This window comes from Pollicipes pollicipes, unplaced genomic scaffold (genome assembly GCF_011947565.3).
Source record: "Pollicipes pollicipes isolate AB1234 unplaced genomic scaffold, Ppol_2.1 Scaffold_4002;HRSCAF=4701_pilon_pilon_pilon, whole genome shotgun sequence".
Taxonomy (NCBI): domain Eukaryota; kingdom Metazoa; phylum Arthropoda; class Thecostraca; order Pollicipedomorpha; family Pollicipedidae; genus Pollicipes; species Pollicipes pollicipes.
In genome coordinates, this window is record NW_023596420.1 from 9,663,261 (window position 1) to 9,727,058 (window position 63,798).

Sequence of the window (63,798 nt, forward strand, 5' to 3'; positions counted from 1 at the left end):
GGGGTTTTAAGGGCAGGATTCTTTCTGCTCCCCCACATGAAAAGTCAGTATTTTTCGCATAGTTTGCTGACAGACAGGGTCATCCAACCCACCCATAAAATACAAGTAACTCATGCTCACCAACCTACAAGATACAAATGCGAAACAAGTGAGAGTATGCATGCATGAGAACAGCCTCGTAGGACAGAATTACGCTACCAAACATTTCTGTATTAGCTGCGCCAGCTCTGCCCCAAAGCTATGTACAGTAGGATAATGAATCGTGGTGAGATAGTAAAACCGGAGTGGCTTAGATTTATCATTATTAACCCCCGCCATGACCCCCCCCCCCCCCACGCTCCAGAAAAAACGCTAACTGGCGGTGTAACAGGGCAAATATGGTGGTAAAAATAAGTTCCGTGCTTCAAATTGCCTCCATTTCCCATGAATTGTTCTCTCTTGGGTGCATGGAAACATGTTCGGGTGTCTGGCGAATTAACCCGATTTCTGTGTGAATTGTATGCGAGTTTGAGTTTGAGCACTTTGCAGACAATTTGGTCAACATTTTAAGTCATAGATAATGTCTTTTAAGATGATTGGAAAGGAAGGAAGAATGAAGTTGTATCACACTCGTATGAGACCGAAAAAGCTAAGTAGATAAAATATGGAGATCTAGAATTGTTCGGTCAATTTTTTTAATCAACTAAACTGACTGGAAATATTGGAAAATGAGTGCTCAATTCGTAATATTCAGCTTTTGGGTTTCATTTAGGAGGCATTTCTTGAATTTTTCATTCCTTCATTTCGGGAGTGGTGGAATTTAATGGCCAAGTTTCTTCAGGTAAAAGAGATACGTGGAGTACAATTCCCTACCAGGCTTTCCTTATGTTTGCATCAGGCTTCGTTTTACTGTGGTGTTGGCATGGTGTAACCTCAAAAAATGGGGATGCGTGAAAGCCTTTGCATTTGGCACACAACTGAAGATTGCGATGCATGTTGCGAACAAACCAAACTTGATACATGCAAGCGGCTGGAGTTGCTGAGGGTTTCGGGCTTGAAGGTACCTGGCGCCCTTGCTCTGTGCATACATAGGCATGATTCAGATGTAATTGAGGCGGGATATAGCCATGGGTGTCCAGGTTCTGTGAAGCCTCGTTTATGTTTGGTAGTTTCACGTGAGCTCGGTTTTGGATGACACCTTAAAGCCTCTGAAAGGAAAATATGGGTTGGTATGTGTGGCTAGACATTATCAAGTGAAAGAGAAAAATTCACATCAAATATGGGAAAAGGAGTGAAAAAGTTCTCCTCATGGGGTGAAGCTTTGCACAGAAGGTTTGCCATTCTAGGATACTGATCACAGGGCCCTCCGCATCAGGAATGGACAACACGTGGCGAATCCCTCTAAGGGCCTCCCGATCGACCAAGGAGCCTCTCCCTAGTGGCGCCAGAATGGTAGCCGGTAGATAACCCGTGGTGAGACGGAATGGCCCTTCAACCCCTAACTAGGACGATTACGTACCACCTAGTGTTTTATCCCTATGACCCATGGCCCGGAAAAGGTAGGAGGTGTCCTCAGTGTTCTATAGGATGGAACGAAATGTGGTCAAAAAAGAAAGAGGGCGAAGCCACATTTGCCTGAGGACGTCTATCTTTTTTCAGAATCGACAGATGAAATAGATTATATGAGGGAAGTTAGGAGCCCGCGCGCTCACAATCTAAAAAGCAAGAACAGCGATGACTGGGGAAAATGCAGTTTCCGTCAACCCAAAAGGCGGTGGCCGCTTCAGATAACACATTGCGGGCCTGGCACGCGGAATGGCCGTCGTGAAATAATGTATTCGAAAGTATATCAAAATCAACTCGTACCAATCAAAGATTACTCTGGAGAGTATGTTTCACCTGTTTGATCTCGAGTTAGATCTCCGAGCAGATTAAGAGTTAAAGAAACAAAAAGAGGAGCCTGCCTTTTGGTTTTGAGCTCCACCACCGGACTTAAGCTCCAATTCGCGGTGCCGTTTAGCACTAAGTTTTGTTGCAACCGATCAATCGGCAAGTCTCACAGGCGGAAATTTATACGCCTAGACTATCTTCTAAATGTTAAAATTGCTGTCATCGTGCGTGGTCAACATCAAGTCTTCACGATAGGACGAACACCGCGCAGCCTTACAGAAACTGCACCGCCAGGCGTCGGGGTGATTTCTTCTAAGACTTGCGGTTGCGTGTGTTCAAAACTGGATTACACTATTTTTCACGTATTGATTCTGAATAATGGTTGAACATCCGTAGCTTAGCATAGGTTGGCCATGTGAATCTAAATTGGCCACGTTTACCCCACTTTGATATATAGTCTACGTTCACGAGTTCTTCAATGTCTCTGAAGAACCTTTATAAGCTCAAGCAATCCCCTAAGTGCTACAAGCTTAGGATAAAGTCCTCTTAACACGGGCCCGGGTGGCCGGCTAGACACTCTTCGCTCGGGTGGGGGTCAATTTGACTCTCCAAGATCTCGGGAACTAAGAAAGCTAGAAATACAAAATTTGCAGGGTGTGTTGACCTGTACGTGAACTCACTTAGGTCAAGTTTCAGGTTACTAGGTTGTGACCTTTGGGTCGAAAAAGGTCAAGCAAGGTCAAGTTGCAGGTTGGTTTCCAAAGTGCCCCCAGAACGGAGATAACCGTTTCTAAGCAAAAGGTCACGTTCTCATTTAAGGTCAGTGACCTTTTTGACCTTTTGAAGGTCAGGGTGACCAAAATCATACCAGATTGCTTTGAGTTTTGCATTTGACTAAGCGACAAAGATAACGCTAGGCAGTATGTTCCTAAAACAAAATGTTGACCTGGGTCATTTTAGGTGAATGATCTATTCTGACCTCTAAGAAGTCCACGGAAAATGTATAATGCGGTTCCTGCTATCAATAAACTCGAAATGAGCACCAGAAACTATCCCATACAGCAAGTCCAAGGGTAACAAAACAGGTTGGTTTTGACCTTGATGTGACCTTCATAACTGACCTTAGGTCAATTTAATTTGCTCATTCAACTGTTGTGTTGCCGCCTAAGAGAGCATCTCAGAGATGTATGGCTTCGTCTAACACTCCGTTGTTGGATGAGATTGAAGGATTCCTAGAAATTGCCTTCGCTGAAACCATGGTCTGACTTGACTTGCCATAGGTCAGCGACCTTACAATGTACATCTATATTTTTAATGCCAAACGATTCACTATTTAATTGTGTACAGCTATGCAAATTTAGCGCGGCTACGCCGCGATGTTCGGAAACCATTCTGGAAAGACCTTCGCGGAGGGGTCAATTGCCACCCCCACCCGAGCGCGTGTTAACGCCCAGTTCCTTCAGTTTCTTGACTTAAAAAAGCACTCCCGGCAGCTTCTGTGTCCCGTTTCAGTTAAGAGGAGTCAACATGAAAATAAAACAGAGTGATTTGTGCCCCTCGAAATCGCGCGGTTCATACTCAACTATTTTTGTTTTTTGTTGTGGGGAAATGTTCCGAGTCAGGTGCCCTATGTCTGCCCTATGGTCTCTCTCTCTCTCTCTCCGGCCATTACCAAGTCTCTAGCTGCGCTCCCGTTTATCTCCGTTAAGACGTAGCTTAATGTGTCAGAGAAGTAAGATACAAGTCAGGTTCAGTTGACATACCTCAGGTTGTTACCTGAAAAAATAGTCAGCCGTACGTCAGATTCGAATCTACCTCGCAAGGTTGTGGCACGGCCGCTCCGGTTCATCCTGGTTCCCCTGAGCAAGCGTCCAGTGGCTGGTGAAGATCCAGTGACTCCTCAACTCAGCTCCTGGAAGGTTAACTATGCCAACCACTCACTGATCAGGGTACCTGGCACCCTTCTCCAGTGAAGCTGCAGGGGCGGACTCAGAGCCGAACAGTTCGTGCGCCTGAGCTGCTGATCCCAGCAGCCGTCGCGTGCCGCTCCTCTGACATCCGGCTGCCCGCGCAGGCAGCGCGCTGACAGCGGACGAGCTGCTGATCGGCTCGCTGCTGCTGCACCACCTGCAGCTGCTGCAGTTCAACGCACACGAGGTGGGCGAGTACGTCATGATGGAACCAGGCCAGTTCAAGCAGTCGCGCAGCATCTACATCGGTGTGGCCGTGTACCCGACGGTCTCCTTCTTCAACCACAGCTGCGAGGGCGGCGTGTCCAGGTCAGCTGGGGCTTCGCTCTCAGGGCAGCAGGCGATCGTACGCCTGACGAGAGTCGATCAACCGCTCCTGTCCGCAGCGTCAGGACCAGAAAACCTGGGGCCGACAGACATGCCGCGACACTGAACGCTGTACTATTGCCCTCTACATTTATCCTGCAGAATAAGGCGCTTCTCTTGTGTTGCTATGGCAACCTGCTCTTCTGGAGTCCATTCATAGTCATTTCGAGCTGGAATAAATAGGAAAGGTGGTGGGTTCAGGGAAAACGCAACGAGGCTTTTATTGTAGAACTCTGAACACCAAGTCACACATGCACACGGTTTGGAGCAAATAAAAACAAACGAAAATATCGATCCTGCCGGTGGTTGCCTGTCGCTTACCTTCACCGACATCCGTAATTCCGGCGTGCAGAGTGTGGTTTTGGAATGCACGCCATATATATTGCTAATGCTTGCAGCCAGAAAGCAATCCTCAGAAGCGAACTGAATGCGAGCGATCACCAGTATCGTCGTGCGTGAGCCGTTCACCACCTCACTAGTTGTCAGTGGCGGTGTTAGTTCCGTGTCCACTGATGCGCCATGTGCATTTATCGGACACGTAATGCCCGTGTGCTTTCCAAACAGTGCGCCACACATACGTCCCAGCTGGTCACCGCTCCACCCCAGCTGATGACGCTGTCTGCCTTTGTGTCGTGCTGACTCTGGCCTGGCCTGCGCTCGTCGGGCGTGCTCTCGTTTTAGGTGCTTCGTGGGCGATACCCTGGTCGTCCACTCTGTCCAGCACCTGGCCCCTGGCGATCACATCTTCGAGAACTACGGCCCAGTGTACTCCCACAAGCCGCTGCGGGATCGCCAACACTGGCTTTCGTACGTATCTTTATTTGTATTATGGCAATGCTGGAAATGTATCCTCCGCGCCCTAACCCAGGAGATACGTTGAGCTGCATCCTCCACACCTCCGCCCAGAAGATACAGTGAGCTGCATCCTCCACACCTCCGCCCAGGAGATACATTGAGCTGCATCCTCCACACCCCCTCCCAAAAGATACAAGGAGCTGCATCCTCCACACCTCCGCCCAGAATATATAGTGAGCTACATCCTCCACACCTCCGCCCAGGAAATACATTGAGCTGCATCCTCCACACCTCCGCCTAGAAGATAAATTGAGCTGCATCCTCCACATCTCCGCCCAGAAAATACAGTGAGCTGCATCCTTCACACCTCCGCCCAGAAGATACGTTGAGCTGCATCCTCCACATTTCCGCCCAGAAAATACATAGAGCTGCATCCTCCACACCTCTGCCCAGACGATACATTGAGCTGCATCCTCCACACCTCCGCCCAGAAAATACAGTGAGCTGCATTCTCCACACCTCCGCCCAGAAGACACAGTGATCTGCATTCTCCACACCTCCGCCCAGAAAATACATTGAGCTGCATCCTCCACACCTCCGCCCAGAAAATACAGTGAGCCGCATTCTCCACATCCCCGCCCAGGAGACACAGTGAGCTGCACCCTCTCCCCCCTCCCCCCTCACAAGACGGAGGCATAAGCACTGGACGCTGAGGCCATAAGCGCCCTGCCTTTATTCCTTGCACCTCCACTCGCATCACGTGATGGCGGACTCGGCTTGCAGCTCCCGATACTGGTTCGGGTGTAAATGCGTCGCCTGCGTGGAGGATTGGCCGGACTACGACCAGTTCGACCATACCAAGGTCTCCATCAAATGCCAGGGATGCGGTTCTGGCATCACCAACGAGGCCTCCGGTGAGCGTAATGTCCTGAGGGTGCAGAGGCGCGAGGCTAGCACCTGTCCCGTGACAGGACACGAAGCCGGCTTGCATTCAGGACATGTCAGGCAGCCATAGACATAGCCCCTCGCCATGTCTCTGTGATTGCAACAGTCCGGCAGGCTGCTTCGATTTTCCTGTTACAACTTGGCTGTTGTTGGTCTCCGGGTTTTTGGAGTATTGCGCGCATTGCTTTGCGGCCCTGATTGTTCACATGCTTGTCGATGAAACGCCCGAGGCTGATGGTTAGCGTTTCTCACCGGCGTAACGCCAAAGGTCATATTTTATAGACGATCCTTAAACATTTCAGTGAAAGAAACTAAGATGTGTATATGTCATGGATGCAGTTTCGGATATTGATATGAATTCAAGCATTAGGTATGAAGCTCTATTTATCAACATCCTTCCTCACCAATCTTCCAGGTAAAAACGCCAACGGGGACTGTTCGAGTTGCGGAAAGAAAAACAACGCCGTCGAGCTGTTCCGGCAGCTACGCACCGCCCAGGAGCTTTACCAGTCTGCCATGCACATGATGGACGGAGGTGCGTCAACGGAGGCTCGGCGCCCGAGCCTCGGCCGACGGACCGGCCGCGGTACCACTTACCGTCCCAACGTTTGGTGGTACCCAACTGTTGTACACGCCGGTTGCATTGCGGGTGTTTTTTGTTTTTTTGTACATGGACGAACGAATCGTCCGCGGGTGTGGGATGGGACGAATGAAATCATCTGAAATTCGGAATACCGTCCTGGTACTGTGTGTTAGTATGTACACAACGTTTTGTAAAAAAATGCACACAGGTACGTGCCTAACACCTGGCACACAAATGATCACCCTGGACGTAGTGAGCCTCTTGACCAACGTATGAGGCCCTAGCACGCGCTGGCGTGAGGGTTAGTCTCCCCGAAGTTTTTCCCAAAATGAGTCTCGAACGGTGCGACAACCGTGCAAACTTTATGTAGCTGTAGGAACTCAATGGCCGATCTTGCGGCATACAAAACTAGATATACGTTGCAAGGTCGCTGAGTTATAATAGATCAACGTCAAGCCGTGGGTGTGGGCGGAGGCAATTCCTGGGGAAACTGCCATCATGATCGGACAGCGTAATGCCGACAAAGTCATAGATGTTTGGGAAAGTTTCTTAGACAACAAGACAATTGACATAATAAGTATGATTTATTTCATCGACATTGGGTGCGGAGTGGAGATCAGATGAAGGCAAAATCTAATAATTTTTGTATAGAAAATGTTGCCTTGCGAGGTTGATTTTGACGCTTGTTTTCAATTAATGTATTACAACGGCGTCAAGAGATTTCTCATTTTGACATCCCGAAGATCTTGGAACGTCACTAACGTGACATGACCACGATAAAGTTTTTGTTTCTAGAAGCATGCTGTTAAAGAATGAAAATTTAGACATAAAAGCGATCTTGAAGGTTTTTGCCCATTTTTACCTTGTAGAGATCACATACGGTCACTGACCTGATATGAACAACCCGAATGTTCTGCTTATAAGTGGAAGCAAGAGTAAGGCTGGTTGCGTGAGTAGGTCTGAGATCATTTCGGATACTCACCTTGAGTTTGACGTTTGTCATTGTGTGATCCGAAGGTCATGACCCAGGGGCCACAAAATTTGATATATGCAAGTGAGCTTACAACAAGCCCTACATACCCTATGAATTAGGTTTGTCTATCTCTCTGAGTTTGTTGGATGTCAGTGATGTGAAACAACTCCTACCTTCCCACGTCCACCGATTTAAGAAGCCACCTGGGCGCATGTTAGCTGTTGTACGGAACAGGCCCAAGTCCAAGTTTGAGGACGAGGATCGCAAGAAGAAAGAAGAAGCATCCCAATATTAGCAGCATCATGGAGCTACCCATATTTTGTGCCACAACCGTGTTCCAGTTCAAAGAACGGTGCTACCAGCAAGCCAATGGAACATCCGCGGGATCACCTCCATCACCGGTGATTGCCAATATCCACATGAAACATTTCGAACATATGACGATAAAAACTGCGCCACTGAAACCCTCAGTACGGTTACGGTACGTCCGCGGCACCTTCGTCCTAAGGCAACACCTGGAAGACGAGGCGGCATTCCTCAACCACTTCAACAACTTGCGAACACCCATCTAGTGCACTATGGAACATAGAGAGAACAACAAGCTACCGTTCTTAGGCGTCCAAGTCGACAGAACCAACAACAGGCTAAGGGTATCTGCGTACCGGAAACCAACAGCAGCCGATCGCTGCCTGGATTTTCAGTCATCCCATCCGGATGCAGTCAAGAAAGGCATTGCGAAATGTCTTCAGCATCTGAAAAACGCAATCAGCGACAATGAAGCAGCTACGAAGAGTAATATCAACCTCCCCAACTGAGACGCTCAGTAGGGACGGACACGCAAGAGACTTCATGGACCGGAAGCCCAAATAATAGGCTCAGCAAGCAAGGCAGCTAAAAGAAAAGACAACAGTGGCGGTACCATTGCTGCACACTGATTTCTTAGAGCGTCAGAAGAGTTATCGGAAGATGCAACATCAAGACAGTCTTCAGAAGTAGCTGAACGCCCCAGAAAACGCTCACCAAAGTCAGACACACCAACACATAACGAACACACGAAGAACTGCATGCTGCATACACGACATACCATGCAACTGTGGCAGGTCCTACAAAGGAAAGCCAAGTCGCCTTATGTCGACCAGGCTGGAAAAGCACAGAAAGACGACTGTCCGGGGTGACTTTTTATGTTTGGTGTGTATGTATGTACTACATCAAGTCATACACTGAAAAACGCGCCCGGGTGGCCGGTTGGATACCCTTCGCTCGAGTGGGGGTCAGTTTGATTTCACCCCCTCCCCCACACCCGCTGAGATATCAGAAACGAAGAAAGCTAGAGACACCAAATTCACTGGGTGTTTTGGTATGCATGTAAGCTCACTTGGGCCGAAGTTTGAGGCTTCTCGTTGGTGACTTTCGGGTCAAATGGGGTCAAACAAGGCAATCCAGCTTGGTGTCTAAAGTACCCCCAGAATCTAGATGCCTGTTCTAAGCAAAAGTTGACATGCTCATATGAGGTCAGTGACCTTGTTTGTTCTTAAAATGTCATGTTGACCAAAATCATACTAGACTGCTTTAATTTTCGGATTTGAATAAGCGACAAAGATTACGCTAGATCGTATGCTCTTAAAAGCAAAATGTTGGCCTGGCCATTTCAGGGCGGTGGCCTATTCTGGTCTTTAAGAACCCCATGAAAGATAAATCATGCGGCTCCCGTTATTAATAAATTCGAAATAAGCACCAGAAACTACCCCATACACCAAGCAGTGGAGAAATAAAACAGATTGGTCTTGACCTGGGTTTGACCCTCATACCTGACCCTAACTCAACGGAATCCGTTGATTTAATTCTTTTCTTGGCTAAGAAAGTAACTCAGGGATGTATGGCTTCTTCTAACACTCCGTTGTTGGATCAGATTTAACGATTCCCTAGAAATTGACTTTTGGTGAATCCGTGGCCTGACTTTGGCCTGTCGTAGGTCAGCAAACATATAAGATATACCTAAATTTGTGATGTCAAACGGTCCGCAATTCAATTTCCCACAGCTATGCAGAATTTGGTGCGTCTACGCCGTGTCGTTCGGAAACCATGCCGGTAACACTTTGAGGGTCGAGTTGACCCCCGCCCGAGCGCCTGTTAATTGCAGCATTATGTGGCTTCCACTCTGGTAGATTCTCACCAGCATAAGTCAGTCGATAACGGACTACTGCATTGGTGAGGATAGCACGCAAACAGCACATCGAACTGGCACTCATTCCGCAACAAACCTGGGCACAGCCTATATGCATACCATTCACGCATGTATACAGTTCCTGTTCGCTGGCGCGGTACCCCTCTAATGCGCCTGACTAGTGAGCGTTACGGATTGGGCGACTACGACTGGTTCGTCAGTGACCAGTGCTTGTCGCAGAAAGCATACGCACCAATAGGTGCATTGGTTATGGGCGAACAGCCAGCCTAGTTACGAAAGCACGTCAGTGATATGGTCGTAGTTTCGTCGGCCCCATGTTTTCCGCGTGAAGAAATCAAAGACTTCGGGAATGCGTTGCACTGGTTGTTTCGATGCGCTGCCGTAGGCGGAAATTCAGTGCTGTACAATGGAGAAAACAGTACCACTGATGACAGTGGGTATTAATTCTATTGGCAGCCTGTGCGTAGCGTGGAACAATGCGATCAGCAAACCGTTGCACCGACGCACGATGTCATCGTGGGGCTCAAAAGAAAGATTTCTGTCGGACAGTGCGCCCGGGCTGTTAGCAGTGTCCATCTCTGCAAGCGTGTGCTGCAGGCTTGGAGTGTGGCGCGGGAAAGGCCGTGCGTTATCTGACGGGTGCCAGATACAAGACATATTGTCTTGTCGGTGTTTGCTTTCATCATCGTCTGGCTGAACCAGCCAAACGAGATTAAGAGGGCACATTAAATGCGTTGAACAACCCGCGCCAGGTCAGACTTATGACCGAATCAAAGTCTGAATATGGTCATCGTATTGGATAATGAAAACGTCACTCTTCGTGTGACCCATGTCGTTCGCACCAATGGTGTAGGTCAGCGGTCTCAGAGCAGTACTATGATAGAACCCAATGGGGCTGAATCGTCGGATCGTCTATCGGAGATCATTGGACCCTTCTCCTGTGTAATGGGACGTACTTGCTGGTAGTGGTCTCGGAAGTGACTGTTGTATCAGTATGTGTGGACACCACAGAAATATTATTTTTCAATGAGTTTGTAATCGCTAGCAACACCAAAACGCTTACAAGTCAAGTCAAGTAAGGTTAAGCAAGCCATTTTGTCTGTCCATCCAAAGATCCAAGGATGTAATCCATGACCCTAATCACCTTGATTTCTGTCGAGTTTCTTCGACGAAATCTATGCTGAACACTACAGAACAGACGATTGTTAGATAAGAAAGACAAAAACTGTTGATGAATGACGTGTTTACTAATTTGGGCGCGGCAAGGAACAATCGAAATAGGCCCGAAGTTAATCAGATCGTCGAAGTTAAAGGGACTATGTGCAGTCAAGTTAGAATTTTGACTGTACGTAGGATGATAGGTTATTTCGATTTACAAATCTTGGTGTCATTGGTTTCTACAAACTTGCCTCCACTGACGAGATTTTGTTACAGCCCCCAAATTTTCTTTGGTTTCTATGGAAGAATGAAATTATCGGGTAGCCCCCAAGCAGTAGTCAATACTAATCACATCAACATCATTGAGAATGTATCATTAGCTCTAGCCAATGGCTTTTCGGGGAAGTCGCTTGTCAGCGCTGACAGCAGCTTGCGAACGCAATGATGGCAGTGGCTAGTATGTCGATTTTTTACATTCAGTTGATGGCTACGAGTGTACGGGTTTAGACGTATGGTAAGGCTGGTCAGTTGATACGCACCAAATTACGTCGGCCTACTATGCACTGAGATGAGAAACAAGTATTGCGTCGTGCCAATCGGCTGCACGAGGCTCTAGCGAAATGTGACTGTTCTACGTCGCTTAGCAACCAAATCAATGGCCATGTCTCTAGCGCGCGGCTTCTCGCCACATATAAGCCAGTGCATTCGTCCTTTCCTGCCCGCTGATTGGTGTATTTTTTAGGGTTGCATTTGTGCGCGCACAGCTACAGATGGGATCGATAAGAATAAATAAATCAAAACTGTTGCGAGACCCAAATGCACATGTAGCGACCAAACTCAACCATAGCCAATTGCCAAACTCCCCTTAGGCGAGTATTGAGAAAATAGAAAATATTAGACACACCCCCTTTAACCCGAGGACTTGTGAACGGTATGAATAATTGCCAGCACCCATGACTCCGGTTTGGTTTCACTGACGACGGTGATCTTGAAAGCAGACAGAATCACGTGCTCGTCAGTGGAAAACACAATTTCACGAAGCGCACAGACAGTCCATGAGTACCTCACGCACGGCTGCTGCTCATGTCGCTCACTGTGCGTTGGAACCCCTCAAGAAGCACTAGCTGGACCTGGAACTAACAGGCCACCAACCGAGGCAGCCTGGCTCGCAAGCCAGCATCGGTGTCGGCCCGTCTCGACTCGGCGACAGCGGCAGCCGTCAGCGCACTGGTTCTAGATGTCAGGGGTGATGTCTGGGAGCTTACTGGTGCTGGTATTCTTACCGGCGATGATGGCCCCAATGCACTGTTGCATTCGGCCTCGCACTGCTTGCTGAATGTGGAGATGTGGCGGTTGTCGGTGGTGTGCGGAAGATGCGTGACATTGGCAGACAACCCATCAGTAAGCCAAATGTGCATATCAGGTCAATGATTATCAGCCCAGTCTGGCAACCATCCTTGCGAAAAATTCCCAAATATGCAGGAGATAAATATATATATATATATATATATATATATATATATATATATACCAAGTCCTAGCACCGCAAGATCGTTTCTCACGGATAGCGCAGTTGATAGAGGACTGGAGTCGCAACCAGAAGCGGGCTGTGACACGTACATGACTAATAGCCGAACACTATGCAATGTTTCTCAGGACCCCTAACACCGGATGACGGCCGGTGAGCTAGCTTGTCGAAACGCTGTGTACTTACCAACGCACTAGGCAGATACGGTATTCCGAACAATCATTTCATCCGTGATGCCATTCCAGACTGGCAATTTAGTGTTCAATACCGTACAACTAAATCTTGAAAGACCTGCATAGAGGTGGGTGGTATGACTGGTGTGTGACCTTGCCAAAGCGTTAGAGAGGTGCATGACGTCGCTGCTGCCCAACAGGAGAGCCGAGAAAGGCGCTGCGGCTGTTCTACCGGTTCATCGAGCAGTGTCGGGAGCTGGTGGTGCGGCCCAATCGTGACCTCAGCCTGTGCCAGGAGGCGGCGCGCATGTGCCTGGCCAGCCTCGGCAGCCTGCACTGCATCAAAAGTAAAAAGTAGCCTCGCCCCGCACCCGCCGGCCACGTTACTCAGCGGAACGGCAACTGAGCAACGCAGTACCCAACGGAACACCGGGCCCGGGGTCCGCCCGGGCGGGGACCGGCGACCGTAGCTGCCGCCCACTGCAGACCTCATGTGACGTGAAGCCGGGGCCATGGCCGGCATCACATGAGGCCCGCCCACTGCAGGCCCCATGTGACGTGAAGCCGGTGCCAGGGCCGCAACTGCCGCCCTCCGCGGCACTTGTGTGACGTTAGCGCGCCTTTCGAGGCCTGGTCCGTCTCTGGAAATCCTGCGAAGCTGGCATCAATAAATGCCTTCGGTTTTCAGTGTTCTGATAATAAAGCAGTTTTCACGCTCCTGCATAGCTTTGTTTTTGCCGGGTAGTTTTTGCTGTGAAGTGTCTAACCATGTGTCTTTCTTAAAATCCTACTCTCTGCGCGTGCTGTTCAAACCATTCGCCCATATCACAACATGACCAGTGGCGTAAAAAGTTCATGGCAAATTATGAGACCATAGCTCACCTGGAGATGGTGGGAGCACCCTGGGGCCAAGGGTCTCAGTGTTTTTTTGCTTTTTTGTGGTTGTGCATACTTTTGGGTGGAGGATCAATGCGACCAACGAAGATTTTTCCAAAGCAACTTCTGAACTGCGCGGCGTTAACATGCCAAATTGTGCATAGCTGTTGCCGATTTAACTCCTAGTCTTTCTGTATTAAAAGATTTGATGCGCCTTGCAAGATCGCGGAGCTGTGGCCGGACAAAATCAAGCCATGATGTCAGAGAAGGCATTTAAATTCTAAGGAAGCATTCAATTTGATGTGACAACGATGTTTTAAACGAAGCCACACATCTTAAAACTGTTTGGTTTGACAACTAAATAACTGAGTTCAGGATACAGACTTATTCAATTGACCTTCGGTCAGATATGAGGGTCAGATCAAGGTCAAAAACAGAATGTCTTTCTTACCGGAGGCGCTTTTGCTTTGTGGGATAGTTTCTGACGCTCATTTTGAATTTAGAAATAACAGGGACGCCCACAAATGTGTTGCCTGAACTTCATAAGAGTCACAAGAGGTCACTGACCCGGAATGGTCCTGATCAATCTTTTTTTTTGCAAACATGCCATCTGGCGTAATCCTTGATGCTTAATGAAATTAAAAAACAGAACAGTTTCGCAGATTTTTGGTATGGAGAATCCCTGAAAGATCAAGTAAGGTCATTGACCTGCAATTAAGGCCGGCGACCCTTTGTTTAGAAGACTTATCTAGGTTAAAGATGAATGTTTAAGGAGATTTGGGGCACTTTGACAGCCATCGGGCGTTTGACCTTATTACTTTAACTAGTTCATTAGTAAGTTTATCTATCCTGCGAATTTCATGTCTCTAGCTTCACTCATTCGTGAGATTTCAACATGGTCAAAACGACCTCGCCTGAGCGGCGCGTATTCAACCGGCCACCCGGGCACGCTCGTAAAGCCTCTAAGGCATCCAAAGGGTCTTCGATGCAACAAAATTGATCACAAGCATATGAAGCTGCTTCGAATCAAAAATACGAAATAAGACCCCTATTATACAACAAACTGAGGTCCATTTGGCCGAATTGGCTCTCTTCTCTATATCTCGACTTGGCTCCCTCCTGGGCGAAATCCTGGCTACCCCACCGAACATAAATGAGTGTAATAGCAGCCAGGCAGAGCACAGGCAGCCGCGGCCCCTTAGCATAACAGAAGCCTCCTCGAACCAAAGGCCTCTTTGTGCGTGTTGTATCGTATATCACAACAGATAAGTACATGGGGTGAAAACTGAGCCATTCCCGCTGACGTCACTGGGCTGTCAAGCTTGAAAGTGCCCTCGTGCCACAAAGAGCTTCTTCCGATCTTCAGTGGTACAGTATACCTCATAGCAAGCACTCTAGATGATCATAATCCGTCAAATCTTAAGGATACTGGGTGTCACACCGATGGAGAGAGATCGCCCCATTGTTCCAAGATCAGAAACGTATTTAGATGGATTGAACACGCTTGAAGTGAGCCCTTTCGTCTAGAGAGGACCATCTCAGGGCTGTGGGATGAAGGAGAGTAGATAGTGGTGAGGTATAACTATACGTACCTGGAGATCCATCTATCCAGTTTGAATCCTCACAGGGACCCGTGTTCGAGGTTCGTGCTCGGTGCTTAGAGGGGCTCCCACCAGGATGCACTTGGGCCCACTCATGGCTGGTGTATGGAGAGCCTGCCCCGTTCAAACGGGTTGTCGCGAGGATTCAGGATTAAGCGAGAATGATGAAAGTGGGAGGCTGACGTGCTATGTGGTACTTGTCTGTAATGTCAGCGCGCCGCTCGGATATTATAGTGCAGAAAGGTCACTCCGGGCGAAAACGGGAGTGCAGCAAAGTACTTGGAAGGGTATGCTGCGCTTATCCACGTGCAATGTCATCAATTGTTTTAGGTCGGCTCAGCTACTTAAACAGAGTCGTTCGAAGCCAAAGCTGCTACCTGCTCTCAGCCTTCCTGGCGCGCGTCGACTCGCACACCATCTTATGGCGCACCAGGCAACCAATGACTCCGCTACCAGATAGCTACGTTGGCGGGCAGCTTAAAGGGGTGTTCCACATTTATATGGGATTTTGAACCGAAGTACCCATTCTTGAACACCTTATGGAGCTGTTCACATTCCTGCCTTTCTAAAGACCTAAGTCCCTCTATTGTCTGGGCTACTGCGCGCGCGAAAATGAGGAAAAGTATATTGGGGAGAGTGCTATAAAGATCACCTCGTCATTCATGGCGTGATAACAACGCCATTCGAATCCTGTTATTCTATAACCCATACGGTGATCAAGGCAAAGAAAAATACAATTTTCGAGGGCGTTCATATCTGGTGTTCGTGAGCGCGATTTTCAGATATGACGGCCTTCAATTGGCTCTCAATCAATGTTGTGCAAGGTAAGATGACGTAATCAAATCATGACGCATTGAAGAGCATATTTCCCTAAATATAATTGTGCTGTCTAGAGCAGTCTTCTCCACTTAAAAAGTACGCCAATAGTTGCAAGTGAGCTTGTTTCATGGTATCTGATGCTTGCTTTGATACTTTCAGATGTGGAACATTCCCTTTCATTCGTTATTAAAAGCAATGAAGATCAGATACGGGGCCGTCCATCAATAATTCAAGTACTTTTGACTATTTACAACTCCTCTCCTGCTCCACCCGTTACAATGAATCCGACTCCAATACAAAATTCCAAGATCAATGGTAATGCTGCGTTAAAGGGGGCGTCCCACCATTGGGGATATATTTCAAAAACATACTCTAGCGAAATCCCAGGGCCATGAAGTGTAATATGTAACACCGCTGGGTGGTGTTACTGCAGCACCAGCAGGGTGCAATGAAAATATGTTTTCTAGTTGTTTTTCTAGCCCAAATTATGCTGCCATGAAAAATAGAGGCTGCGATTTGCACCACCGATGTCAGCACCGAGAAGAGCGTGATATATCATGTCGTTCGGCGCCAGCTAGATTTTCCACACTTCAAAGAAATGTTTAGAATATTGCAGCATGCAATCGTCGACTGCTCAGCACGTTCTGCAGTTTACGATATAAAGCCATGGGGATGTTATTCTTGATCCGACCTTCCGGAGACTGCACTAAGCTTAGTGAAAGCGCACGACTAAAAATCAGCCATTTTAATGTCATCTACCACCCTCAAGACGACGAACAGCAATGGCCAAATCACTCACGACTGGACTGAGCTTGGCTGAAACCTTAAGCTTGGTACCAGAACGCAACCATTCTCCATCCACCGCAATCTGGTTTCTGGCGGGGTAATCTGGTTTCTGGGGTAGAAGTGCAGCGGGTCCACTACAGACAGGAGGGTGCCCTGCTCCCTCAAGCAGGTCGCGTAAGGCGTCGTTCAGGTCGCCTCGTCACCAGTTTTGCTGCTGAAGAAATAGCACTTGTTGTCGCCGAGTTCCAGGTCTTCAAAATTACCATTGCAATTCAGGGCTAACGCCACCAGACGCGCAGCTGTCGCAACAAGGACCCAAAGACGCAGCACGCCTATTACACAGATGTGCTGCACTGGAGGAGTGATAGGGTAGACAGGTGCCTAGGGCTTACGCCGACATCGGTCGCCTGGGAAACGAAGCACGTGGCGTACAGCGGAACCCCGTGAAGCGATAGCAAACGCCACGCCTCACTGACAACGAGCTCCACGAAATTCAGCGACCGTATCCGGATCGTTTGGAAAAACCAAACAGCGAAGGGTTGGTACGAAACTACGGGTTCTTTGCTGGAGGCCGTTTGCCTAGCTGTGGGGAACAGAATCAGGGAGTTCATAGCAAAACAGGTGTGGCACATCATGCATTTGGATGTATGACTGCAGCTTTATCATCGCTCAGACCTGGTAATGTTTTGCGTCTCTCAACACTGCTTGTGTCGCTTAGGACCATTGCGTGCAATACGTCAGGTGAATTTCTAGCTAGTTTCTTTCCTGCCACTTGGTGAAATCACATCTTTGAGCCGCTGGTAGCGTTATCATTTCGGTTAGTCCGCTATATGGGTGTCCTACAGTCTCTGCACCAATTAACGGTCGGGAAAAACCGACGTTATATTGCTTTAGCCAGACCCAAATTATTACGAGCCTGACTTTAGCATTTTAATGGATCACATGCATTGCAATCGCTGATCACTGCCCTTGCAAAGCTCAGCACCAAGTCACCAACAGCCGCAATCGCTGATCACTGCTCTTGCAAAGCCCAGCACCAAGTCACCAACAGTCGCAATCGCTGATCACTGCTCTTGCAAAGCTCAGCACCAAGTCGCCAACAGCTGCAGTCGCCCACCCTGCCTGGTGACAGCGGGTGAACACATGTTTTTCCCACCTTGGAGCTCTAGGGAGGTCCTGAAAAGCCAAAGTAGGCCTGATGTCATAACGCACGCGACCAGCGGCAGTGGTGTGGTCGGAAGGCTTGCACATGACCAGGTACAAATGTAACTATTGGGACGAGACCCCAGCTATGAAAGGATTGGTATGGTCGCGAGTGATTGTGCTACATGATTGTGCAATGTGCTTTTATGAGTGGTAAGAGGCTCCAGTAATGTAAGGATCTCAAGCAGTGCAGAGCCAACATGCGGCACGAGGCCTATATCAGGGCCGGGGGGGGGGGGGGGCTTCCGCAGTCAGTATGATAGAGGACTTAGTCATAGGGACACCTTGCTCTGCGCATAAAGAGCCAATCCCGCCCACCGCCCGGAAATGTGTTGCTCCGCCCTTGCTTTACACGGAACGCCGTCTAGACCAGAGCCCAGGTCGTGGCAACAAAGGACGTTACCTGTCCCTGCCAACATTAAGCTGTCGCGTAGCCTCGTCAGCACGGGGTTCGACTCGCGGCTAGATAGGTGGGTGCGGGTCCATTGGACCTTTCCGATTTTGTTCCAGAATAACTTGCGAATGGCGAAGAGCTGACTTGCCAAACTTTGAATGGTTGTAGGCAATCGGATAGTTCATCTTTTGGCATAAAGATTGGGTATACCTCATAAGGCCGCTGATTGCTAGCGCGCCGAAGACAGGTCATGACTGCCAGCGGAGGTAATTCGTGGGCAATCTTTCGAGGTGATGCGGCAGCAGTGTCATACACTGGCATTCAACTATGAGATGATCTTGTAGATGATTAAACGACTGAAAATAGGATTGCAGGTAATCCCATCAACCTTGTGGCTGGTGTAAAGATCAGATGATGGTCCAAACCAAACCACATTTGCATTGAAAAGCTTGCTCTAGGGATAGTTTTTGGCACTCATTTCTTATTATATGGTCACGATAATAGCAACAGGTTCCTTACCATAACCTCATAGCGGTGGGGGGCAGTCCTTGGTATGACATAGACTTGATCAACGTTTTGCTTTGAGGAGCCTGTCGGCTATTGTATTTAACTTTGCCGATTGTAAGTTTAAATAGAAAACAATTTGGCAGGATTTCGGTCATTCTGGCCTCCCAAATGTTAATGTCTTCTTCTAAGCACGAGTGGCGTTTTGGTTAAAAAATGTGACTAGGTTAAAATTGGCTGCGTGATGAAGCCTGAGGACACTTCGTAACCCTGATCTCGAGCTAGGCATTTTTACCTTAATGACCCCAGGGTCACGACCCTATGAGATTGCCCCCCTTCTTCCCCCATCTGAGCGCGTCGCATGCAACCGGCCGTTCGAGCGCGCGTTCAACGCCGGCTTCGAATTCAGCTCGCTGTGGCTTCGTGAGCCCGACACCAGCGTAGTATGCACGCCGCTTCGTGAGCCCGACACCAACGTAGTATGCACGCCGCTTCGTGGGCCCGACACCAGCGTAGTATGCACGCCGCTTCGTGGGCCCGACACCAGCGTAGTATGCACGCCGCTTCGTGAGCCCGACAACAGCCTAGTATGCACGCCGCTTCGTAAGCCCGACACCGGCGTAGTATGCACGCCGCTTCGTAAGCCCGACACCGGCGTAGTATGCACGCCGCTTCGTGAGCCCGACACCAGTGTAGTATGCACACCGCTTCGTGAGCCCGACAACAGCGTAGTATGCACGTCGCTTCGTAAGCCCGACACCGGCGTAGTATGCACGCCGCTTCGTGAGCCCGACACCAGCGTAGTATGCACGCCGCTTCGTGAACCCGACAACAGCGTAGTATGCACGCCGCTTCGTGAGCCCGACAACAGCGGAGTATGCATGCCGCTTGTTCATTATACCGGGTGAGCGCTCTGCGCCTCCGCCACTGGGTGGGCACGAGTACGAAGGGCACGACCATGGGCCTCTGCCAGTGCCGCCTCGGGTGGTCTGAGAGCGGGGCAGGTGGCGGCGGCGCGTCCGCGGCGCACGTCCGGGCCCAGACGTCAGCCCTCTCCGCCCAGCTGCAGCCTCCACCGACCGGAGCGGCGGCAGGCCGATACCGCTGCAGCTCGGCACGGCCGGAGGCGTGCGACAGCTGGCGCGGATCGCAGCCACGCCGGCAACGGTGGCGGCGGCCCGGGAGGGCGACACTCGTGCTGACGTCGCTGGCGCAGCTCAACATGCCGCGCAGCCACCGGCCGGCGCTGAGGGCGCTCCCTGGCCTGCTGCTGATGCTCGTTGGTGAGTTTCACGCACTACAGACGTTCCTCACCGGCTACAGGTGATTGCCTCAGGCTCATTATCGAGTTAGGAGTGATCCTGTTGGCGAACTCAAGTCGGAACATGAGATCTTCACCATAAAACTTGGTTGGGTATTTTGCACGGCTTTCAATGACTCCTGACATGTTAAAGCACGGTTATTGTTATTGCACCTGCGTGGGTTCATCCATATGGTTGCAAAATAAAGACAAATCCAGAGTAACAAAATGATATTACTGAGTTTCGTCCGGAGCCATTTCCAACAATGAATGGCATGCATGGAATTGCCTTTGATACGTCACCCCATTCTGGCCAGGCAATACTAGACAATTTAACACGCGCCCGGTTGATTGGTTGGATACCCTTTGCTCGAAGGGGCAATATGATTCCCCTCCCCACTGAGACCTCAGAAAGTTGGAGAGCTAGAGACACGAAATTCATAGGGCGTTTTGACCTGTACGTGGACTCACTTAGGAAAAGTTTGAGGTTCCTAGGTCATGACCTTCGAATCAAATAAGGTTAAACAGGGTCAAATTCCAGGTTGGTCTCCAAAGGACCCCTAAAACCTAGATAGTTGTTCTAAGCAAAAGACCACATACTCATTTAAGGTCAGTCGACTTGTTTGACCTTTTAAAGGTCATGGTAACGAACATCATGCAAGACTGCAATGAGTTTCGCATTTGAATAAGCGACTAAGATTACGCCGGGTTTTTTTAAGATTATTAATTAACAAAATGTTGACCTGCGTCATTTTAGGTCAGTGACCTATTGTGACCTTGAATAAGTCTATGAAAGGTGTGTAATGTGGTTCCTGTTTTCAATACACTCGAATTGGGCGCCAGAAAATACCCCATACACCAAGCCCTAGAGTAATAAAGCAGATTGGTTTTGGCCTTGGTCTGATCCTGGGCGAATGTGATTTGCTCATCAATTGTTATGTTCCCCACGAAAGCGTCTCAGAGATGTATGGCTTCGTCTAGCACTCCGCTGTTGGACCAGATTGAACGATTCCCGGAAATTGCCTTCGCTGAAACCGTGGCCTGTCTTTGACCTACCATAGCCGAGTGACGTTACAAGATGCATCTAAATTGTTTTGTCAGACAATCCGGTATCCAATTGTCTACAGCTATGAAAACTTTGGCGCGGCTGCTCCGCGCCGTTGGAAACCATTGTGGAAAAAACCTGGGGGGGGGGGGGCAATTTGATCCCCACCCGAGCGCGTGTTATGTACTGTTCATTAAAATTATGACAGGTAATGACGATCGGTGAAGACCTCCGATCATTTAGTCCATATGCTGATTTTTAGCAAAGACTGTTGCGGTGCGCGAAAATCCATGCGTGCATCAACGTTGAACTGTTGTCTTCACGGACACGAGACGTGACCGGCAATCGCTTTCCAGGACATGGCTTAGCTGGTGCCTGGGTGCAGTACGGCGAATACCAGTATCTGCTGGTGCCCATGCGCTTGAAATGGAATGCCGCTCTCAACCACTGTCGACAACTCGGGGCGTTTCTCGCGCGGCCCACAGCAAGCAACGCCGACTTTCTGAAGCAGTTCGGCTCAAATACCTTGTATTGGGCCGACCACCATATCTACGGCAGCGTCTGGGTCTGGTCCGATGGATCGGTGCTTGAGGACGTCACATGGGTTGATGGTTACCCGATAACCCCGCAATACTGGAAGTGTGGGATGTATGAAAGACATAACTCTAAACTTATCAATTTGGATTGTGATTATATGTATCCACTGGTGTGCCAAGCGCCGTCGAGCACGACTAGCACGCTGAAGCCAACATCAATCACAACCAAGCCAACATTTTCCACGTCTGAGCCAACGTCTTCAACGTCACAATCGACGTCCTCTACGCCTGAACCAACATCATCAACACCCCAGTCACCAACCACACCCGAACCAACATCCTCATCGTCTGAACCAACATCTTCAACGTCACAATCGACGTTCTCTACGTCTGAACCAACATCATCAACACCACAGCCATCAACCACATCCGAACCAACATCCTCATCGTCTGAACCAACATCTTCAACGTCACAATCGACGTCCTCTACGCCTGAACCAACATCATCAACACCCCAGCCATCAACCACACCCGAACCAACATCCTCATCGTCTGAACCAACATCTTCAACGTCACAATCGACGTCCTCTACGTCTGAACCAACATCTTCAACGTCAAAATCGACGTCCTCTACGCCTGGACCAACATCATTAACACCCCAGCCATCAACCACACCCGAACCAGCATCCTCATCGTCTGAACCAACATCTTCAACGTCACAATCGACGTCCTCTACGCCTGAACCACCATCATCAACACCCCAGCCATCAACCACACCTGAACCAACATCCTCATCGTCTGAACCAACATCGTCAACGTCACAATCGACGTCCTCTACGTCTGGGCCAACATCTTCAACATCTGAACCGGCATCATCCACTACTGCTGAACCATTAACCACATCTCGACCGACACCCACAACCTCTGAGCCATCAACTCCTACGGCAAAACCGACGCCTTCCATGCCTGAGCCAACATCTTCAACGTCTGAGTCGACAACATCTACTCTACCGCCAACATCATCGACTCCGTCATCAACACACTCGCCAGCCCCATCGTCTATTTCGCCAACTACGCCGGCACCGCCCACGTCTCGTACGCCGCCGTCGGTCGCGTGTCCGGCCGCCGATGGCTGGGTAGACCTGGAGGCGGGCGACAGCCGTTGTTACTACCTGAGCGCCAATGACCCGGCCGCCGAGCCGCTGGCCTGGGGCGCAGCGCATCTGGCCTGTCAGATTGCAAACGCTAGCCTGGCCTCGGTGCCGTCCGTGATCGCCTTCTACGCGGTGGCGTTCGGGGTGCGGCAGACGGCACGTGACGCGTGGACCGGCCTGCTGAACATCGCCGGGCAGAGGAGCTGGCTGGATGGCACCGCTTACAACCACCAGCTGGACCAGTTCTTCGATAATAAGAGCCACACAGCGCAGATCACCTACGGCTACATTTCGGCCGAGGACGGACTCTTCCATTTAGGTGAAGACACGACGCCAGCTGCGTACGTCTGCTACCAGGACATGACGCCACCGACCCAACCAACGACAACTACGGTTACAACGACCGCTGCTCCCACCACCACCGCACCACCCTGCGGTTCGACGGAATGGGTGGCGTACAACGACACGTGCTACCTGTTCACGGAGGACGAGCAGTACTGGGCTGTCGCCGCACACGGCTGTCATGAGATGGACGCCGAGCTGGTGTCCGTCCATAACACAGGTCTGGTGACCTTTCTCCTGCTCCGGGCTGGAGACGCCGTCTACTGGACTGGACTGCAGGACGAGAACGCAACCTACGTCTGGGAAGATGGGACGCCCACGACAGACGTAAATGATGTGTTGGCCGACTACCTTGACGAGTGGGAAGAGGGCAAGAACTGTGTAGCAATGGACAAGACCAAGTTCCCCGAGGCCCTAGTTCACGAAGGATTGTTTCACCTTGCATCCTTATGTCTGTTATAAGCCGCTTCACCAAGGCGCTGTGTTGTAACCTTTAATTGTGGCGTGACTTGTGACTTAAGAGACATCATGGATGTGCCTGATTGTCAACCTAGTCTATGCGCTTACAGAACGCGTCAGTTTACAAGATGTCTTCCTTTGGGTACACTTTCTGATGCGTGATCGGCATGCGTTGGCCGCAAGGCCTATGTTCTGACCTTTATTGTGTGATGACCAGATCATATGGCTGATTGTACGCCAGATTCACAAGCCTGAGCATAGCTGGCATACATCCGCGATGCGTGCGGATGCTTTAAGCGCAAAAACGAAGTTACGGAAACGGTCTCAAAAAATTTGTTTAATGCACGGCTGATCAGAAGGTACGGGAATAAATGCATCAGCACCCATCGGGGAGGCTACTGTTATGTGCTGCAAGACAGGTGTTATACCATGTTAGGATGAATCGACTTTTGCACGCTATCCATGTAGTTAGAGGTTGAACGTATAAGCGCCGCACGTAATGTGTATTAATTCATACCCAAGGCTCCCAAAGTAAAAGGCTACGCGAACGTGAAGTTACCATGGACTAACATTTGGAAGCCCGTGGTATGGTTTTTGGTTGATACTACGTAAGGGTTGGTAGATACTGGTCACATGATTAAAAATGAAAATTGTATCAATGAACTGGTTGGAAATTCTGTTCTACATCTGTATTTGATTGTTACGTGAATAGATCTTGTACATTTCGTATTTCAAACTTGAATATCATATGAAATATTAATATCAAATTCATTAACAGTCAATGATTGCCCATGTATCTCCGTACTCCATAGCCCATATGGGGTGCAATGTAAAGATAAGACAATGTGAAGAGGAAAGGTGTCAAGCATTTTGCTGTTCCTGTGCTTTGATCTTCCAAGCTGGTGGTTAACTTGCAGACATAGGCGTATGAACGTTTCAATCAGTGGGGGGCCAACCTCAGGGCGTGCTTCAGGAGCTTTTCTGGAAAGCAAGCCCGATGACCCGGGGGGGGAGGGGGGGGGGGGCTAGTGATGGAGGCTGCTATCGCTCTCTATTCAAATGGCATGACTGCTGTGCTAGATATGCACCTAGAGCTGTCTCTCACTGGTGTGCAATCCTGCCTACTCGACTCATCTATACCATTCGGCAAATAAGACTATCTAAATTCCCAAGATTATTCGTCCATTTCAACATTGTCTTTCCTGGGGACGCGAAATTCCATAAGCGGGCAGGCACTTTGGGTCATTGACGAGGCATCTGCCTTCACAGGGTAGATGCCAAAATACGGCCTGGGCATATGCTGGTGAGAATTTTTAATGTGCATCGATGGGGTAGAGTGCGACAGATTGCGCCGTCATTTTGCTGGCTGCTTTTCAAGAGATAAGACTTGTCGCAGCATTTTAGGCGAAAACAAACTCGGCAGCTTGAAACTGCCAAAAAACAGGGTGACAAAAGTATAAAACTGGAGGTTCTCCTTTAACAACCAAGCCACAGAATGAGGGCCCTTATGTCACATATCCCTGATCTGAGCCCTTTCTCCCGTCCACGGACGGCGCGTCGTCGACGATCACTGTCCAGGGCCGGCTATCTCCCGCATGACTGATTGTGAACTTATTGTTTGGTTGTTTTGTTGCATATTTCTGGATCAACATTGCTGCTAATTGGTACGTGAAACATGTTGGGCACCTGCAACAGTATCTTTTTTCCGAATTATTGTTCCTTACACCACACCACCCCAGAAAAACCTCCGGGAAGCTGCCTGCCTTATGTACGAATGGGCCCAACGTACAGTGAATTGCCCATCATTTAAGTTAGACGATTTGATCTGCTTCTGTGTGTAGGCGGGGGCGTGGCCAGAGCCTTGCCAAGGGGTAGCACACGGTTGACAAATGCCCCTCTTATGGTGACCCCCAAAATCCCCGGATATAGCTTACTTGTTAACATGGGATACGGTTTTCTTCGTTGTATCGTTATCGTTACCTTGCAATCAGAACAGAAGCCAGAAGCTACCGTGAGATCAATTCTGATTTGTATTTTGACGTAATAAACTGCAGAAATTAGGCGTTAAACGACCGATGGAACAAATCATCGGCTCCCTTGATGGGCTGTGGGGCTTGATGGCTTCAGTGGGCTCTTTTTAAACCGATAGTATTTACAGGCATTGCCAGAATGTTTCATCTGGGTTCTACAGACATTAAGGACATCGCGAAAGCCGACTGTTGATCGATATGCTTGATCGAAATTTAGTGATGGAAATTTGGTTGCAGATTAAGTGGTGATTGATGTGTATTAACATGGCCAAACCATGTTAGTCTGGAAATATTTAACACGCGCTCGGGTGGCCGGCCAGTTAACCTTCGCTCGGGTGGGAGGGTCAATGTGACCCCCCCTGAGATCTCGGAAACTAAGAGCGGCAGAGACACCAAATTTGCAGGGCGTATTAACCTGTACGTCAACTCACTTGCGTCAAAGTTTGAAGCTCCTAGGTCATGACCTTCGGGCCAAAAAGGTCACAGAAGGCCAAATTCCTGGTTGGTCTCCGAGGTGCCCTCAGAACCTAGCTAACTGTTTCTAAGCAATAGGTCGCATGCTCATTCAAGGTCAACAACCTAGTTTGACCTTTTCAAGGTCGTGATGACCGAATCATACAAGACCGCTCTTAGTTTCGCATTTAAATAAGCGACATAGAATACGCTGAGCAGTATGTTTTTAAAAGCAAAATGTTGAGCTGAGTAATTTTAGGTCAATGACCTATCCTGACCTCTAGGAAGTCAATGAAAGATTATGATGCGTTTCCTGATATCAATAAATTCAAAATGAGCACCAGAAGCTATCCCATACAGCATTGACCATGGTCTGACCTTCATATCTGACCTAAGGGCAACGCAATTTGCTTATTCAATATTTGTGTGGCCAAATAAAGCATCTCAGGGATGTATGGTCTCGTCTAACACTCCGTTGTCGCATCAGATGGAATGATTCCCTGGAAACTGACTTCGCTGAAACCATGGCCCGAGTTTGACCTGCCATATGATAGCAACCTTACAAGTTACATCTAAATTTTTGATACCAAACGATCCGCTGTTTAATTGTCTACAGTTATGCAAAGTATGGCGCGGCCACGCCGCGCCGCTCGGAAATCATTCTGGAAAACCTTCGGGTGTCAATTTGAAACCCTACCCGAGCACTTGTTAACATCCTGTCAGAATCGATTAGTGATACCATTTATGTAACGTGATTTTTGCATGCGCGCTCGCAAATCCTAGAAACAAAAATCTCAACGCTAGGCGCTGCAGCTTCCGTAGGCCGCGCGGCGTCGGCCCAGCAGCTAACACTGAGTCGTGGCCAGTGGGCGTACAAAAATGATGACGTTTCTGAAAGAAGTGCCTATGAACGCTTCAGGACATAAGTCTTACCTTTTGAAGGCAATCCGGGGGGCGCATATTTACGTGTGTGATTTTGAGACCGATGATAAGAACGGATTGGCCCTTAAAGCACCGTGAAGTGGTGCTGGAACCTGGTGGTGGAAATGGAAGAGTAGAAGTGGCATCTCTATTTTTTGAGTTTCTGTTGTGGGTGGGCATGTTCAAACCTTTTATGTAATTTTTCACTAATCCATTCTGAAAAGTAGACGTCCTTAGGCAAACATGGGATGACCATGTTCGTTTTTTTAATTCATTTCAACACACTCTTCAACAGTTATGAGAACCCCACTCTACTCAACAATGAGACCCCGTATTTCCTTCCGGGCAAGTGGCCCCGTGAGTCAAATTTCAGGGGCACATTACCGGTTCCCGTCTTAAGGGCTGAAGGGCCATTCCGCCCCATCGCGAAGTGTTTTTTGGTTGTCACTCTAGCGACACGGGGCGGGATCTCCTGGTCGATCAGAATGCAATTGGAAGGATACACGATGCCACATTGTTCCCCTACCTGACACGGAAGGCCTTCTGACCCGCGCAGTTGGCCCTGGATCAGCACAGAAACCCTTACTGGCGCAACAACATCCCTGATCGCCGCAGGTGGCCCAATAATTGTCACATTGACTCCGGCTCCATGTTGCTTTTTTGTGTCTCAGAGATATCGAGGACTTCCTGGACGCAGGTTGTGGATGAAATGTAGTCCCAAATTTGCATCCGCATGGATAATCCATGTTCCTCTTAAAATGCTCCAGATTCCGTCAGAACTGATTACTGATGGAAATTATGTAACACGGCTTGAACATGCCAGCTCGCAAGTCATATCAACAACAGTCTCGACGCCTGGCGTTGCAGTCGCCATAGGGCGCGCGGTGTCGGCCCGTGGCTGCGACGCCATCGATGGTCAATAAGCAAACGAAAAAGATGACACCTCTTGAGGAAGATGGCTGGTGAACTAGGCAAACTGGCAGGTATGTTAAATGTGGTGCAAAAGTAAGTTAAACGCAACATTAATCTGAAGAGTGGGGGAGGGTTGTTGCTGTTGCACTCCTTTAAGGACTGTTTCTGAGCAGTCCCGGCTGCAGCTCTTCGGAATTAATCACTGGTGAATGAGTCTCCGTCGGGGCAGGCTGGAAGCGCATTTCAGCGATAATTTGGTAGCTCTCGTGCAAACCAACGCCATTTCCAAGTTGGAAATGTTTTATTGAATGTGCGGGGTCGAAAAAAAATCGGTAAATGGAAACCTTTATGTTGAGCCCAGCCCACAATACAGCGTTTTCATGTCGCCGTAGTGCTGGCCCTATATCACTTATTCCCAGGATGACGTCACAGCATCGCTAATACGAATGCAGTAATGCGAGCTTAGTTCGCCCCGAAACCGAAAAAACAACGACATAAAAAGCACGGCAGACAGCTGAGGGTAAAAAGGACGTAGGTGCGGCACGGCCGCTCTCTGACAACACCATGTCTTCGACAGAGGCGTGTGACGTATTGGTGTGCAGCGTGATGCGGGTATTGCAGTCTACACGAAGCATGACGGATGGAAAGCCTCGTGAAGCCGAAGCTGTTGTATTGGTTCACACGCGGTCCAGCTCGAGGTCAGCGTGACAGCAGATCAGTATTGCAGAGAAATGTAATGTTTAAGGTCTCATCGGCATGACAACTTTCACTACACAAGGAGCAGAGCGCTCCAAAGCCCACAAACTTCATCCAGTCACCAACATCCTGTCCCATATGCACTTAGAAAAGCACACCATAAGCACTGTCCAAAATACTCTGACGCCGCCTAACAGATAAACCCATGTCAGATCGTGATGCAGATGCAATATCCCAAGAACGCACGACATCTAGGTGGATGACTTTCAAGTGAAAACGATAATTCAGAATCCAAGCAGCGCCTCACTCACGCCGCGTCCCGTCGACACCTTTACACATGCCTGGAATTAGATGCAAATGCCCATGTCCTTGTAACACATACAGACATGAAGGAAACAGTGTAAACTTAGCTGCCCATAAAAAATATCAAAGCTGCATCAGCAAGATACCACCGCGCGGCCTGCAACAACAGTGTCATCATTCACTGCTCCCAGCACAGCAGTGCATCGCAGGATTGTTTCGGTCCGCCCACACCTGCTGCCGGGCCTAGCGGCGTTTCTTCTTCTCCATCCGACGGCGGTGCTGGGCGCTGCGGTGGGCTGCCGACGAGTGTGGGCTGCCCTGATCCGACGTGTCGTCGTCGCTGCTATCCGTGCTCTGTTAATAAGCACCGTCAGATCAGTGGCCGGCACACAGGTGAATCACAGGGCCGCCATAATCTACGACACCACGAGCTGCTGTCACTGTCAGAGCAGTTTGTTAAGATAAAGTGAGGAATGACATCACATCAGTAAAATATTTGCCCTACTTTCTGGCTTACATGTCAATTAAACTAATGCAAAAATGGAAAAAAAATTTTAAGCCCAAGTACATATTGCAAACTATTCTGCAAGGGTCTATAATCTATTGTTTATTAGTGCAAAAAACACTGGTAGTTTATCTATAAATGGTTGAATTTCATAATCATTTCATTTTTCAGAGACCTATATACTGTATGCTGTTGCACCTTCAAGAGCTGTCTGTGTGGAAGTAGAGCATATTAACCATGGGTACAGCAAAGTGCATCAAATCATCTCTTTTACACTAAACCGCAGAATATTTTTTTCAGATCACAACAGAATGATAACAATGCTCCAGTGCTGAAGACATGACTATTAATCCACATGCTATTTATATTCAATCTATGGTGTCAAAGTCAGCATGGATCCATGACACAGAGCTGCAGGACGCATCAGATGTTGTTCGCATACACGTGTCACCCGGTAATGTACAATGCATGCATCTTCACTGTAGTTTCTCCAAGCCCGGTCTGAGTTACATCCTGACGCCAGCCCACCTGCCAAAAATCTAGCCCCACAGCTACCATCCGTGCCACTCGTTCCCCCCCCCCCCCCTGCCAACCCAGCACCAGCCCACACTGCTGCTGGAGGCCGGTGACCAGAGCACCTTGGGGTCGGCATCCGCTGGCGAAAAGATGACGGCCGCGATGCAGAGCAGCTGAAACGCTGCGCCAGCATACAAGCCAAACCGAAGCACCTCGTCAAACAGAGTGGGCTCCTGGATGAATTCGTCCATGACTGCAACACGGAACAATGGGATTGCAGATTAGCTACTCATGACCTGGAACAGCCTCATGTTGCCTCTGCCTGCAGCAGCATCTACAGGTAACTTTTTAGGACAAACACAGTGCATTTGAACAATGCTCCACACCATTCAGATAACTAGCAAGCCACAGATGGTGCAGGTATATTGTTCATGACACTTGGGATGACAAGCAGACCATATCACAAATGCATTTCAGATTCTGTCCTCCCAACATGCAAGCCTTCAATTCATGCTGCAGTGAATGCTTAGGTTTAGGGCATGGTAAAGTAAATGCCTAATGAATTGTCATGTTCTAGGTAATGAATGAGGCCATAAATACTAACATGATGACTAGCATTTCAATACAAAATTTCTGACTCATACTCATGCCAAAGATGCTTGTGAAAGGCACATGGGGGGGGGGGAGCATTTCAAAGTCAAATTGGCATTCATGTCATCATAATAACATTATTCAAATCCTGCTATTCCACAAGCCATGTGAAATCAATGCCAAAAATATCATTCAAGGCATTCATGGCACATATCTGGACCTCAGCTGCCCTTGGCTCTCAAACAGTGATGTGCAAGGTATGATGTAATCAAACCATGACACATCAAGAAGCATATTTAGCAAGCAGAGAACTGCTGTCTAGACCAGTTCTTTCCACTCATAAGTATACCAATAGCTGTAAGCGAGCTTGCTTTACCAATTTGACATTTCCTTCATAACCTTCAAATGTGTAACACCCCCTTTAACTAGCAGAGATATAATGCTAGTTGCCTTTGTAAGGCTAGCCTTTCAAATTGCTTATGTTTAAAACACATTCAGCCAGCAGGTTCACAATCAGATAAATTACTTTTTGTTGCAGGGTATGTTGTCTGCTATGTAGTAAAAGGCTCAAAGTTAATGTTATGGTTAAAGTTAAGGGAAAAGGTCAGGGTGTGAGGTGAATGTAAGGTTAAGGTAAAAGGCAAAAGTTTACACAGCTTGAGATGATATATTGCATACTGTGCCCCTAGTTCACATATTTTTACACCAATGACACTTTTGAATTCAATCCCAAAACCAGCAATGATGAATTCTGAGTTGGCATCATGGCAAGCATGCACAACATAAATGTTGAAAAATATGGTACATGTTGGTTTATTTTGTCCATTAAGCAAGATTTTATGAAAAAACAAACAAATGTCAGTCATGAAACCACCACACTGCTTCATAAAACTAATAACATTTTAACCTCTTCCAAGGTGCATCACCCAAATCCATACACATAGCAGGAACACCTCACATCTATCAAAGGCTGGCTGCAGCAATGATGGTAAACAAAGTACAAAATGCCTTTAATGACACATTTCCAGCTAATGACCCAGCAAAACAGACAGGTAACTGGTAAGCAGACCATGGCATAAACCTGAGACTGAGACTGGTGCAGGTGAGTAGGTGGTAGCATTCACTTTTAAGATAGAGGTAGGTCATACATTTTGATGGTGATTGATGACTGTGACTAAGTGCAAATTTTCCAATCTTTAGATGCAATAGCTGCTGTGCAATTAAGTCTGCATTGACAGCTAAGCAGATGAAAACTTAAGTAGATGCCGGTTAAGCAAACAAAGTGTATGAGACTCCACATGTCTGAAGTGCATATGAATGAGAGCTTGAAAAGTGATGTCTTGGCATTCAAGATCACATGTATTTGGCATCCCCAAAGCAAACACCAAGCAGACAAGACTTGGCATTGCAATCGGCACCACAGAAAACTTGCATTATGTAAATTATGTTCAATATAAGTACAACGCAAGCTTTTAGTTGTTAAGAATTCTCGAGCAAAAATGTTGGTGGATCTCAGCATTCTCAGAAATCTGAGTACATCCTCTCCTTGCACTGATTTACGACTTTTATTTTTACTAACATGCAAAACCAAATTCCCGACGACGCCCCCAAAAAGCGAGGCTTACTAGTCACGCTTACGCAAGGTCCTAAGACAGCGTATGCTGCCGCGCCGGTGCTTCAATTATCAAGGTGACAATTGCGACAAACTTCGTGCGAACCCAAGGTTCTTCCAGCTGATGTCATTTTAATGCCTCTACGAGTGTTTGCACGACCCAGCCGATTGACGTCACCGGAGGTGCACTCTCATGGCCTTTTAAAAGTTTTCTTTCGGTGAAAGTGAAGCTTGCTGTGGTTTTATAGACAAGCTCAGTCTTTTGCTACCAGCTTCAGTGTTTTTTCCAATTTAAAGACTCATTCTTTTCCATTTAGACTTTGTAGTGAATTAGTGGACGCTTTCGCGGATTGTAGCACTTGAGGCAGTTTTTGCCGACAATTCCCAATCAACACATCTTCGAGAACGTTTAGTACGTATCTTTGCTAAGAAGGGAGCGGTGTTTAGTACCGATCGTATCAAAAATGGCGGTGTTTAGTACGCATACATACTAAACAGAGCAGCCCGGTAAGCACATATCTTTTCGCACATGCGTTTATAGGCAACCCATGTAAACAACGTGAGGAATAGTGCTGACCGATTCCGGTTGGCTGCGTGTATGCACCCTCCAAAACGGAGGGCGTTTACGCACCGGGGTTATGCACCCTCCAAAATCTTTCAGATGGTTGTGCGTGTCAAGAAAACGTGGATCACCAGTCTTAGGGGGAAGCAAGTGCAAATATGCAGAATCCCGTGCGAAAAGTCGGCTCTGTGCGTGATAGGCATCAAACGATCACGAATCCATCAACTCACTCTGAACCAGTCCTATTCTGATCGCAAACTTTCGGCCGCCGGCCCGTATCTTCAGGGAATGGATGGTTAGCATGCTGGTCTCGCACGCGGGAAGCCCGGGTTCGAATCTCGACGGCCGCTGTTAAATGGGTGGATTCATGGTCTGTCGGTGTGGCGTGATGGTACCAACTCGCTCCACTTCTGAGCGGAATAAATTCTAAGTTAGGCTTTTCGTACCGGACAGCAGTGTAGCTTCTTAAGCCCGAGGGAGGACTAAAGATAAAGAGGACCCCGTCCTTCCGGGGGGAGGGAGTCCACACCCTACAGAGATATTGAGGATCCCGTGAAGGTTGACCGTAAATCGAAATGAGGCCGGCAACTTGTGTAAACATGAATTAAACATGTGTAATGTGTTAACATTAACATAAGTGAAAAGTTAGGTGCACACGACCCTTCCGGGCATTGCTTAAAGATCATTCCGTCCCAGTCTGGGGGTCTACCAGCTACCATTCTGGTGGCATGGAGGCGGGTTCACCTGATGGGTTCGTCCGGAGGCCCTCACTGATGTACGTCCTACATTGGTGCCCTCCCTGGCGCCGAAGGCCTTTTAGCGGCTTCTGGCCGGGGCAATTGACCCGGAATAGGCGCAGAGCCCTATTTGGGGCAACAAGATCTCTGACAACCGCAGGTGATCCAATAACTGGCACAGAGGCCCATGTTTGGCCAACGGACCCTTGGCTCAAACGGGGTGAAGGGACCCGCAAAGGTCCCGGGTCACCTCTGGCCGACTCGGGACTCCTTCCGTCACAGGACGCCCCGTTGGACACTGGCGGCCTGGCCGTCAAAAAACCGCTCACTGTTGTAAGGACTCCGATCAATGCAAATCGCGGTTCTCGGTCTCGTTCCCGCTGGAGAAATGGGGGCCCAGGGCTCAGAACAACACGGAGTCGACTATTCGGTGTAGTGGTCTCCGGCCGAAATAGGTGCCCGCACTGTTCCACAATCGGCGAAAGAGGCATATTGGCTGACATTTGGGATCACAGCCATACGGGCCAGGATGACCTGCAGCCTTTCGACCCTTACAGCCATTCAGCCTTCCCATCGGCCCCTTTATCGTCGGTCTTGAAGGGCACATCAGTCCCTCTTCAGGCACCCCCGCACACTCCCTGACCAAGTCGGGGCCCTTGTTAACACCGGACCTCCGGTTAGGCGCTGTGTGCCTCTGGCCGACACAGGGGCCCCTTATTGACTCGGAGAGCACTGACCAGTGTAAATCGTGGGTCCTGACCTTGTCCCTGCTTGGGAAATGGGCTCCCAAGCCCAGGCCGGGGCCCAATCGGTGCAACGGGCCTCTGGCTGATATTTGAGGGTCCGATCGTGCCCCCCCCCCCCCCCCAATGACCTTTAGCCAGCCCTTCGGGTCCCATATCGGATTTACGGTGCTCCCATTCGAGATTTCGTCGTGGTCACCTGAGTGACACTTCAGGCTTAGGATCAGTTACTTTCTCCCCACGACAGTCCGACATGAAGGGCAAACTGAGTTCGGGGATGGGCAAAAAAGTGGAAAATAACAAAAGTATTCCCCCAAAAACGTACGGTAGCAAGCAGGGGCGGATCCAGAGAGGGGGGCCACGGGGCGCACCCCTCCCCCTCGGGCAATGAAGGGGCCCATTGGCTCCGGGGGGCCCATAGCCGGCCGAACAGGTGCAGTTTTTTAACACAAAACGCTACAAAACTTGGTATCTCTGGACTTTCAGGTCACCAAGAACAGTTGTAAGCAAATGTGAAGGGTCTCTGAGAAGTCCCAAAAATTACTGAATGATTGGAAAAGTTGTGAACTGGAAATTTTAAGCCCCATTACACCGTCCAGGGCCCTATGCTGTTTCCGGGGGACCTATGTGCCCCTTGCAGATTCATTTCGGTCGTTTCGGACTATTCCACGTCGTCCTTCATTTCTTTGCATCTGCTCAAGGGGCCCTGCGCTGTTGTTGGGGTCCTTCCTGTTAGCGTGCTGGGGAACTCTTGTCAATCACGGGCCCTTTCACGGGTTATTTTCATTCGCCACAAAGGATCTGTGAGCGGTAGCCCGAGTCCCATTCCTTAACCTGCCGGGATATTCTCGGCTGCTCAGGGGCTCTTTACGTGGGTATCGGTTAACCTACTGACACACTTTCGATATGCCCATGATATGGTCCTCGGATATGATATGGGTCCCACAGATATGGGTCCCACAGATATGGGTCCAGTTTTTGGCTGAAATAAAAAAAATCATGTCGTCTTGCCAGATGTAATGAGGTCAAGGGAATCTGAGCGTATGACGTTATATGATGGTTACACCCTTGCTTACATGGACGGATCTAAAACTTCTGGCGGTGTGGGCTGCACCTTTGTGAGCGGCGGCGTCATCCGGTCGTTTTCTTGGCCTCCACGTTCTTTGCCTCTGCGTTGCTTTGCGTCGGTGCACATCGGAGTTGGTAGCGATCACCAAGGCGTTGTGTTTGATTGGAGTCGGTGACGAACCTTCACATCTGATTTGAACAGACGCTCTGAGCAGTGTTCTTAGTCTGAGGCATTTTTATCCATCATGTTCCCTTGTACAGAATATCTTACGACGCCTGACTCAACTGGATCAGGCTCGAAAGAAAGTCGTCTTGTGTTGGATCCCCAGTCACATTGGAATCGCCAGCAACGAGCTGGCTGACGCGGCTGCAAGGTGTGCAGCGCTGGCCCCATGTGTACGCCCTTTCTCTCTCTACCTCTGCTAAAGATTTTTACCTTGTAATAAAAACCTTTCTGCCGAATGAGTGGCAGCGTGGCCGGGACGGGACAAACAAAAATAAGCTCAGAGCAATAAAACCCAAGCTGCGCCAGTGATTGTCATGTTCTCGCAACGTCAGGCAAGAGGAAGTGATCCTCCGCAGACTACGTATTAGGCGCACGTATGCAACTCCCGGTTATCCGTTGCATGGAGCCGATAGACCTATCTGCCATCGATGCGGTGCTATTCTCACCGTTCGTCATGTGCTCATATCGTGTCCGTGCCTTGTGGAAGAACGTCAACGTTACTTTGGACAGTGTGACTCGCCCCTGACGCCCTGTGACATATTAGGAGACAACTCGCACTTTCTTGAATCTAAACAGGTCTTTTTTATTCCTTAAGTATATCAACTTTGGGACTCATTACACGGTTCATTAGTTAGGTAAACCAAAACTCGTTATGGGCGCCAGATGACCCTTGCAGTCGGCGCGCCCCCAAAACACCATAGCATTACCTTCGCACACACCACCGACAGCAATTCCACGTCTTCGAGTTTGAGAGAATAGGAGCCTCTTTTGGGGTTACCAAGGGTGCAGTTTATATACGGTGCGTGCGGAATTGATTCATGGTCGTTGGGTACAAAAATTGCATGATGTTAACCAGTGAGAAACTAGTGCAACGTCGTCCGATGGTCGCCTAAACCAATCAGAAAGCAGCCTTGCGATCCCAGAACTAGCTGATACGACTGGCAGGTAGTGAGACTCTGAGGGCTCCCTTTTAAAGGAAGCATCGGCTGCATTTCGGGAGTCAGGCAGACCTCAGGGTCCGATGGAACGATCGGAATCTGGCCAGTGCACGTGTCTGAGCTTGAACAAGGGCATCTCACGGCTGATGTAATCTCATGTCACCCACAGCGGACGACGGCCGGTAGAGTGCTTTAGACAAGAATGTTTGAAGGTGAAAAGTGGACCTGTTTCAAATACCCCGCGTAATATTATAGCTTTTCAAATGCCGAGGCCGCTAAGCTATTGAATGTACAAGGCATGGATCACATTTTCTTCATCCTTTACTCAGTTTCATGTTCGATATTCAGTACATTCTGTAGATTTGACTGAAAATTTCTGAATACATGTGGCGTATTTTTCTGGGTATAATGGGCATAAAATATTGGACCGGTGCGCCCTTTTACCACAGATAGATAAAGATACAAAAGTCTCGATAAAAAGGCGGACCTTTCAATCCTTTCGAAATTCCGTCCGCTGATAGATATTGACCTGATTGCGATGAACTCAAAATATTGTACCGGTACACTGTATCAGAGAAGTTACAGCCGCTCCAGCGTCGAGGTCGCCAAGACAGGATCTGCCGCGTTTTTTTGACGTTGAACGTTGTTTCAGGGCCTCATCCATTCGGTTCGGCTTACTCTTTAGGTTGACATCGCTGATATTACCACGGTCATTGTGGGTGGGATGTTTTTGGATATTTTCTACTGTGGGAAACTCGTATTACTCTATATTTCCTCCAATACATCTCTTACTGTTTGAATCTCGCATTACTCTATAGCTTCTCTAATACAGCATACTGGTCCAAAATGTTATGTTTTTCGTAATCAGAAGGTCAATATCTATCAGCACACGGAGTTTCGAAAGAATTGAAAGAGTCCGCCTTTTTTACTGCGATCTTTCATGTTGATATATATCCGGTAATAAGGCGTACCGGTCCAAGAGTTTGTGCACTTTATGCTCAGGAGGTCAAACTGCATTTGTGTACAAAGTGCCCTCCCCTCCCGGTGCATTTCTCGGTTGCCCCGTGGCCGCTCCTTATGGCAACAGCATACGTCGGCTCTGTCGATTTAGTGAGGCTCTGTCAGTGGAGTGGCGACTCTTTTTTTGTTATGAAGTACAGACTGCCGCCACTCGCACGCACATTGTGCTGGTCCACTCCGAAGTACCCGGGTTTCTGGTGTTAAGGGTAAGGCGACACCAGAGACCAACACCTAGTCCCTGTTGAAGATTTGAAAAGCACGTTATTATCCACACCGCTAACGGCTTGTTCATTCTTTGAACAGATTTTCAATGCGCTGGTTGTTCCGCGGCATTGCTTTCAGCATTCCTGCGTTTAGCAGCCTGCTGCGCTTACAAGTCTTATATGTGGTGCCGACTTGAACGTCTAATGAGACCACATGGCGTTCCAATGTGGTGCACTTGTTTTAAATAAACAGCACGACCAAAAAAGGCTTTAATAGATATGTGGTAATTACAAACGAAAGACGCATTTGTTGCTAGTAGTTTGACAGGCCCTATACGGTCATCACGATTCCATATGCACACGGGCTTGAAATGAGCCAAACAAAGCACGGAAATTGTAAACACCAATGCATTACCGCGGCGACATCACAGCGGAATCATCTGTTCCCATTAACCGTTGCCAGAAAACTTCATACATTCTTTAACACGTGCCTGGGTGGTCGGCTAGATGACCTTTGCTCGGGTGGGAGAGGGTCAATTTGACCCCCTGAGATCTCGGGAACTAAGAAAGCTAGAGACAAAAATTTACAGTGTGTGTTGACCTGTACGTGAACTCACCTAGGTTTAAGTTTCAGGTTCCTAGGTTATGACCTTTGGGCTCAAAAGGTCTAACAAGAAGCAAGGGCACGTTTCAGGCTGGTCTCCAAAGTGTACTCAGACCCTAGATAACCGAGCAAAAGGTCACATGCTCATTCAAGGTCAGTGATCTTGTTTGAACTTTTGAAGGTCAAGGTGACCAAAATCATACAAGATTGTTTCGAGTTTTACATTTGACTAAGCGACAAAGATAACACTTGGCAGTATGTTCCTAAAACAAAATGTTGAGCTGGGTCATTTTAGGTCAATGACCTATTCTGACCTCTAAAAAGTCAATGAAAGATGTATAATGCGGCCCTTGTTATCAACAAATTTGAAATGAGCACCAGAAACTATCCGGTACAGCAAGCCCTAGGGTAACAAAATAGGTTGCCTTTTGACCTTGGTTTGACCTTCATACCTGACCTTAGGTCAATTTAATTTACTCATTCAACTGCTGTATTGCCTAAGAAAACATCTCAGAGACGTATGGCTTCGTCTAACACTCCGTTGTCGGATCAGATTGAAGGATTCCCTAGAAATTGCCATCGCTGAAACCATGGCCTGATTTTAACCTGCCATAGGTTAGTTACCTTGCAAGGTATATCTAGTTTTTTAAGTAAAATTTTTGATGCCAAACGATTCGCTGTTCAATTTTTCACAGCTATGCAAAATTTGGCGCGGCTACGCCGCACCGTTCGGAAACCACTCTGGTAAAACCTTCGCGGGGGTCAATTTAACCCCCACCCGAGCGCGTGTTAAATTTTGCGCTGCACATATGATTTTTTTTTACAATCTTATCAAAACAGATTTGCCATTATTTAAATTATCTCAAGATACCGCTCAAAGGCGTTAGGAAAGCTGGCAGATCCATGAACGCAATGAGATTGGAGGAGACCATTCCGCATCATTTCTAGTTTGTGTATCATTCTCGTTCTGTACGATTTTTACCACCGACTCCATGGCAGGGGACGCAAGGGTTGGCTTGTTGAGTTTTTTAAAATTACGTTCACAAGAGCTCGGTTGTAAGAGTTGTATGAAGCCGTACGTGCCGTCGCATTCAACTTTGTTGCCACGCCGAGCAGTCGGTGACCTCAGCTCCGGCGTGGGAGGATTTGAGCCCCGCGCTCGTTAGGGCCCCTGAACGCTTATAGGGCGTCTGAAAAGGATGTGCAGTCATGCACGTCGTGCTCCTTTTTTAAACTCACACCCCGAGCTTCGAAAACGTTAGTCTACGTCACACGCACGGTCCACACCCGTGGAGAAATTCGACTACATGGAAATTTGGGTGGTTGTCATTTCTTGGCAAACAGGCGCAGCTTGTATCAACATCTGCCTTTGTCGGTAAGCAACGATACTGTGAGCCCCAGCTTTCGAAATTATGATTTTTTGCTTCATGACGTTGCCTGATGCAGCCAGCTTTTGTTTTAAGGAGCAGCTCGCGGCTACATGAACCTTTCTGACAAATGACATTCAAGCGTGCAACTCTTGTGAATGATAGTGACGAAAGCCGTCCCAGCTACGTGACTCATGTGTGGTCAGGTAACCGCCGGAAAACATCGACCGCGCTCGCCCCGATAACGTGTGGACGAGCAGCTGGCCATATTTGGAGGCAGATAGCATCCAAGTACTTAGAGATGGGTAAAGTACGCCCTTGGTCGCAAAGTACTATCGTTGCGGTTGATACCTAGTTATTTGATAATATTCTGAGCCGCAGAGTGCTCGCAAAGTCTTATAAAAATGTCAGAGATGGCCCTGCCTCCAGGGGTGTAGTTTCCTATTCAGTGGGGGGCGGAGTTTCCGGGGTTTCAGCCTGTTCCCAACTTGGGCTCCAGCCTCCAACTTTGGGAAGAAAGTGTGGACCAATCTGGGGAGGAATCCGTTCGTTGGCATATCTTGGGCGTAGGTCGGGTCATGTTTCACTGCCTCTCCAACTCATTTTGTGAATCTACACTTCTTCCTGTCTCTGTAAGTACTCCTCTACGACTCTTTTTTCCACAAAAGTCCCCTGGCTACGCCACTGTTCCGAATGAAGCTTTTCAACGATGTCGAGGGCGGCATTAGGCTGATGACTGAATTATGAAACGAAATTGCCATAGTGAAAGCGCTTTTCGGCCGAGGTATTGAGTAGAAATATAAAACTTGCGTAAAATGAACCATTCAAAGCAGCGATCGCGCCCCCTTCTAGCCGCTACCGTCTGAATCGATCTTTGTAAAAAAATATATATATTATGACATGCCTGCTGCCATGCGCAACCATACACACATATCTACTGGATGGTCATGTGTACCGTGATAGCAAAAGCAATAGGGGCACTGTGATAGCATGGATAGTAACTTCTAAAAATATCGAAACGGCGCCCGCCGCAAAACGGAATCCTGAATCGTAGAGGTCCTCTAGAAAAAAAGAAGAAAAACAAGACCCCATCAGCCAGGAAGCCGTGCCCAGCTTCTTGTAGGATCCTTGACTCCGCCTCCTGGGCGAAATCCTGACTCCGCCACTGATGGCTCTTGCTGTCTCAGGGCTTCCACCAGTGGATCGAGGCTGTGCACTAGTATTGAAGACCAGCTGGGATATGCTGTGATCAATTGGTCGTAGCACACGTGTCTGATTTGCGTGGTCTTCTGACAGTCGGGCTGTCAGGGAGCCCATTTATACGGCATCGACGCCAGCAGCTCAGTTCGGGCATCACTACACAATTTCAGCCTTTGGACGCCTCGATGGTGAGCTATGTGCCGCTACGCGGATAGCTTCATCGTGACGTGTCCCCGAGGCTCCGACCACTTCGGGACCGCCGGCCTTTTTAGGCTCCAACTGACGTACCCATCCCTCCTCTAAAAGGCGTGATCTCGCCGTCCATGGTGACGTACGGGTGGGGGGCAATGCGTCCGCGGGCACCTCATTCCTCTACCAGCACAGCGTTGGCAGCAACCTTTAGGTTCATCATCGCATCGACGTTCGTTGGGACCACTTCGGGTGTCGTCTGATTGCTTCGGTACGGTCATCTGTGCGGCTGACTGTCCACTGGCAGCTGCGTGGTCTTATTCGTACCTGTGTCTACAGCTCTGGCCGTTGCAATGTTTCTCGATGCATGTAGAAGTAACCCAACGGACTTTGCGTGCAAAATGCTCGGCACGTAATTGGGTTGAAAATGCGAATTAAATTAAACAACACTCCGTGATGCTTTGATCGGTGGGTGTTCATCAAATGTTAACGTTTTACATGCATAGGCTGAGAAACACACTAGGTGTGGGCACGGACACTGGACATTCTTGCAAGTTTGGTGACCGATGGACTTTTTTGGTGTCCGGTGAACACCCATAGGGTCAATGCTAAATCTTCGTGAAGTTAAGGCTCAGTCTCTCTTCCCGGCCACCTCCGGTTTCCGCGCCCCGAGTGGGAGCATGAGTGACAGTATGTTAGCCTGGCGCAAAATTAGATCCTACCTGGAAGATGTCGTGGGTAGGAGCCCCTCCCCGACACGAACGCCTGAGAAGCCACGTGTGTGGGGTCAACAGGTACTGAATGGCTCCATTACGTCCAAGGGCTTAAACACCAGTTTGGAGTGGGATCCTCAGGCAGCATGTTTCGGTTAAACCGATCAACTGGCAGCTAAGTTACCCTCAGCTTGGGTTTCTTAGATGCTGGATACCCACAAAGGATTAAGCGGTCTAGAAACAGTGTGGGGGGGGGGGGGGTCCGGAGCGGCTAATGACACTGGGGGATGACGCTAAGGCTTGTGAGTTGAAGGAATGAACTGGACATGTTTCGAGGCCTCAAAACTGCTAAGGGTCGCCTCGGCTCACAAAATAATTCCCTGGAAGAAAATCGACCCCGAGAAGTGCATGCTTGGAGCTGATGCGCATGTGCACCTAGATTATCGGGGATTCTCGGCGCATTGATTTTCCCCTAATAGCGACGAGACGCGTGATGATAGATCAGATGTGTTCAAACGGGTCGCATCACAATTGGTGTACTGGTTTGTCCACCACTAGCAGGTCCGACCGCCGGACGCGACGATCGCGCCAGTATCGTCACTCGAGACTACTGTGGAACCGAGCCGCGGCGTCGCCGGTGTGGTTTGCGGTGGTGTGTGACGGGATTTGGAGGTCCACGCCCAGATCGTGTGGGTTCCGAAGGAAATTTGAGGATTTCGGCATTATCTATCGCCCCTTACATTTCTGATTAGATTCCAGCGAAAAGGTCATTGTCATGTCGTACAGTAAGAAGTACGCGTTTGCGTCGCTGCCCCGTACCCAAAGAGGAACGCCCATTGTGTTGGGCGGTGACCCAAAGGGCAAACACTTCCTGTATACGAATGGAAACAGTGTGTACATCAGGGACATTAACAACCCAGAGATATGTGATATCTACACCCAGCACTCGACGACGGTGACAGTGGCCAAGTACTCGCCGAGCGGATTTTACATAGCATCTGGAGATGCCTCTGGAAAAGTAAGGATCTGGGACACGGTGAACCTAGAACACATCCTAAAAAACGAGTTCCAGCCTATCTCAGGTGAGATCAGAGACATAGCATGGTCTCCAGACTCTCAAAGGATAGTGGTTGTTGGAAATGGAAGGGAAAAATATGCCCATGTGTTCATGGCGGACACTGGAACATCTGTGGGGGAGATCCTGGGTCAAACAAAGATCATCAACACTGTGGATTACAGGCCTGCAAGACCATTTAGGATCATCACTGGCAGTGAAGACAACTCTGTGGGATTCTTTGAGGGCCCACCATTCAAGTTCAAGCTCACAAAGCATGATCACACTCGCTTTGTGCAGGCTGTTAGGTTTTCACCAAGTGGCGAGTTGTTTGCTACAGGAGGTTTTGATGGCAAAATCTTCATTTATGATGGTAAGACTGCTGAGCTTGTGGGGGAGATGGGATCTCCTGCCCACAAAGGAGGTGTCTATGCTGTGGCCTGGAGCCCTGATGGCAAGCAGTTGTTGTCTTCATCTGGGGACAAGACCTGCAAAATCTGGGATGTGGAGACAAGGACCATGGTAACTGACTTCTGCATGGGCACTACAGTGGAGGACCAGCAGTACTCCTGCCTGTGGCAGGGTGAGCACCTGCTGACTGTAGGCCTCCATGGCTTCATCACTTACCTGGACCCCAAGAACCCGTCACAGCCTATCCGCGTGATTAAGGGTCACAACAAGCCCATCACCGCACTGGCTGTCAGCCAGGACAAGAGTCACATCTACACTGGCTCACACGACGGCAACGTGACCCAGTGGGACGCGGCCTCGGGCGCCAACGAGCGCGTGCAGGGCGTTGGCCACGGCAACTACATCAGCGGTGCCGTCACCAACGCCGACAGCATCGTCACCATCGGCTACGATGACGCGCTGCGCACCGTCAACGAGCTGAAGCTGGCCTACACCGACTGTCTGACGCTGGGCGCCCAGCCGCGCGCCATCAGCGCCGGCGATGACACCGTGGCCGTCATCACTGTCAAGGAGATCGTGCTGCTGAAGGGGAACAGCCGCGTCGCCTCGCTGCCCATCAGCTACGACCCCTCGGCGCTGGCCTTCAACGCGGCATCGGGCGAGCTGGCTGTCGGCACGCAGGACACCAACCAGGTGATCGTGTACCAGGTGAGCGGCGCCAGCATCAGCCAGAAGCTGGAGCTGCAGCACCGGGGCGCCGTCACCGACGCCGCATACTCGCCCGACGGCCAGTTCCTGGTGGCCTGCGACGGCCACCGCCAGGTGGTGCTGTATCGGCTGCCCGACTACCAGGTGGCCAACCCTATGGAGTGGGCGTTCCACGCGGCCAAGGTCAACTGCGTCGCCTGGTCGCCCGACTCGTCGCTGGTGGCCTCCGGCTCGCTCGACACCAACGTGATCGTGTGGAGCGCGCGCGACCCGCGCCAGCACCTGATCATGAAGCGCGCGCACGACCAGAGCCAGGTGACGCGCGTCGGCTGGCTGGACAACGAGACGCTCGTCTCCGCCGGCCAGGACTGCAACACGCGCCTCTGGAACATCAGCCTGTAGGCGCGCCCGCGGCACCCTGGCCGCCTGTCGGCAGGAGTCGCGGGCCGCCGCCGCCGCCGTGTTTTGTACTAACGCGTCTGTGGGCCGTCGTGCCTTGTGTGCGCTGCTGGCTCTGCTGAAACCGGTGCCCGCCGCGGCGCCGCCGCTCGTGTATTGCTGGAGAGTTTTCGTGTGCGCATGCTGGACGTTGGTGCTCTGAAATCACGCGCATGATGTTCTGATGCTACTACCAATGCTAGCGTTGTGATGATTTAGCTTATTCTGGAAGTCTTCCTCTATTGTGACTTGCATGGCTGCCTATTTCACGAACAATATAGTAATGATCAAGCGTGCTTCCGCTGGACAGGAGGCGCGATGAAGCGATGGTTTTACAAATGGAATACAATGCACCATTTAATACACTTGTGTCGTCGCATATTAACCTAGGATGCTTGGTATTTCATTTAGCTGTAGTCATGGAACGCCAGGAATAAAACCACGTATTGGGCAGGAGCGGCATCTTCGGCTACCACCAAGGTAGTGGGTGACCATGTCACAATCGTCGCAGCACTGTGCGGCACGGACAGATGCTAAAGTGGTGGAGTACCGGACGCGTATAACGAAAACTTGGACTGAGATTTGATTTTTAGAGCAATCAGCGGCGTGTTAACGAGTGATCCTCCAAGCAAGCGCCTCGCACCCCAGCCGCACTTAAAAAATGCAACAAAGCTTTCCAGACGGGAGTGCTCAGGCGGCTGACAGGTCTTACCTGCATGGAATTTCAGTCCACCGGCGAATTATAGCAGACAACTGAGGGGGCTGTATTTCACGTGCTATCCAGCTGCCGATTTGGGCCACTCCCGTATCGCCGACCGATCACGCGTGGGACGTTAGACGAGGCGTGAGGGAGACGCTCACGAGGATGTCCACGCTCTCTTCCAGTCACATTCACCCCTGCCCGGACTTCGGCATCATCTCGCCCGCCCGGGCCACCCTCTCGGCGGCACTTCACCGAGCTTCCCATCTGCCAGACTACTTCACGACTGTCCCCTCCCCCCCCCCCCCCTCCCTCCTCCATTTCGCCGCCAGGCCCCTTCACGGAAGCTCACGACACGAACCAGAACTGAGCAATCAGAATAATCGACATTTCATTGGCTGAAGCACTTGACCGATTTCGTTGCAGCAGAGAAGCCGTTGCGCGACAGACCTGGGTCGGTGGACGCTGCCGGCGACTCTCTCGCGTCGGCCCACATGGACGCCGCCTCTCCCCGCCCTCGGCACGCCGGGCCCAAGCGACGGCGACCTTGCGCGGATCCAGCCGCGGGTCACACCCGAGTCTCGTCTGTCGCCATCCCAGGAATTTCCAAGCTGCGAGGCCAGGCGTCGCCACGTGCTGGCTGTGCGCACCGCGACTTGAAGAACAGACTACACGCCGTCACCGGCCGTGAAATGTCCAGCGACGCGCACTGTGTCCAGGGCCGTTCTCACAGCCAGACAAACGACCAGCACCGGGGGAGCTGATGCGACAGAACCGCGGCTGGTCTGCGCATGTTTATTGCACATGTGTGTGAGCACTGACACGGGAGACGACACATTTTACTTTTGTAGGTATGACCCGTCTGCGATCAGTACTAAAGAGCCGCCACCAGGCGCCCATCTTCCTCTCAAAACTGCTGCAAACTACTAGGCGATCCGCTTCAAACGCAAGGCGGCATCTACGTACCCTTCAAAGCAATACAAAACGTAATTAACCATTTCATTTGGCGTACCACCGTGGTCATGTATACTATCGTGTACCCAAAATAAACTTCAACACTATCGCCCTCCAGGCGCCACCCACACACAGGTCCAATATCGGGGCACCCGATCACGGAGCGCAGAGTGGTGCTGCTTCCGTCCGGCGCCCGCCCGGCCGACATCGGCGGTCATCAGCGCATCACCGGCATGGCCGTGGCGGCCCGGCTGTGGGTGACGTCATCAGCCCGCCACATCTGCGTCACCGTCTTCACCTGGGTGTAGAAGTTCATCCCCTGGAGGGAGCGCGCCGGTCGGGTTAGACGCCGGAGGACAACGTAGAGGTGTTGAGCGGGTTGAGGTCCGGAGGCGCGTCACGCTCACTGCGAGGTGTGATGCACACGGCCGTCCGCACTGGCCTTCTTTGGCTAGTGTCTGTCTAAAACCCGCGGCGGGGGGGGGGGGGCTCCGTGGTCAACGTACTGACACCAGCAGTGCACTGATACAATTTAACACCATGGAGGGCAGTCCCGGTCCGGGAGATGGGGCAAAACCGATTTGGGAATGCAGCTGACATGCGACAACATCGTTTGACAAGGGGTGTGTGGGGGGGGGGGGGGAGACGCGAGACGCCCAGGAGTCTACATCCCCTCTCATCGGCGATGCCCCCGAGCACCAGCCACCTGTCCCTGAAGCACTCAGCCCTAGTGATGTGTTAATACCAGGATCAAGGTTCTGCACAACCAATCACAACACCGCTCTTCAGCCACTAAAACGTAAGAGCGCGCATGTTTACCACTACGTGGAACACCTCAGCCAGACACAGGCCCGACAGCAGGACACTCACAGCAGACAGGGCGCGCTACGCACCGCTGTGGGACCGCTGCGGAGAACCGGAGTGCTCGAGCAGGGACGGAGGGGAGCAGTCCGCCAACACCGGGCCAAACGCGCCGCACCACACTCACCGCCTTGCCGTAGAAGTTGGCGTCGCCGAGGAAGGAGCCACGCGAGCCCGTGAACGAGAACATGGGCAGCGGCACCGGGATGGGCACGTTGATGCCAACCTGGGAGCACGGAGCGCGGTCAGACACCCCGCTGGCCGCGAGATGCGCCGGCCGCAGCCCAACACGGTGGCTGCGGCCGGCAGCGGCGCATGGTCAGAAACGCCGGCCTGGGACACGTTGACCGCATTTAAGTGCGCACCCGCCAGTGGAATGTGCGATAGCTCTGTACGAGCACACGAACGTATCCATGGTCGAAAGCCGACACGCGGCTCACAGACAGACGCCACGGCCAGGCGCGCATACCGATCACACGCACGACTCGAGACAAACACAATCCGAGAGACAGCCCAAGCCAGGCCGGCTGACGTACGCCGGACGTCGGACACTGCCGCCCCCCACCACCATCCCCGCCCCGTCACAACTGCGTCTGACCCCCTCACGGGGCCCGGTACGCCACTTACGGTCACCCCGCCCGGGCGACACCGCCCGCCCCCGGAGCTCCACCCCGGAGCCGGCCGGCCGCGTTCCCACCTGTCCAACGTCGATCTCATGCGTGAACTTGCGGGCCGTGGCGCCATTGGTGGTGAAGATGGCCGTGCCGTTGCCGTACGGATTGCTGTTGATGAGCCGGATGGCGTCGTCCAACGTGTCCACGGTCAGCACGCAGAGCACGGGGCCGAAGATCTCCTCACGGTAGCACTCCATCTCGGGCTGCCGGCGGTGCGGACCGACGCCGAGTGAGACGCCGACACTGCGTCGGCTCGCGGGAGCAGCGCGGCTCAGGCCGACGCCGAGTGAGGCGCCGCGCCGGCTCCCGGGAGCGGCGCGCCTGGCAGAGGTCTCCAGACACGAAACTGGTACAGGTCTTGGCAGTCTCGCCTGCGTCGCTTCACCGCTTTACGATACCTTCGTCAACGATTGCTGCGCATTTGTACACATCACGACGCATGGAACATAGCACTATTGATTATTGCTAATACCATTTTAACTGTAAAATCCATATCCATTTTCGCTATCACCTAACATAAATACTACGAATACGCCACACATTTCACTCCAGACCACCCTCGGGTGTGCACAGGCCAATAAGAAAGCGCAAATCACTGTTAAATATCATCACCAGGGGAAGGCCACTGGCCAATCAGCACGCCAGTCATCGGCACACATATCACAGAAATAGCCCATATGCGTGTTGAGCATCCTTAACTACCACAGACGAAACGCGCAACCGGTGCGCAGTTACTCCATTTGCATTCGTTTTTGCGCTCATGTCTTTAACGTGTGAGTGAGCGCGACATTTCGAGTAGTAAAGACCAACTTAAGCACCATAAAAATACTGCTTGGGATGATGCCTTTCCAACGTAGCAGACGGTAAGCCCCTGACTAGCTCTCTTCCGCAAGGCTCAAAGTTGTGTATGGGTTCTGCATGTGCGACTTCTCCAACCTCTTCTCCATGCAGCTCACGGCCAGCCCATCACAAAAGGCTGAGTGTGCCTAATTAGCAAACATATCCTCTTTGAGCTCCCACCTGACCTTTGTCAACACAATGGCGCCCGTCACCACGCCTCTGACGAGCACAGCTCCTTCCAGTCACCCCGACCATCCCCGGACCCAACGCATCCGCACTGTGGCCCCGGCCGGCGCAGTCCCGCGCCCCTCGCCGCCGCCTGCACCGCCCAGCCCCCGCTCTCACCGTGACGTTGGTGAGGATGGTCGGACCCACGAAGTTGCCACGCTCGTAGCCGGGCACCTTGACGCTGCGGCCGTCCAGCGGGCACGAGGCGCCCTCCTTAATGCCCGACTCCACCAACTGCTCGATGCGCTGTTTGGCCTTGGGCGAGATGACCGGGCCCAGGTCGGCGTCCGGCTCGTGACCTGACGACGGGCGAGCCCGGGTCACCGGCCCGCCGACGAGCGTCGGTGACCTCCGGCCGGCCGTCCAGCACAGCGGTTCAATCGGCCGACACGCAGAGCACAAGCGCGGCCCTCCACTACACACACCACACAGCCAGCACATACACCCTCACCGCTCGCAGCGGTGCGCACGCGCCGGCGCCAGGGCAGGCCACCTACCGGCGTTGACGCGCAGCTTGCTGCTGCGCTCCACCAGCTCGGGCAGCCAGTTCTTGGCGTCGCCGACCAGCACTGCCGTGCTGAGCGCCATGCAGCGCTGGCCGGCAGCACCGAACGCCGCGCCCACCAGCTGGTTCAGCATGTTCTCCTTGTTGGCGTCCGGCATGATGACGCCGTGGTTCTTGGCGCCCATGTTGCACTGCACACGCTTGCCATTGCGGCTGCCGCGTTCGTAGATGTGCTTGCCCTGGGTGGTAGCGCCGTATGAGGTGGCGGCCGCGAGAGGGGGGGGGGGGGGGGGCAGAGTTCCCTCTTTCAAGACACGGCGCCCCACAGGGGTCTCGGATCACGACCTTCTGGAGGCTCATGACAAACCTTTTAACTTGACAGGCGTCACTGTCCCATGTCGTAACGTCGGTTGAGTTTCTGAGGCAGTAAGTGATGTCCTCTATCGTTAAGGATGCCAAGGTCATATGCATTGCGATGTCCCTGTGCCACGTTCAAAAATCATTCTGTTCCTAGATTCCCACCTGTCACCAACTAGAGAGCAATAATAGAGGCTCCTTGCATACCCATCAGGTACTCCATTCCCGGCTTCACTCACAGCCACGTCCGAGCCGACGAAGGAGATGGCGCGGATGTCGGGGTTGTCGCAGATGAAGTTGACCGCCTCGTGCTCGCCGTGGATCACGTTCACAACACCGTCCGGCATGCCCGCCTCCTGGCGACGGCGAAAAGAAACAGTGATGGCTGCCACCACCGAAATGGGGCAATATCAATCGCCCCGCTCTCTGAACGTGAGAGCGCGATGACTAGAGATCGCTGCTTGAGATCGCTCTCACTGCACACTAAAACACGCACAAAACAATGATGAATTACGCTACACCAGCCTAGTCCACAGGCGTAACGCCTGGCGACAATCCCCTCGGCAGTGAGCGCTCCCCACGGACCCCACACTCAAGGCCGGTGAGCGCCGCTCGGGCCGTGACCGGGCGCGTGACCGGGCACCTGAGCTGACCTCGAGGTCAGGCGCGGCTCTCCCACCTTTAACAGCTCCACCAGCAGCATGCAGGCGCCCGGGTCACGCTCGGACGGCTTGACGATGGACGTGTTGCCACACACGGCAGCAGTGGGGAACATCTGCCGGGGAAGGGACAGCGGCGGTCAGGGCCGGGGACGGGACAGCGGCGGTCAGGGCCGGGGTGGGACAGTGGCGGTCAGGGACGGGACGGGACAGTGGCGGTCGGGGGCGGGGACGGGACAGCGGCGGTCAGTGACAGGGACGGGACAGCGGCGGTCAGGGCCAGGGCGGGACAGCGGCGGTCAGGGCCGGGGTGGGACAGTGGCGGTCAGGGACGGGACGGGACAGTGGCGGTAGGGGGCGGGGACGGGACAGCGGCGGTCAGGGACGGGGACGGGACAGCGGCGGTCAGGGCCGGGGTGGGACGGCGGCGGTCACCGGCCGGGGTGGGACAGCGGCGGTCAGGGCCGGGGCGGGACAGCGGCGGTCACGGCCGGGGTGGGACAGCGGCGGTCAGGGCCGGGGTGGGACAGCGGCGGTCACGGCCGGGGTGGGACAGCGGCGGTCAGGGCCGGGTGGGACAGTGGCGGTCAGGGCCGGGGTGGGACAGTGGCGGTCAGGGCCGGGGTGGGACAGCGGCGGTCAGGGCCGGGGTGGGACAGCGGCGGTCACGGCCGGGGTGGGACAGCGGCGGTCACGGCCGGGGTGGGACAGCGGCGGTCAGGGCCGGGGTGGGACAGCGGCGGTCAGAGCCGGGGTGGGACAGCGACGGTCACGGCCGGGGTGGGACAGCGGCGGTCACGGTCGGGGTGGGACAGCGGCGGTCACGGCCGGGGTGGGACAGCGGCGGTCAGGGGCGGAACGGGACAGTGGCGGTCAGAGCCGGACAGTGGGGGTCAGGGTCAGGCCAGGGTCACATCAGCGATCAGTGGCCAGGCCGACCGCCCAGCTGACTAAGACACGGCGCCGCCCGATCGTCAGCTCGTCAGCTGATCGGCGCAGCGTTTCCATGAAGGGTGCTCTTGTAAGTTTGTAGAGGGATATATCGACCCGGGCCGGGTTACCCAGGTCTGATTAACTTAGCTTGCGGACGACTGGCTGAGCGAGCAGCCTTGACCAAAACACGTACCGCAGAGCGCAGCGTGCGTCTGCTGCACCGCGACTGCCCTGATCCTTTCACCAGTCTCTAAACGACAACATTTGCGATACGCCACGAACCACGCAGCATGGACTTCAGAAACACACGCAACAGCCGGAGCATATGACGTACTCTTTCATGCCAGACACAGGGACCGGACGACCCAACTGCGGCACCCCGCCTCCGAGCGGCAGACGGCCGGGCGGCGCGTCCGGACGACTCACCCAGAGCGGGATCATGGCGGGGAAGTTGAAGGGCGTGATGCCGGCGCACACGCCCAAGGGGATACGGTACGACAGCGTGTCCATGTCTTTGGAGACGCCCGGCATCGTCTCGCCCAGCTGCAGACTCGTGATGCTGCAGCAGTGCTCCACCACCTCTGCAACGGCACGCAGAAGACGTGAAAATCGACGCGATCACTTGGCGAAACCCCCGGCGTCATCCTCACACGACACATGCAATGCACCTTATGTGTGTGTTGAACAGTGTTACATGCCAGCCTACTACACATCGTAACACAAGTGCACACACTTGCTGTGTTTCTCGCACACAAGTGCGAGAAACGCAGCAAGAACACCTCCGATCACCCTCAAAAAGGGGCAGCGTAGCACCTTATGCAATCTCTAGCAGGACATACCTATGAGGCAAGGCTCTATCAGCCAGCAGCATCGCAGCATGCATGTATCGTGCGTATCCGATCCAACTCCGTCATCCTGCATATACGTATCCACCCGGTAAACGTCTCCACCCGGAATTAGGCATAATTGGGCATAATAATAAAACACATCACGCTGCACGGACATTCCTCCACATCACACAGCTATCGGCCCGAACCAAACTGAAGTCTGATCGAGCCCAGTCGCCTTCGTGTCTCCATGCGGTGACAGCTGCCCCCCCCCCCCCCCCCCTTGTAACCGTCACCAGCTGTCGGTGATCAGAATGGGCGCACCGGGGCGCGCCGCGGCGGGCCGGGTGACTCACGCAGGCCGCGCAGTACGTCGCCCTCGGCGTCCACCAGCGTCTTGCCCTGCTCCTGGGTGATGCTCTCCGCCAGCCGGCGCATGTTCTGCTTGATCAGGTTCTGGTAGTTGAACATGATCTGCTGCCGCGTCAGGATGGATGTCTGCGACCAGGTCTTGAACGCCTCCTTGGCCGCGTCCACCGCCGAGTTCATCTCGGCCTGGGTGGCCTTGGGCACACGCGTGACCACCTGCCGGGCACAGCGGGACGGCCAGCGGGTCATGGCGGGGTCGGACGTTGCTCCCCAAAACCACCGGCGCCGCGCACAGGCAATCAAGACCTCCTTTACTCCGGCTCTAAAGCCACCTGTGCAACGCGGCGCGTGCTGCCATGACCAGGGCCGGAGTGCACTCACGCATGATAGCAACGTCCAAAACAATCGGTCAAGCTGCATCGCGTGACGTGTCACCAGGACAAAAAAAAAACTGTTTCTCGCGATTTCAAAACAAAACTGAAAAATCGAGTAGGATGGGCAGACAATGTTAAATGACTACTGATACTCATTTCGATAAACGCATGTAGCCGAAACATCAATATCAATATCATCAATATCAATATCATCAATATCAATATATATATATATATATATATATATATAATATATATATATATATATATATATAAGCGTGTGTGGCGTGTGTGCGTGCGTGCGTGTGTGCGTGCGTGCGTGCATGCGGTGCGTGCGTGCGTGCGTGCGTGCGTGCGTGCGTGTGTGTGTGTGTATGTCCATTCTCCTGCTTATTCTACGAGGAATAATTCAATCATTTATCATTACTGTCCTCTTTATATGCATTATGTTCCTCGCAAATGCGCTTGACAACTTATATCAACCAGAGCCTCCGGTGCAATGACGGCACTTCATTCCAGCATATGAATTAACAATATCGCAAAGCTAAAATATCCACATTTTATTGTTTACATCGGGTGCATTGCACATACTTTCTGTCTCGGGAAGGCAGCAAGCGCTACCTCACATTGTAAGGCTTAGCCCTTGTTCGTCCATTGTGACCCTAACCTTTCATTTTCTTCTTGGGCTTAACAATTAAAAAATACAGAGCACTGAATGGCCCTTACACATGCGCTATCCACATCAAAACAGTATATAAGAACAGCCTTTTCCTGAATTCGTTACACCACGCCATCGTTCTCGCACACTGGTTTGGCCTTGAGACTCTCCTTCGGTACTGCATGACGATGCCACATCCTCAGCCAACGGATAACGCCGCAAGGCCATATGGCAGTGATCAGTGGGCACCCCACGTGACCTGCCCGCATACTCCCCGCCTCTGTCCAAAGGTCGCCGCAAAGCTCGGTTGCCAGGCCTCATCCCATATGACGACGGTCAGCACCAAGGCCAAATCACGGCCATGTGACAGGGCTTAAAATACACATTCGCCGCCCGACAAAACCCACGGCTCCCGGCCGAGACGACGGGCAAACGGCCATGGCATGCCAGTTGGGGGAAGCGGCCCGCGGCAGCGCTTCAGCCCCTCATAAGGACGCCGGTGTCCGGGGCAGCGCCTCAGCCCCCTCATAGGGACGCCGGTGTCCGGGGCAGCGCCTCAGCCCATCATCAGGACGCCGGTGTCCGGGGCAGCGCCCCAGCTCCTCATCATGACGCCGGTGTCCGGGGCAACGCTTCAGCCCATCATCAGGGCGCCGGTGTCCGGGGCAGCGCCTCAGCCCCTCATAGGGACGCCGGTTGTCAGGGACAGCGCCTCAGCCCATCATCAGAACGCCGGTTGTCCGGGGCAGCGCCTCAGCCCCTCATAGGGACGCTGGTGTCTGGAACAACGCTTCAGCCCATCATCAGGACGCCGGTGTACGGGGCAGCGCCTCAGCCCCTCATAAGGACGCCGGTGTCCGGGGCAGCGCTTCAGCCCCTCATAGGGACGCCGGTGTCCGGAGCAAACGCTTCAGCCCATCATCAGGACGCTGGTGTCCGGGGGCAACGCTTCAGCCCATCATCAGGACGCCGGTGTCCGGGGCAGCGCCTCAGTCCATCATCAGGACGACGGTGTCCGGGGCGTCTCGGTTGTGCTATGAGCAGTCGTTTCGCCGTGGCTCGAGAGCTGCCCTGTTCGAATTTTGCTGCCCAACACAATGGCTATCTGATACTGCCTTACAGAACACAAGAACTCTGCCAACTGGCTCGAACGCACTAGGTAATGTATTAGTGACGGGAGATAGCTGGGCAAAAACCCTGACCAAGGGACCGACACAATCAGATGAAGGGGCCCCATCGGTAAACAACCGTTGTCCTAACTTATGTTCATAGACGAATGCAAAATGGCGTTTGATAATATTATAAAATATTTAGTGACCTATTATGATCATTGGATGCGACTTCATTCAGTCTGACGCAAAATGTTGTGCAACTTACGCCGTGAGATTCATGCTAATTGCTTCCTCCAAAGCACCCCTGGAAATAGTGCTGGTTCCAAAACAAGGCTTCCATCTTTATATATTTCTTTCTTACCGGCGCCAGCCGTTGGTCGTATTAGAACCAATTGGACGAAACCTAAGATCCAGTGTCAACAAAGCCAATGATTTCCATGCCTGAGCAAGAATGTGGTAATGATCTAATATGTAAGAATAAGAATCAGAATGTGGTCATGAATCGAAGTTGGGTTAAAAGTCATCAAGAAAAGAAACACACATCCACACAATTTCAGGTGCCAATGTCAAGTAAGATCAGTAAGGTCACTATTACATTGCTGTATGTCCAGTTTATCACTACCACTTAAAGATGCATGAGTGACAAAGAGTCATGGGGCAAACAGGACCAACACGTCCCAGCAATGGGGTACAATGTTTCAAACTGTGAAGCCCGAGGTCAGGCTATGTTAGTGACCTATCATGACATTCAGAATTATAATATCACTAGCAGGTGATCAAGTGATACTGCAGGCTAAGAAGTCAATAAAAATGACAGCTTAAATTACTAAAGCAGATGTTACCAGGGGCAGGGGTTGAAGCAAGCCAGGTGAATTATGCACTACAAAACAAATTTTGCAGGTTGACACACACATGCACACACATACACACAAACACCCACATGCACCCACACATGCATGGACGGACGCACGCCCACGTGCCACACACACACAAGGGAAGACTACCCTACAACACATTCGCGGGATACATCAAGCCTATCTACATTCCAGACATGACTTTAAAATACCAGGGAAAACGTGAGATTGATGAATGAGAGGATGGAGAAAACTTTAAGCACCTTGCATCAGCTGTTCGCCAGTTAGTGCCTAAAAGCCCATGGGTGTGGGTAGGAGCCGAACATCTAACCACCCAACAGCGTGAGGCAAGGGCCAATAAACTGTCAGGGCCTAACGTTACAGGCCTGGCCCCTGGTGCATTGGCATGGCACCAGTCCCCAGTGGGCGGACGGCAGCGCCCCACCACGGGACCCCGCTCGCCAGTGGACGCTCCGAAGCCAGCGCCCCACCACGGGACAGCTCGCCAGTGGATGCTCCGAAGCCAGCGCCCCGCCACGGGACCGCTCCCCAGTGGACGCTCCGAAGCCAGCGCCCCCACCACGGGACCGCTCCCCAGTGGACGCTACGAAGCCAGCACCCCACCACGGGACCCGCTCGCCAGTGGACGCTCCGAAGCCAGCGCCCCGCCACGGACCGCTCCCCCAGTGGACGCTCCGAAGCCAGCGCCCCACCACGGGACCGCTCGCCAGTGGATGCTCCGAAGCCAGCGCCCCACCACGGGACCGCTCGCCAGTGGACGCTCCGAAGCCAGCGCCCCACCCACGGGACCGCTCCCCAGTGGGACGCTCCGAAGCCAGCGCCCCACACGGGACCGCTCGCCAGCGGATGCTTCGAAGCCAGCGCCCCACCACGGGACCGCTCGCCAGTGGACGCTCCGAAGCCAGCGCCCCGCCACGGGACCGCTCCCCAGTGGACGCTCCGAAGCCAGCGCCCCCACACACGGGACCGCTCGCCAGTGGATGCTCCCAAGCCAGCGCCCCACCACGGGACCGCTCCCCAGTGGGACGCTCCGAAGCCAGCGCCCCGCCACGGGACCGCTCGCCAGTGGACGCTCCGAAGCAAGCGCCCCACCACGGGACCGCTCCCCAGTGGACGCTCCGAAGCCAGCGCCCCACCACGGGACCGCTCCCCAGTGGACGCTCCGAAGCCAGCGCCCCACCACGGGACCCGCTCGCCAGCGGATGCTTCGAAGCCAGCGCCCCACCACGGGACCGCTCGCCAGTGGACGCTCCGAAGCCAGCGCCCCACCACGGGACCGCTCGCCAGTGGATGCTCCGAAGCCAGCGCCCCACCACGGGACCGCTCGCCAGTGGACGCTCCCGAAGCCAGCGCCCCGCCACGGGACCGCTCGCCAGTGGACGCTCCGAAGCCAGCGCCCCAACCATGGGACCCGCTCAGCCAGTGGACGCTCCGAAGCCAGCGCCCCAACCACGGGACCGCTCGCCCGCGGATGCTCCGAAGCCAGCGCCCCACCCACCCCCCCCCCCCCCAACCCCCCCCCCCCCCACGGAACCGCTCGCCAGTGCACGCACCAGAACCAACGCCCCCGCCACGGACCGCTCGCCAGTGGACATGCCAAAGCCTTGGGCAGCCGAACCTGGCTCATCTGGTCACACAGACTTGCAACACAGGCACAGCCACCCAGCACAGGGATTGAGGGGAATGCAGGCAGCCACACAGCCACATCGCAGGTGGGGTGGCCGGGGAAGGGGCCCACAGCTGGCCAGCCCTGGCAAGCTGCGGAAGACTGGGAAATAAGGCAAATGAGCTCCTGAATTTGGAGGAAATATCAAATTTGCACCCTGGTGGTCTCTGAAAATTTCTTCATGAGCAGTGTCAACTGGCAGCATTATTCTGTCAACTTTAATCAGGTTCAGACAGTCTAAACACTTAACAGACACAGCCAAAAAAGATTACTTTCTGACTGGGCTGGACTGTACTGGTTGGACTGGGCCAGGCTAGGCTTGACATATCGCAGCACGTACAAAATGTACTCCACATGGTTTAAACTAATTAAAGCAAAAATTGCTTGATTTGGCTTCAACCCACATCCACACTTAAAAATCACCATGAAGCTATGAGATTGAAGAGTGCCACACTGAACAGCATCATATTATATGCTTCACACTGCAGAGGAAGTTACCTCAGTAAGGTATCAACAGCTTTAAGTCAACCCTGCATGTGCTATGTTTAAGGGCCATGGAAAGCAACCATGTCAAAACAATATAATTAATCTAGATTCACATAATTGAGACAATGGACACCACATCTGCTATTTGTTGCAACATTTGATGTGTGCACACTACACATAACTAGTACAACTTTTCCATCAATTGCATGCACAATTTCACCAAAACCACACACTCACCTCATTGGTGGCTGGGTTATGCAAGTCAATCCAATCAGATGTGGAGCTTTCCACAAATTGTCCATTGATGAATAGCTTGGTGGTGGCTACTGAGGCATACCGGTGACCAGAGCGCAGTCCCAGACAGTCCTGCCTGTTGATCACCAAAGACAGCTGATATGCTGAGCATGTGTCTCATCTGGCATGGTGCTTGACAGACAGGTAGTGAGATGATGAACATTTGAAAGTAAAGGATGTTGCATAATTTACAGCAGAGCCAAAAGGGAAAAAGTTAACATTTTTCAAGTCTACTAAATTCTTGATCATTTCCCTGCCCTGTGCTGATGTCAAAATCATAATCAACATCCATCTATTCTAGCTTGTAAAATGACTGGCCGAAATGGCCAATGGCACACTAATGACGACATCCTTTAACTTCCCAAAGTGCAGCCATGGGGGTGGGAGGCGGCGGAGGCCTGGGCCTCTCGTTAAGCTCGTATTTGTCATTTTCCCTCATAAGTGGCTCCTGACAGATAATTCCAACATCGGCGTGACACGTACACGTTTTTCATGCAAGTTCGGACCGCCGTCACCTTGAGAAAATCCTGGCTGCGTCCCCGTAGATCCCACAGACTCACCTTGCAGCTGGCCAGAGAGATTCGAAACATTCTTAAAGAGTCTACAACAAGCCACACAGCAAAACCGTTTCAGTATCGCGAAACTACCGCCGAGGAATACTCGCGGGAATCAGCGCCGGCTAGTAGGGCGCCAACCACGGGGCCGTTTTAACCAAAGCTACTACAGAAGGCTGCGCAGACGTGACGTCACAATGGAATAAAATTTGGGAGCCCGTAGTATGGTTTTTGGCTGACACTACACGAAGGTTGGGAGATACTAGTAACATGATTACGAATGGAGATTTCGAGAATAAATTGAGCAAGAATCCTGTTCTTCATTTTTTCCAGTGTTTTGTGAATAGATAGCGTGAATTTTGCATTTAAAACCTTCCAGAAAAATAAATACTTTGATCTGCTTCCAAAATTAATCCTACTAAACCACTGTTTTCTAGCTTTAGTACTCGCGCCGTATTTGTTGTAGCCAATGTGCCTGAACATTATGGGAGCGTGTATATCGACCCATGAGTCGATTTGCTGAAAACGGCCCTTCTGTGTAAATCACGTCGGATCCGAGTCGATTTACACACAATAGATTGTAGAATCTGATTCACCTTGTGACCTCAGCTGTTCCATTTCATTTGACTCAGTACCAGACTACGCTTACATTGAATCACCTAACTCACGACTCACGCAGGCTGCAAAATGAAGTGCAATGCAAAACAGCTGCACCACTAAATCGAGTCAGATTCATGACGTCACGTTTGCGCATGCGCACTCGCCTGCGTTTGCGACCCGTGTCCCGCACCGACGCGCGGTTTTTGAACGCCGGGCGTGCCGAGGTGCGGGTGAAGGGTGGATGTGGTTGCGCACAAATGAGGATTAAGGTATGTGCATATTGTGCGTGCATGAAGGTATGTGCATATCGAATCGAGTCACAGATCAATGAAAGTAATTCATTAAATAGGTACACTTGGGCCAGAGACGAGGCGTAGGTCAAAATCAGGGTGCTTTCAACCAGGGACGACGCAGCAATGGCATAGGGGCTGTCCCCGCCCCCCCCCCTCCCCCTCCCATTGCCGGCAGACGGGTTAGATGGCAGCAGTTCAAAATCGGGATTTCCTTAAACATTGAAGGCCCCTTTTGTGGATTGAAAGTATGCTGTTTCTTGGTGGCAAAGCCCTTTCACGTGCCAGGAGGCCATGTTGTATGGTACCAGTGCCCTTTGTTGACAAAATTATAAGGTCCTGTTTGTTTTATTGTCAACATGCATCTACCTGGATATAATGCTTATAACAGTTTGGTAAAAGAACAATATGCTGCAATTTTCCTTTCCCTTCAACTTTCGAGACAACATTGCCCATGAGGCCCCTGTGAGGCAGTCCCATTTTGCTTAGGAGGCCCCTTGGATATCCTTTCCCCCCCAAACCAAAAATCCATGGTGCCATTCCCTCTGTCAGCATCAGCAGGCTGGACTGATTTTCCCTCACTTGTTTCTACTTTGTGTTTAGGTAATTCATTGAAAGTAGCACATACTTTGTACCTATACATTTTGTCACAAATGGAAGCAGGTTTTGTCAGCTGATTGAATGTTACAGTGCTCATGTATATGATAATGGTGATCTTCACCTGATTCTTTGAATGCCTGTCTTCTGGTTTGAAAGGAATTGGCCCATCCTGGCTGAAAGCAAGATTGGGTAGGTGTTTTCAATCAAAATCTGTGGATTTTGTTTGAAATGCTGGAAAGTATTTTACATCAGGTGGTATTAATTTAAGAAAAGATTTGACCAGTACATATATGCTTCTAACAAAATGTATTGAAAGCTGTAAAGTAACAGCTGGGAATGATTAAGTTTTTTTCCAAATCTAGCATTGGACAGGGAGATATCTTGGTGAGCGAGGTAACGCAATTGTAACAAACGGAAGGTGGCCTAAAACAGTATTTATCAATTTAAAAACTTTGGGGAAAACAGCAGCCATGTTTGAAAAGCAAATTTGGATCTGGTGAGGCAAGGAAAGATGTTACTGGAGATCTTAGCTTCATCAGCATGCATTTTAGGACCCACTAAGGTTAGAATGCAACAATAACATGATTGTTGTTGTCCACAACTGTTCACATACTCTTGCATGTATGTAAACTTATTTAAAAAGCAGTGTTTAGATCATAATATATATATATATGTATATATATATATATATATATATATATATATATTATATATATATATGTGGTGTGTGTGTAAGAAAGCTGTAGGTGTGGCTGACTGACAAGAATCACACTGAGAAGTTCGCCATCACAGAGGTCTTCCCGGACTGCGACCAGTTTCTGTGCAGCTTCCATATGCTAGCAAACATGCTGGCTTTTTCAGTTTGTTTTCATAACCTATCAAGGTTGCAAATTGGATTGACTCTCCTCATTGCCCTTGTTTGTCTAATATCATTACTTAATGGCTTGATCATCCTCCGCAGTGGTAAAAAAGCTGAGTGTATGCTGAGTGATCCCTGCATTATGCATCAGCTGTTGAGCCAAACTAGGCTTTAAACATTTTATGTGGTATACAGCCTTGATAACTTTTTCATATAGCACTAATGGTCTGGCTCTTGCCTCTGCCCCTGATAGTCTAATGTAGTACTCCTGCAATCTGGCGCCCTGGCCCCTGATGTTCTAGATCAGAAGGCCCAATGTTGTGTTATGGTGAGCCTTTGCTGGCTTGGCAGGCTGTGTTACAAGCCAGAAAGCCCTGTACTGGATTAAGAGGCACTCTATTCAAGAGGCCCCTTTGATGCATCAGATAGCAGCAGTTCAAGGTCAGGCTTCCCAACCTGATATTACTGCCCTTGAGAGTCTGGCGAGTTACTCCTACCTCCTGGTACTCTGGCCCTTGGTGGCCAGACCTGGCACTCCTGCCCCCATGGTCTGACCTGGTACTACTTCCTCCTGGTGGCCTTACCCAGCCCACAACTTGATGGTGTGAATTGGTACCAGTGCTCCTGGTAGCATAATACTGCTGTCTCATGGTGATCTGACGTGGTACTTGTGCCACATGGTAGAAGGAGGACTTGATACCTCTGCCCCTGATGGTCTTATCTGGTACCCCTGTGCTTAGTGGTCAGGCCTGGTATTCCTGCCACCTGATAGGGTACCCCCACTATTGATGGTCTGACCTGACACTGCTGCTGCCAGCTGGTCTGACCTGGTACCCATGCCCCCTGCTTGTTTGGCATGGTGCCTTGTGCCTGATGGTCTGACCTGGTGCTACTGATGATCAGACCATCAGTGTGTGGGGTCACCAGATCAGACTACTGGAGTTAGAATTACCAGGTCAGGCCATCAGGAGGTGGGTACCAGACCTACCCTGATGATCTGACCTGGTACCCTGATGATTTGACCTGGTACCATGATGATTTGACCAGTACCCCTGATGATTGACCTCTTACCCCCTGATGATCTGATCTGGTACCCCTGATGATCTGACCTGGCACCCCTGATGATCTGACCTGTGACTCCGATGATCTGACCTGTGAATCCTGATGATCTGACCTGTGACTCCTCATGATCTGACCTGTGACTCCTCATGATCTGACCTGGGATCCCTGCTGGTCTGACCTAATATTCCTGCCTCCTTGTGGTTCTTGGTATGCCAGCTGGCAAACTAGCTGGTTGTGCTTTGTGCATAATGTCTGTGGACATTACTGGGCAGTGCACTTAGCTAACATACTTCGCTATGTTTCAGACGTATAGCATCTCAACAAAAGATAGAAGATGCCCGTGTTGAGGAAAGGTGACTGTTTTCATTCCTTGATGAGCTAGATGCCCAATCCGTGAATTGGAGGCCGAGACGAATGTGAAGTTTTTCAAGTCGAGCTCTGTCACTCTTGGTAAATTTCTTCAGACAAATCCTGGGCACTTTATTTCAAAGTTGTCGCTGACCGTGCTGACAAGGAGGCGCTTTGCAGCAGAAAAAGTACCGTCTCGTTAAATTTTCATGCACTCATGGTGGGCGCCAGTACGAAAGCAAAGCTGGCGATCGTCGTGTCCGAAACACGAGAACCAAAAAAGTCGGCTGTCCCGTAAGCATCCTAGTGTTTCTGGAAAAGTCGCGTTTAGAGATTAGGGACATCTCACTGGAGCATTCCCACCCGGTGTCGAAGGCAAGCTTTCTGCTGCAGCCAGAAAATCGTCGCCTGCCTGCGTCCTAAAGGCAGCGTCACCACAGTCGTGGGATCAGCAAAGAAATAAGGTAATCTTGCTTGTTGTGAATTGATACGACCTTTCATTGACAATTGTTAGTAAAACCACGTCTCGAACAGTAATGAGTTGGGAAATATGACCGGCTCATATGCGGTGCGTTTCCGGTCATGACTAACTTGTATCGATCAATAACACATGGTACGGCGTAAAACTAGGTCATAATGTTTCTGCTCAGTGCGTACCATGTCTTGATGTAAGTTTTTCTTAACGTGTTCCTTTTTTTCTTCAGAGTACTGAACAGCAGCGGTGGATGGTGGGAGCGCTGGATTACACCGTCCACGTACTCGGCTTTAAACTCGCCATCATCATGCACCGCGTGGTCACGGTGTTCCATGAATTTGACATAGCTTCGTACATCGGAAACGCCTTGACTTCCCGGATACCTGTAGAGCTCTTAGGCTTCTTCTATTGTAGAGAACAGGCTCGATATCTATATTCGTTTGCATGTCATGATGTGAATAGCTAGTTTGCCAAGATACATCTTCATGTACATATATGAGTATTGCAAGCCCATCCAGAGACTCTGAAAGGCTGAAAGCGTTTCCGACTATCTGTGTTGATTGTTTCCAAACTGGATAAGCTTTGTTAAATAGCACCGCTCACCAAGCAATGGTTGCTTACGTCCAACCTGCTGCGTCCCTGGATGTCCTTGCACTATCTCCTCACTAGTCGAGATGAACGTTGAGCGAGCTTAGATCTGTCGTGTACCTGAACTAAGTAGCAGAAGTGAACTAAGTAGCCTCGTCAAATGTCTGATGCGTTCTTCGTCGACAGTTCCACATATGCGAGAACTGAGTGGGTAGTTATATACTTCCCCATGCGAGGAAGACGCATACAAATGTATGTACAATTTTGTTTTGTGCTAGTTTAACCAGTGACCGCTAGGGAGAATGTGTTTTTAAAAATACCAACATGAGAGCATTGCTTTGGCTACTCATTCAGTGTGTCGGGCCGCTGTTACATAATTGCTTAGTGCGTTCAACAATTCTCAGCCATGGTTGTTATTGATGTTTTTTGACACTGGTTGCGCTCGCACGCTTTGAATCTAGTCAAGAAGAACGTTGATGATTGATGGCGACAGCTCCAGTGGAGGGTGACAAGCCTAAACGGGTCGGACCGGGAAACGTTGACTTGGCTGGAGCGCAAGTCAATGAGGTCAGTCGCAGGAAACTCAAGAGTCTATTTGACATATCGGGACGTAGTCGCAAATTCTGAGGCTGAGCTGGGTCGAACACATCGTGCTCATTTCTGCATCAACACCGGCGGGTCGCCACCTGTTGCAGTTAGGCCAAGAAGAACCCCATATAATTTGAGACCAGAGGTGCGGAGGCAAATCGCTGACATGGAGGCCCGT

General features: G+C 51.0%; 5 protein-coding genes across 6 annotated transcripts in view; 4 read left to right on the forward strand and 1 right to left on the reverse strand.

The window, feature by feature from the left end:
• LOC119093949 (SET and MYND domain-containing protein 4) overlaps window positions 1-4,070 on the forward strand; it is a 27,669-nt gene extending 23,599 nt beyond the window's left edge. For both annotated transcript variants that reach the window (XM_037216971.1, XM_037216973.1), the window contains exon 10: window positions 3,944-4,070. The gene's annotated coding sequence lies outside the window, so the exon portion shown is untranslated. The remainder of the gene's footprint in view (window positions 1-3,943) is intronic.
• LOC119093519 (SET and MYND domain-containing protein 4) overlaps window positions 1-12,903 on the forward strand; it is a 15,626-nt gene extending 2,723 nt beyond the window's left edge. Inside the window, exons 2-6 of the mRNA XM_037216477.1 lie at window positions 3,944-4,148; window positions 4,887-5,012; window positions 5,784-5,914; window positions 6,361-6,480; window positions 12,746-12,903. Of these exons, the coding sequence (XP_037072372.1) occupies window positions 3,944-4,148; window positions 4,887-5,012; window positions 5,784-5,914; window positions 6,361-6,480; window positions 12,746-12,903 (740 nt within the window). The remainder of the gene's footprint in view (window positions 1-3,943; window positions 4,149-4,886; window positions 5,013-5,783; window positions 5,915-6,360; window positions 6,481-12,745) is intronic.
• An 8,738-nt stretch (window positions 12,904-21,641) lies between these two features.
• LOC119093948 (flocculation protein FLO11) lies at window positions 21,642-24,018 on the forward strand. Its single transcript, XM_037216970.1, has 2 exons — window positions 21,642-22,213; window positions 22,460-24,018. Exons 1-2 carry the CDS (start codon window positions 21,720-21,722, stop codon window positions 23,565-23,567), a joined length of 1,602 nt encoding a protein of 533 aa, XP_037072865.1. The 5' UTR covers window positions 21,642-21,719; the 3' UTR covers window positions 23,568-24,018.
• Window positions 24,019-42,283: 18,265 nt separating this feature from the next.
• Window positions 42,284-44,676, forward strand: flr (actin-interacting protein 1 flr). The gene has a single exon (XM_037216345.1). It carries the CDS (start codon window positions 42,449-42,451, stop codon window positions 44,246-44,248), a length of 1,800 nt encoding a protein of 599 aa, XP_037072240.1. The 5' UTR covers window positions 42,284-42,448; the 3' UTR covers window positions 44,249-44,676.
• Window positions 44,677-45,734: 1,058 nt separating this feature from the next.
• Window positions 45,735-57,716, reverse strand: LOC119093224 (putative methylmalonate-semialdehyde dehydrogenase [acylating], mitochondrial; the record flags this gene model as incomplete). Its single annotated transcript, XM_037216139.1, is given in 10 exon segments — window positions 45,735-46,257; window positions 46,927-47,025; window positions 47,497-47,676; window positions 48,659-48,840; window positions 49,039-49,285; window positions 49,643-49,759; window positions 50,083-50,178; window positions 51,422-51,576; window positions 52,179-52,407; window positions 57,600-57,716. Coding segments are annotated over 10 exon segments (1,524 nt in total), but the record flags the coding sequence as incomplete, so codon positions are not given.
• Between the last annotated feature and the right edge of the window lie 6,082 nt (window positions 57,717-63,798).

Excerpts from the sequence above, each read along its gene's own strand:
- LOC119093948 (XM_037216970.1), top strand. The coding sequence starts at position 21,720 with ATGTATGAAAGACATAACTCTAAACTTATCAATTTGGATTGTGATTAT. Across the intron at positions 22,214-22,459 it reads TCCTCTACGTCTGAACCAAC|ATCTTCAACATCTGAACCGG; the intron begins ATCTTCAACGTC and ends GTCTGGGCCAAC.
- flr (XM_037216345.1), top strand. The coding sequence starts at position 42,449 with ATGTCGTACAGTAAGAAGTACGCGTTTGCGTCGCTGCCCCGTACCCAA.